The sequence below is a fragment of the Oratosquilla oratoria genome, chromosome 25, assembly GCF_046742065.1.
Source record: "Oratosquilla oratoria isolate Oo_2021 chromosome 25, ASM4674206v1, whole genome shotgun sequence".
Taxonomy (NCBI): domain Eukaryota; kingdom Metazoa; phylum Arthropoda; class Malacostraca; order Stomatopoda; family Squillidae; genus Oratosquilla; species Oratosquilla oratoria.
Window position 1 is genome coordinate 41,365,130 of NC_134801.1, and position 72,089 is coordinate 41,437,218.

At 40.7% G+C, this 72,089-nt stretch overlaps 2 protein-coding genes across 6 annotated transcripts in view; one reads left to right on the forward strand and one right to left on the reverse strand.

Annotated features, from left to right (window-relative positions):
* Positions 1-13,270, reverse strand: part of LOC143038919 (aladin-like) — a 22,797-nt gene extending 9,527 nt beyond the window's left edge. The window contains exons 1-8 of one of the 2 annotated variants that reach the window (XM_076208664.1): positions 13,201-13,270; positions 12,758-12,911; positions 10,614-10,738; positions 8,335-8,462; positions 7,647-7,822; positions 6,774-6,939; positions 5,895-6,054; positions 2,237-2,406 (exon numbers count right to left, since the gene is read on the reverse strand). In XM_076208664.1, the coding sequence (XP_076064779.1) occupies positions 2,237-2,406; positions 5,895-6,054; positions 6,774-6,939; positions 7,647-7,822; positions 8,335-8,462; positions 10,614-10,733 (920 nt within the window). In that variant the 5' untranslated portion in view covers positions 10,734-10,738; positions 12,758-12,911; positions 13,201-13,270. The remainder of the gene's footprint in view (positions 1-2,236; positions 2,407-5,894; positions 6,055-6,773; positions 6,940-7,646; positions 7,823-8,334; positions 8,463-10,613; positions 10,739-12,757; positions 12,912-13,200) is intronic. The other variant, XM_076208665.1, reaches the window with a different exon arrangement.
* A 7,991-nt stretch (positions 13,271-21,261) lies between these two features.
* On the forward strand, positions 21,262-47,899 carry RNaseX25 (Ribonuclease X25). 4 transcript variants are annotated; one of them, XM_076208667.1, is made up of 8 exons: positions 21,262-21,331; positions 21,465-21,534; positions 25,171-25,249; positions 27,204-27,350; positions 33,749-33,969; positions 43,280-43,434; positions 44,273-44,424; positions 45,662-47,899. In XM_076208667.1, the coding sequence occupies exons 3-8, from the start codon at positions 25,197-25,199 to the stop codon at positions 45,801-45,803; spliced, it is 870 nt and encodes a 289-aa protein (XP_076064782.1). In that variant the 5' UTR covers positions 21,262-21,331; positions 21,465-21,534; positions 25,171-25,196; the 3' UTR covers positions 45,804-47,899. The 4 variants fall into 4 exon arrangements, with proteins under 4 accessions (XP_076064782.1, XP_076064784.1, XP_076064781.1 ...); XM_076208669.1 differs by lacking the exon at positions 21,465-21,534 and having other exon boundaries at positions 21,290-21,331; XM_076208666.1 differs by lacking the exon at positions 21,262-21,331 and having other exon boundaries at positions 21,358-21,534.
* The last annotated feature ends 24,190 nt before the right edge of the window (positions 47,900-72,089 follow it).

Below are 72,089 nucleotides of genomic sequence, written 5' to 3' on the forward strand. Positions count from 1 at the left end.
TACACCAGAGGTAGCCACAGAGGTGAAAAAGAACAGATTTAAGGAAGGCAGTGCAAAGGAGGGAGATCAGAAGTAGTGATCTGCATTCTTTTTTCAGAGGAGACTAGTCTCTGATCATAAAAGAATGCTGCATGATTGATTGGTAGGGATGTCATTAAAATCCTAAAGTGCTAACAGTGATGTATGAGGAGAATGGAGGAGAAATACAGAAAGAGGAGGTGAAAGCAGTTATCAAAATAATGAGAGCAGGTAAGGCACCTGGGTTGGATGGGTGTCATACGGAGTGTCTAAAAAAGGGAGGTACAGTGATGGTGGACTGGCTGGTGAGGTTGTTAAATGTTTGTCTAAAAGAGGGTAGAGTGCCACAGGGACAAGTGTGAGTGTAGTAGTTTCAGAGGGATCAGTTTGTTGAGTGTTGTTGGAAAGGCTCATGGGTTTTTGATTGAGAGGATTAGGAGACAAACAGAGGGAGTAATTGGTGAGGAACATGGTGGGTTTAGGATAGGTAGGGGTTGCGTGGATCAGATTTTTGTGGTAAGGCAGATATGTGAGGAATCTTTAGGAAAAAGTAAGGATGTTTTTTGGGCCTTTGTGGATTTAGAAAAGGCTTATGACAGGGTAGACAGGAAGGCACTGTGGGACGTACTGCAGATATATGGGATAGGAGGAAAGCTGTTAAGAGTAGTCAAGTGTTTTTACGAGAGTAGTAGAGCTTGTGTTAGAATTAGAAATGGAGAGAGTGGTTTGAGGTAAAGGTGGGACTTTGCCAGGGATGGGTTGTGTCGCTTTGGCTGTTCAAAATTTATACATAGATGGGGTGATGCAAGAGGTAAATGCAAGGGTAATGGGCCAGGGATTGAAGATGTTAAAGAAAATGGAGAAAAATGGGAGATAAGCCAGTTGTTTGCTGACAAAACTGCACTTGTGGCAGGATCAGAGGAGGGATTAAGGAAGTTAGAGACAGAGTTTGGGTAGGTGTGCGAAAGAAGGAATTTGATGATGGAGGTAAAAGTAAGGTGATGCGATGTACAAAGGGAAGAATGTGGCAGCAAATTGAAAGTGAGTATTAAGGGAGAGAGACTGGAGGAAGTGGATAGCTTTAGATACTTGGGGGCGAATATGGTGGGAAAGGGAGGAGTCGAGGTAGAATGTAAATTGAGAGGAGCAAGTAAATGCCTTGGGGGATTGAAGAGTGTAATGAGGAATAGACATTTGGGAATGGATGCTAAGAGGAGATTGTATGAAGGCATGATTGTTCCAACAGCACTGTATGGGGCAGAAATATGCAACATAAGTGAGGAAGAGAGGAATTTGAATGTGTTTGAGATGAAATGCCTGAGAGGTATGGTAGGGGTTACTAGGCTGAATAGAGTGAGAGACAAGGTGGTGAGGAGAACGGAGATGGAAAGGGAGTTGGGAGATAGTGTTGATGAAAGAGTATTGGGATGGTTTGGACACATGGAAAGAATGAGTGAAGAAAGACTAGTAAAAGAGGTGTGGAAGGCAGAAGTGGAAAGAATAAACATGAGGGGGCAACCAAGGATGAGATGGATGGATGGGGTAAAAGGGAGATTGGGAAAGAGGGGAATGTCTGTTGAGGAAGGGAGAAAACAGAAGATAGTGTGTGGAGAATGGTTGTATATGGATGATGCTGTGATGCATGGAATGGTGAGGGAGTATGTGTAAATGATATTTTGACACAGCCCAAAGGGATTTCTCCTCATCTCTTTTTTGCACAAGGGGACGGAGACCGGGGGGATGGTCACCGATTAAATGAAGCAGCCTTGCTGCAGATGTGCTGTGTCTTGCTACATTGTTTCTGACCCAGGGCAGTGGGTGAGATGCAGGGATGGCCCATCATCCAGGAAGAGCCAAGATAAGAGGGAGGGAAGGGGGTGAATGGGAGTGGAGTATGTGGGGATGGAATGGGTGGGAGTGGATTTTATGCCTTTGTGTTTTGGCTACTTCCCTTGTAAGGGGGAAAAAGCCCTTGGTATATGTATGTATAAAATTTTGACAATCGATACTCCATATGGGGAGATGTTCAATTTCACAGTATGGGGAAGCCTTTGGAAAAGGTGGGCAGATGGGGCTAAATAAAGTCATGCAAGCTCATGCAGAGGATGTTAAGCAAGCAAAAATGTGCACAGATGAAAAAACAAGTTGTAGATAAATATATAAAATATGGCAATGATAACAAACTCAGAGATAATTAACAGAAAAAGAATATACTTACTTCATACTTTTCCCTGATGCTGCTGTAAAAAGTTTTGAACCATCACAAGACCATCGAACTAGGGGAAATGCTGCTCCTATTCCGCTGTAAACTACAACTGGAATCTCTCGCCCAACATCCCACACTACCACTTCTGCTTTTGTGCTTCCAACACATGCTAGTAAACCTCCCTGAAATGAAAATAGATAATTAACAGTTCAATCAACCCATCCATTGCCCTTGGTCTCTCTTGTAGAAGACCTTCAACCTTCAGGTAACTAACAACAGCCTCCAGGCAGTCCACAAGTCACTCAAAGAAGATGTATTGCTGTCTCAGGATTATTAATGTGAGGCATTGTAGTACGAGTTGTTTTGAATCCTCTGTGTGGTGGTTGGACCTGGGGTAGTTTGAATCTGTGGTTATGCCTATTTTATGTTGGTATGGTTTCAATCCTGAAACCTGAGATGAAATGCCTGAGAAGTATAGTAGGGGTTACTAGGCTGGATAGAGTGAGAAACAAGGAGGTGAAGAGGAGAGCAGGGTTGGAAAAAGAGATGGCAGACAGGGTTGATGAAAGAGTATTGGGATGATTATGATATATAGAAAGAATGAGTAAAGAAAGATTAGTAAAAGAGGGGTTGTTGTTGTTGTCGTTCCCTAGACTGTCTGTCCGAGCAGTCCCGTCTCCCCAAGGAATGCTACAGCCGAAACTGGGTTTTCCCACAAATCCTTTATAGAGTGTATGTTGTGTTGTTTGCGTGCATGATTGTGTATAATGCAGTCTTCCATTATGTGTTGTATGGTATGGGGTGAAGTGTTACATCCTGGGCAGCTGTTCACAATGCGGTCATCCAGCCTCTTCTGGTAGCTTAGAAGTGCTGGGTGGTGGCCGCACCGCAGTCTGGCCAAGTGGACTCTGTCCTTTCGTGGGAGAGAGGATTCAGAAGGGTGGATATCAGGGGGTCTGGCATGCAGCAGTGTGTTGTCTTTCAGTGTGTTAATGGAGCGGTGAGTGATATGATTATGAATATGTTTCTGGAGGCTGGTATTTGGTGGTTGTGGAGGAAGAGAAGAGAGTATTTGTGCGTAATAAAGGTCTTTGGGTGTTGTTTTAATGTTTCTTGGTGTGTGTGGGTGTTCTGCTATGTAGTGTAGCGGGTGTGATGTGTTTGTGGTGGCTGCGGCAAGTGTGTGTGTGCCTCTCATGTCAAGGTGGTCCTTGACTTTGAGGACTTTTGTTTCATGGTGTAAATGGTCTGTTGGTGTTGTATTTGTGCAGCCTGTAATTGTTTTTAGGGCTTTGTTTTGTATGATTTGAAGGGTGTTGTGGTGTGTCTCACTGAGATTAGGAGCCCATGCAGGACTCGCATAATTCATCACTGAGCGTATGCATTGTTTGTATATTGTTATATTAGTTTCTTTGTTTTGTCCAAATGTCGTTCCAGTGATTGACTTAAGTGCGTTAAGTCTAGGTGTGCATTTGTTTTTTATGTTTGTGATGTGTTGTTTGAAAGACATGGATGTATCGTATGTTACACCAAGAATTTTCGGTGTGTTTGTGTGTGGTATTAAGAGTGTTGTTGATGTAGAGATGAGGTATGTATTTGTGTTCTATTGTCCAGTTGGTGAGAAGTGTTGCTGTAGATTTGGTTGGAGCTATTTTGAGTCTGTTTGTGATGAACCATGTGTTGAGTGTATCAAGGTATGGCTGGATTATTTCTGCAGCTTTGTCTGTGTTATGATGTGTGCATGTGATTGTTATGTCATCTGCGTAGGAAGAGATTTGTATTTCAGAGTTGTCTGGTGTGGGTAAGTCATGCATGTATAGATTAAATAGTGTGGGGGATAGAACTGAGCCCTGTGGTACTCCATTCTTAATGTTTCTGCTGTGCAATGATTGGCCATTATATGACACGTAAGCATTCCTACCTGCCAGATAATTGGCCAGCCATCTTTTGGTGTTATTGTGCATTTCTGTGTTATATATTGTATTTGTTAGGTTGTGGCGGGGGATAGCATCAAAAGCTTTACTAATGTCTAATGTTATGAGAAGTGTTCTGTGGTGGGGCCTATCTGAATTGCCATCTAAAATTCTTTGTGTGAAGTTTATCAGAAGAGTGTTTGTGGAGTGTAGTGGCCTAATACCGTGTTGTGAGTCAGCAAGAGGAATATGTGGTGTGAAAAGTTTAAGTATTAGGCGTTCAATGACTTTAGAGGGGGTGCAGAGAAGTGTGATTGGACGGTGCGATGTTGGGATTGTTGGGTCTTTGTTCGGTTTTGGAATGGTGATTATTTTACCATGCTTCCAGATGTCAGGTATAGTGTTGTGTGAATAGCTGTAGTTTGCAATGTTTGTGAGTGCATGTATACCTTGTGGTCCAATGTGTTTTAGGTGGATGTTACTTATGTTATCAGGGCCACAGGCAGATGAGTGCTTGAGATTATGTATTATGTGTTTTGTCTGACTGTCTATGAAGGGTGTATAGTCTGAGTCTGTGGGGAAGTCTTTCTTACGTCAAATGGTGTGTCAGTCGTCAGGGTGAGAAGTGAGATGACTTGTCTGTGCAAAATGACGTATGAGTGCGTTTGCTTGTTGTCTGTTTGAGGGTAGATTATCTGTTGTTGTGATTATTGCTGCGTGAGAGCGTGTAGTGTTACTGTTGGATAGTGTAATGCTGTTGAGTGTTTTGTACAATTTGCTGGTGTTTGTTTTGTGATCAAGTGCATTGATAAAGTTTTGCCAATTTTGTGTTTTTTGTTCGTGTATTTTATTAGCAATCACAGTGTTTAGTGTTTGTATTTGGTCTGCTATGTTTTGAGGGATAGGTGTGGGGGTATCGTGTTTAAGTGTGGATGGAGTGAACATGAGGAGACAACCAAGGATGAGATGGATGGATGAGGAACAAGGGGCATTGGGAAAGGGGAATGTCTGTTGAGGAAGGAAGGGAGAAGACTTAAGATAGGGGTGGGTGGAGAATGGTTATATATAGATGATGCTGTGATACATGGATGAAAGTGGGTTGGGGTTAGGGAGTATATGTGAACGATATTCTGATTCAGACCAAAGGGATTTCTCCCTGTCTTCTCTTTTTTTACATACGGGAATGGAGGTGTGTGTGTGGGTGTGTGCGTGTTTTTTTTTTGTTTGTTTTTTGTCACTGACTAAATGAAGCAGCCTTGCTGTGAATGTGACATGTCTTGCTACATTGCTTCTGACCCAGGGCAGTGGGTGAGATGCAGGGATGACCCATCATCCAGGAGGAGCCAAGAAAAGAGGGAAGGAGGGGAGGTGAATGTGAGTGGAGTATGAGGGGATGAAATGGGTGGGAGTGGATTTATGCCTTTGACTTTGGCTACCTCCCTTGTACAGGGGAAAAAACCCTTGGTATTAAAATGTGTATAGTTTCAATCCTAGATGCTCAATTATACAAATGAAACACTCAACAAAACTGTCAAAAGCTTTAATATACATTACCTTCAATGACAACTATAATTATATGGATAATTTGAAACAATGTGTAACAGCAATGTGAGCATGTGATCTTAAACCCCTAAGTCTCAATAAGGGAATTCATGTCTGGCCACTCTGCAAACCAGGTAACAACTGAACAGTTGGAGGAGGAGGAGGAGGAAAGGTGGGGGTGTTGGCAGAAGAAGTGGGAGGAAAAAAATACTAACCTTTGGATGCCAGCTGAGAGAGGCAACTGAAGACATGGACGAATGGCTAAGAATCGTTACACAGGAACCAGAGGGTCTAGTTACGACAGACACTGGGTCAACAGCCCATAGCAATACACCAGTATCACAGCCAACTGCTAAAGTAGATGCTGAGCATGGCCTGTGGAACAATAAAGGGTGAGTTATAAACAATGCATCAAGACTCAGTTCTTTCAAAACAAGGCCCAATATTCCGAGATGGGACTCCTTTACCAAACACATTTATATCATGATGATTCAGTTTAATATCACACTCTCCCCTATCAGGAGGCTAGGATGGTGCCCCTTACAGAGCAATCTGTAGCATGGAATTTAATAACCCATACCATTGGTCCAACTTGCTGGAGGCTTGGTTTCAACTGCTGTCACCTCAACCTCCACTGCAAGTAGCTGTGCTCTTACCCACTTAGCCAATGAGTATCCACACATTTATATCTGTATATAGGTGTGATTCACCATGGTCTTGGATCACATGTTGGACTCGTGATTGAAAGCTATTACCCTTCTGGATGAGAGCTCAGAGCTCATATATGACCAATCTATAGGTAATGCTGTGACCCCCAACTCCCCACCCACAAGAGTTGAAGTAACAACTCACAGTGCAGCGATACTGAAATTGTCAGCCCTGGGCAGGATTCAAACTTGGACTGCTGTAGTAGCAGTTGCGAACACTACCAGTGTGTGTACACACACCAAATGACCATTCCCCTTAAGGTGAGCATGTGAAAAAAAAACCTCTTCCATCTCGGCACCATATACCATTATCACATTGATTGTTGGTCCCACAAAGAATATCTGAACAGCATGAATCATCATTTAAAAGATGAACAAGGTCCTCACATCCATGAAATATCCGTGATGCCTCTCTGTAACCTATGCTTCAGTAGGGGTGTAAGTGGTCGACCTGCTGTATAGATCTTTATGGTATCGTCTCGGAACACAGCTGCAACCTTTTGCGTATGCGGATGCCATGCCACTCTTGCAACACTTCCTAATGCTGGCCTGACTGTAAACAAACATAAAGGAAATAATATTCAATGATTCTCCAGCAAGAAAGATATCAGAGATTTCTCTCCCCAACTGCCTTTCTTCAAATCTCATTAATACTTTCACCTCTATTTGGAAGTGCAGTCCCAAAGGGCTGGCACTTGGTCCATGATCTCTTACTATCTTTCCTTCCCTTTTTTTTTATACAAGACAAGACAACTAGCAACTTCTCCTATCCCCTTCCTTATACTAGATAGTGACATAGAAATCCACCCATATTTAATACAGCCAACAGTCTAAAGTTTCTTCCCAGGGAAATCTATAGAAAAGCCCAAGAGCTGCTATTGGCCATTGTGTAATTGCAGGTTCCAGTCAGTGAAACTCGATGCAGCAACTATCATTATTATCATTAAAACTATCGGTATATAGATAGAAAACTATATGGTAGCATTGCTATAAAATATTGCTCATAATTATCCTTTAAACATGATAATATACTATAGATTTTAAGTTACAACAAAAGAGGTGGACCTGACCATTGGGAGGATTTGATTTACTACCAGTCCATCCGATTAAGATCCCCTCACCCTCATTATAAATAATGCCAGAAGATTTTATTCAGCTGAAATGAAATCTCCTGTCAAACTTGGATCTTGACCAACTAAGACTATTCTCACCCACTGCCCTGGGTCAGAAGCAGTGTCACAAGAACAAGAATTTTCATACCTTCACATATTCTGTCCTCATCCTTGTAACCTGTGGATGGTAGTACTGTGTATACTTTTGATAAGATATTCCATATCTGGAGAGCTAACACTGCCATGGTGGTGACTGCTTTGGGTAGACCTTCATCCTTACATTTCAATACCCCTTCCAAGGCTGCATGCAGTCCCTCTTCATGACTGTAATAATAAAAATATTAGTGTTGCCAGTTACCTGAAGGCCACAGGTTTTCTGCAAGAGAGATCAGGAGCAACTGATTGTCTGCTTGTCATTACTGTCCACATACACAATTTTTTCTCATTAAATCAGTCATTACATTAAAAAACATTTAGACTTGCATACCTTCAAACCCAGTGTGCCCAAACTTAATGGTAATTCAGAAAGTATATACCAGTATATATATATATATCTATATATATATATATATATATATATATATATATGCCAAAAGGACTTTTCACCCATATAAGTAAGTGGCTGAATCAAAAGCATATACTCACCTTTCACCCATCCAACATTCACCTAAAACCCATTTATTATCTTTTCTTTGTGGATGATGTGCAATATCTTCTTTTTTCATGAAAAGGAGGCACACTGTTCCACTAAAAGACATCAAGACACAAACCTAATGAAACCTGACAACATTTAACCAATATGAACACAAACCATTAAGCTAATAGTAACTACTTACTAAGCTGTAAGTACTTTCTGCCATGGTGTTTCCTGATGAACAGAAAAAGCATTGCGAGCCTCTTCCTTGCTGTGGGCAGGTCGGACCACCTCATGAGTTGTTACCACTTCAATGTAGTTGTCATTTAACTGAAAGGATTTACATCTCTTTTCAGTCAAATATTCATGAGGCAAGGAAAAATCTTATAAAAATAAAAATAAATTTTCATCTTGCAATAATAAGCATAAATGTACATATAAGTACTACATCAAACAATTTGAAAAAGTCACAGGTCTCCATTATGTACATACCGGTACATACATATACCAAAGGCTTTTCCCCTTTATAAGGGAAGCAGCCAAAAAACAAAGGCATATAAACCACTCCCACCCATTCCATCCCCACATACTCCACTCCCATTCACCCCCTCTCCCTCCCTCTTATCTTGGCTGCTCTTGAATGACAGGCCATCCCTGCATCTCACCCACCACCCTGAGTCAGAAACAGTGTCACAAGATAGAGCACATCCACAGCAAGGCCGCATCATTAAATCAGCGACCCCCCATCTCCATCCCCTCATGCAGTAAATGAGTAATGGAGAAGACAGAGAGAAATCCTTTCAGGCTGCATCAATTTATTTTTCACACATACTCCCTCATCCCCCTTCCCCCACCCACTCCCCCTCATGCATCACAGCATCATCCATTATATGGTTAGGTTATATTCCTGAAAACCCAACTTTAAAGTGATTAATTGTACTATATAGTGATCATTTATAGGGAAAACTGATGCAATGATTATTTTGAAAAAGCTGAAAATTACCATCTGATTAGCCTTCCTGATCATAAAAGTGAAACTAGCCACACATATAACCATATGAGTATCTATATACAATAAAAAATAAAATTCTCCAAAATGTTTCAATGTCACGATGTCCCTAACTGAGTTGAACGAGGATCCAGCAAAAAGGGGACAATCACGGACCCCGTCACACGGGCCATCCCTGTAAGGGTATAAATCGCATATACGCGGTCGCGGGTAGATTGCATCATGAATGTGACCGGCGACCGTGTTCTGTGATTCAGACACCATGCCCACGGAATCCAACGCAAACAAGAAGAGGCGTCTTCGTCACTTTTGGAATTGGGTTACAGTTAACCGAAAAATTTCAAAAGCTGTTCTACAGGGCAACAAGAACCTATATGCCCAGTTACGGAATGAACATACTCGAGCTTTTCCAGGTCTGTACAGAGCCGTCAAATCCTTCTGTGTCAAGTCGTCTATCCGAGAATTTCATCGAAAAGTGCTCAAGTTTAACGAGACACTAGGAGAACTTAAAGGTTTTCAGTACTCTGATGAAATGTTTGACGATCTGGAACTTTTTGACGGAGAAATCGACGATAATGATTCCGAAATTTTTGCGAAACATTACTTTGCCGGGTTTATAAACTTTGTGAAAAGTGGCGGAAAAGCTGGCCAGCACGGTAATAAGTCCTCTAAGGTAACAAGTCCTCCAAGGTAACAAGTCCTCCAAGGTAACAAGTCCTCCAAGGTAACAAGTCCTCCAAGGTAACAAGTCCTTCAAGGTAACAAGTCCTCAACGGTCGCAAGTCCTCAATGGTCGCAAGTCCTCAGTGGTCGCAAGTCCTTAGTGGTCGCAAGTCCTTAGTGGTTGCCATGTTCCCTTGAACTGACCAGGAAAATATGTCCCTTGGTTTCGGCCTCGGCCTCAGGGCGGAACCCCAACACGGGATCCCCAGCACGGGATCCCTATCGTGGGATTAGAGCGCGGAGCGCTGCTGCCGTAGGCCGCTGGTTGCGCAGCCAAGCCCCCAGCGAAGCCAGATAGGGCGAAGCCGGATAGGGCGAAGCCCGCGGCTTGTCATTATAGAAAAATCTTTTACAGGAGATACAAGAGCATACTTTAGTATTTGGGGAAAAAAATCCATTCTTGCATGAACCAGAACATTATTTCAGATTTTGCTTTGGCTAATATATACAAATATATATAAATATATATATATATATATATACATATATATATATATATATATATATACAAATATATATAAATATATATATATATATATATACATATATATATATATATATATATATATATTTGTCAAATTAGGGCCAGTTTTGAGGTAAAATAATCTAAACTGCAACCCCATTTTGTACAAAAAATTCACTTTTAGCTGTATAAAAATGTGTAGTGTTAGCAAAAATTTAATACTTTCTCACCCAGTGAAGGAGTTCAATTTCCCAACAATATACCAATATGTATGAGAAGAACTAACCAAATGTTTTGCAGATGCATGTGCTTGAGCATGTTTAGAGTAGTGTAGACAACCTTCTGCCTCATGAGAAGTAACAGCACCCAATGGCGGGGGAGGTGGAATATGATTTAAGTTGATCATACTTCCTGCAAGAAAAAAAATAATAATTACAATCATACTTATTTGTACACAGTTAATCATAAATGTAAGTATTATAAGAGCTGAAGTGGGCAGAGGTAAAAGATGGGTGGGAGTTACATTCATCATGACGAAGCCCCTCTGGGCTGCAACTCCTGATGGAGGCGAGGGTGAAGATGTGTTTCAAAGATGGGCAGTAGGAAAATAATTCTCTCTAAAGTCCATCTTGTAGGACCACCACTTACAGATCCCTCAGCACAAGATAGGAAGGGAAAAAGGATACATCCAGTCAAATGTCAAATCAAATACTATATAATGAACCACAAAAAGAGTGTAAAAGTATTAACAGAAAATTAAGCCAAGTAATGAACACATTCAATGACCATTTTCTTACTAGATTGACACTCAGAATTGGAAGTGAGAGATGGAGATCATGCAACTGAATATCTTTGACTTCCTAATCTCATCTCATACTCGTATATTTTTTGTTAATTGGAGCTGTGGGTGGGGGACAGGAATGACCCTTGATCAACAAGAAGCTAAGGTAAAAGGGACAACAACTGGGTTTTGGATGTGAGTGGAATGGGTGAAGGATGGGTATGTGTTTTGATTTGGTCACCCTCCGTTTAAGGATGTCTGGGACTTTTGGTATAGGTATGTAAGCACATGAAACCACTGTACAATGTTTACATACATATACAGACATATACAGGTAGTCGTCGACTTACGACCTATGCGACTTACGACTGATCGACTTTACGACCACGAGATAGTGCAATAATATTTAACATTTAATAGAGTAATAGAATTGCAATGTTATGTCTGGCAGCGCAGAACAATTACTCCGCACGCCGCGAGACGCTAGTACGATAGTTTTGGCAGGCTGCCGACAGCGTCAGCATCCCAGCCAGCTAAATATTCTTTCAATTTTTTGTTTGAAGTAAAATCTTTCCTAATTTTGCATTGCATTTTGTATTTTTGTATTTCTATATGTTTTGCAATTAATAAAATGTAACAATATTTTTTTATGCCTAGGCTAGTTTGTCGATAACAGTATGTTCGGTACAGTACGTAAACGAAAAGAATGTGTTTTGAAATAAAAAAATTCATCTTTGCATGCTTTATCATGATCTATACTGGTACTCTAACCTAATGTAAGGTAGTATAATCCAATTATATCCATAATAATCTTGCTATTGAACATTGAGTGAATAACTGTACTTGTTGATATGTCATTCCTTGGGCCGCCATATTGGCTAATCAAAGTAATAGTTATTTCGTAGTTCTCCCAACATTCTGATGCTTGAAAAATGAAGTCTAGGGCACTTCCAACCTCTCAGGTCAATTTGGCACTACTTTCCAAAAGTGTTGTTACAAACACTGTTATGTATGAACTTGGCTACACACTTTTTGGCCCGATTTCCTGGGACAAAATAGACCTGATTTGGTACCATTGTAACCATTCAAAATGCAATATCTCAGGAACTAGGTTTAGGACAGCTAGATGGATAATAATAATGTGCAAAACCCAGACACCAACAAATACACATAGCAGTGACCATGATACACAACTGCTTCACAAGTAATAGAGCTCATGTCTGTGCCAAAAGCAATCAAGGTAAAGACTGGGATTAGGACTGATTCAATTATCAACAGGATAGCAACAGCTGGGACTCTACTCTCTCCAGCGAAGACGCGAAAGATACATAATAATATACATCTGGAAGATTCTGGAGCATCTGGTACCAAATGTGGGCCTGAAGGTCAACTACCACCCAAGAAGAGGTCGCCTGTGCTATGTGAGGAGAACTGAGGGGACGTCACAAAGGGTGAAGAACATAGTACACCACAGCTTCACCTATATTGGGGCGCGCCTCTTCAACTCTGTCCCACAGAAATTGCGAAACCAGACAGGCACTTCACCAGAGTTTCAAAAACAAACTGGATAAGTGGCTGGCCACAATTATGGACCAACCACCTACACCGGGATACACCAGCTCCAATAACAACTCCCTCCAATCACTGACCTGTGACTCAGAGAGGAGGAGCTGCCTGAGTACAGCGGACGTCCACGTTAGCTGAATCGGTCAAGATGAAATCGGACAAAGGTAGGTAAGGTATAGATGCTAGCAATGTTCTCTCAGCCCCCAGCACCGGGATATTCCAGCACTGCCGGCAAATCTGGTGAATTTGCAAAATGTCAGAAAAGCAGAACTACTTGATCAATGCAGAGGTCCACCTTTGCTGTGTCCAAGTTTAGAGTGAAATTCTATATAATAATAAAGTACTGTATGTAATCGTGAAAATTTAGAACCGACTCAGAATATGTTGTCACTCTCATCTAATAAAGAAATCTATACTTTCATCTCTTGTATAATTTATGAGTTAAGTGGTGGGATAAGACTTTATGTGGCTGTCCATCCTGCATATATACTACTTATTTTGCTAATAAAGTATTTTTAATGCTTACCCTGTTTAACCCTTGCGGTAAGTAAACATCAACAAATCCAACCAGTCGTTTATTCAAATACCGCTATATTCATTTGAATCCGCTAGACGGGATTAGATATAGAATAATTTCGCTTTTTAGATATATATTAGAAATTTAACTCCATGATATGTTTCATTTTCTCTCTTTTTCTTGTCATTAAGAGGCAATTATCAATTTGGTTGAAGTAATATGGAGTGTAACCATGGAATTCAGAGAGCAATTCAACTCTAAAGCGCTATTGAGAAATTACGCAAACATAAGCATGACCGCATCAATTTGAATCAAGCAGTCAGTTGCAAGATCCATTTACCTAATTATATTTACCTAGTTGTAATATACAGACATGTGCTACGCTTTTATGATCTTATCTTCTATTCTCTCGTTACCATACCTCTTGATAAGTTCAGATAAAGTTCCAGCTTAGACATTATCTAGCCTACGAGTATTCTAGAAGTATATGCACGTATATGTTGTTTTTCCACTTCCCTCAGGCATTCTTTAACTTATCCCCTTACCCTTGTGATGCCCTTCTATCATAAATCCAGATCTCTCTCTGTCAATTTTGTCCACCCCCGTAAGTGACCACCAAGACAGAAGTGAGGATAAATCATACAGTATAACATAACAAGGCTGGCCCTCCAACAGCGAGATACATTATTGTCAAGAATTGGGTTTAGTAAAAGGGAGGCCAGGTCTAGTGTTAATCTCTCCTCGTATGTATTATCTACAAGGCTATGGTCCATAATGGCTGTTGTTCTTAATCTTCTCTTGATTTTGCTCATAGCTTTCATTTTGTGCAGGAACCATACCACTGCTATATACTCCACTCCAATCTAGGATGGTTAGGCTATCTATGCCTGTTATCCTCCCTTCATCCATGCAGGGCCTTCACATTGGGAGGGGTGGTACTTATGGTGACGCGGCGCTGGTCAAAACCAGACTGGCCGTCACACAATTGAATTGAATTTGAAATTTGAGCCCGTTTGTAGGGTGATTCAGTGTAGGAGTGTGTGTTTTTGGTCACACCCACTCATACAACCACGAGATCTGCATACATATGTGGGATATATATGCACATCCCGGTGAATGCACCCTATCCTAACATTAACAGTGATGATAAACTAGTAAATCGACATATTTGAGAAAATTTAAAGGGGGGCTTGACGCTCCACCAGCCGACGCAATTCATATTGGCTGAGGTGGCTGCATAGGCGGCGCACAAGACCCTCAGATGTTGTCGGAGGCCCTCTCCTCAGAAAAGCTGCTGCGAGGCTATGCTGGAGGTAGTGCTCAAGGGTGGCTTCTGGGGGGCTACAATGGTGGCATCTTCTTTCTTCTGGTGTTGGGTTTCTTTTTATTTGCCAGAAACAACGGTCCTCCAGCCGCAGGCAGAAGAGCAGAGTTTCCACTTTTCTAAGTGTGGAGCGAGGAAGTACAAGGGGCTCGTAATCGGTGACTGCCCTGTAGCACCTCGCCCTCTCTGATACCCCTGCCTCTAGTCTGTGCTAAAGGAACCGTTGTACCTGGCTAAGAGCCCTGGTACGTATGCGCAACTAATTTCTGCTGAGAGGGACGGCAACATCGACTTCGGGTTTTTGGCGCGCCGCTTCTGCTGCCGCATCGGCTAGCTCATTGCCTGGGACCCCCACATGACTTGGCACCCAGTTGAATGTAACACTCCTGCCTTGCTGGTGTAGCTTCAATAGGAGTGCTAGGAGGGAGGTCAGTAGGCGTACAATGTCGCTGGGCTGTGTCGTATCTAAGCTGCCTAGCAGAGACTGAGTCCGTGTGGACCACCACAAGACCAGTTCGAGATATTAGAGCATGTTCTAACGCTCCTTGGACCGCTATGGCTTCGGCTTGGAGAGTGGACGCATGATCAGATACTCTCCTGCCAAAGGTCAAACCATCTGTCACGAAGGCAGCCCCCGCACTACGAGGCCTGTTGGGGTCCACGGAACCATCCGTATAATAGACCGCCGTTCCAGGTTTCGGCAGTGCGCGGATGCCCTGTAAGGCCCGCGCTCGCACTCTTTCCTGGTCACATAACTTCTTCTTACTAGGAAGCTTTGCGACAACGAAGGTTGCAGGTACCGACAGCCATGGAGGTGGGGACTTGAACTCTGGGTGAGGAGAGTCCCTACCCTTTTCAAGGAGAGCACTGGTGAGCCCGAAGGAGTCCAGGAGTCTGGCCGCTTGAGATAGCCAGGTACCGCAGTGGATAAGGTTATCCACCCGTCCCAGAGCTATCACAAGGCTCTGACTCAGTTCAATTATCCTGGGGCTCTGGACTATCTTGGCAAGAAAGTCAACCTCCAGCCTTCTGACCCGTGATGTTAATAAATGCAATGAAGCCTCCATCTGGGTGTTAACAGTCTTGGTCCAAGGTTGAGCTCCTAAGATAATCCTTGCTGCGATATTTTGGCAAGGCTCTAGGTCTTCAAGCATGGCAGTCGCCACAGTTATGAGAGCTAGGGCAGCGTAGTCCACCAAACTACGGACTGCTTGCACGTAGAACGTGCGAAGGACCTGGTGTGTGGCACCAAGTGTCCTCCCCGTCATTGCTCTCATGACTGTGGTTCTCGCCTTCAGCCTCTCCTTGAGACAGGCTAGTTCCTTCTGGAAGGTGAGCCTCCCATCAATCCAGACCCCCAGGTACTGAAACTGGTGGACCCAGTCCAGCCTAAGGCCCTGGATGGTAAGGTGCTCCCCCTCATTCCAGAGTCCTAACGCCATGGCCTGCGATTTGGAAGGGGAGATCTTTAACCCTAACCTGCAACATTCGTTCGCTACAGTGCTTAAGCAGCGCTGGGCTCTGCTGAAACACCTCCGCTTACCAGTAATTATGAGCGCAAGGTCGTCTGCATAAGAGACAACCTTGCACCCATTGGGGAGAGGTAGTTCCAGAATGTTGGAGATGAGCACATTGAACAGAGTGGGGCTGAGGACCCCTCCCTGTGGAGTGTTATTCTCCAGCATTCTGGCCTCCGATATGTGACCCTGAAATCTTACCGTCACACAACTCGAGCTAGGCCTATATACTCGCCGAAGTTAGCAAAACGTCTCGACCAGCCCCAGCCAATCAGAAACTCGGGAAAGCTCTCCCGGGACCTCTCTGACCTACCAGTCTCCTTTAAAAGGACGGCGCCTTGCCGAAACAGGCAGTTCTCCAGCAGTTGCCTCAAGCACAACATCTCCAAGCTTCAAGTGGCCCGTCGCACTCAGCCCACGACACTTGAAGGCCCATATCTCGGACCTTCGCTCTATGATCCATCGTCCGTGACCTTCGAGCCTAGTATACATTAAATCTCGTGTGCCTTAGTGTTATTGTGAATTTCATTTCCGTGGAGGACGGCAATTTTAGCCTAGACATGGAGCCCTCAATAATTATAATAAAAAAGTCCAAGAAACCCAAACTATTTTACTGTAACCGACGATTTTTCGTTAGAATCAACAAAACATTAATTATTCCTCCTTCTAAGATGTCTACATGAAAGAATTATTAATTTTGACTCAAAATATCTACATTTTCTTTTTCAAATGTTTACTTATGTTCGGTTGATTCGCAGTTTTGGCGGAGGTGGGAAGTGGTGATAGGGGGTAGGAGGGGGTCGTCACCGAGAACTTAGCTCCGGGGCGGCATTTAGGAAGATAAGGGCTCTGCATTCATGTTATGAAAAGCCACCTTTATGTTTCCCAGTAATGTGTATATCTCTCACACAATCTTACTGATATGTTGCCAGGCAACATGCTATCTCATATCAGTAAACCCCAGATATTTCTTCTCTTTCGCCTCTGTCATTGTTTCATTTCCCATTGAATAATTAATTCATACTATTTTTTTTTTAGTTATTTCCCACTTCCTATACTAAGCATTTTGTGATATTAATATAAATTTTCCACTCTTGGTTCCAGGGATGTGATATATATATAAATATATATATATATATATATATATATATATATATATATATATATATATATATATAAATATATATATATATATATCAATCTTCTTGTATATTTCTCCTTTTCCCAGCAGGCCACAGACCTCGTTCCTCGTTCATCTCGTGATCTTCGCATCGTCTGCAAAATTGTTAGTGTAGTTTGTTGTCCTTTCCATTGTGTCATTTGCCAACCCTTGTGGGATTCCATTAATCACCGCCCACCTTCATGACATTTTACCCTTTATTGCTGTCCTAATGTACCTGCCCTTCTGGAAAATTTTCGTCTATACAAATAGTTTGTCTTTTAATACTTTAGTATGTTCCAACTTCCATAACAATCATTTGTAATGTACTTTATCGAAGGCCTTCGCTAGATCAAGATAAACACAATCCACCCAGCCCTGTTTCTTCCGAATCTAAGGCCGATATGAATAACCATAAAAATTATCACCTCTTCAAGATATACCCACCTATCCTTTACAATTCTCTCACACTATTTCATTATCATGCTAGTCAGAGACACTTGTTTATACTTCCTTACCCCATCCCTTATGAATAGGACTTCACGTGGTGAGACATTGTCGCCATCATGCTTGGAAAAATCATCTTCCTCACTGGAAAATAAGTCTCACATTCTAAGCTACAAAACCAATGGGTTGTTTGTTTGGTAAGTATAGTTTCAACTATTCTATTTGCCAAACTTTCACTTCTGTATATTACGGATTGTAGCCCTTATTGGGTGGGCTTACATATGGGGCAGAGGTTCTAAGGATGGGTTCCTTAAAAATGGGGCGATGTTCTTCTTTACTTTATTTTCAGGTGGTGGAGATTTATGTACAAAGGGAAAAATTCTCCCCTAGTGAGATAAGGGTGAGCGCCTCCCTATCTCTACTGCTAGGTCCTTGACCTAGGCAGACCTATCTACGACGGGCACAGCCATCCGTTTATAAAATGAATGAAAAGGCGCTTAAGTAACCATGTTGTTGTAGGCTGCTATATGGGAGATGTGTTAGTCATTGAATATACATTACACGGGTGTTAGTTCCATTGTATGAGGTTTAGTTATATTATTGGTGGATGTGGCTAGATATGGCGTATATATTGAAGTTAAGGTAATGTAATTGGGGTAGGTATAAGAAAGGGGTCACTGGATCTGTCTGGTGACATTAGGCATTTCCGTGTTGGTGATGGCGCGATGGCGTCATGTTGTCTTACGTTGCATTCTTGAGTCAAGTTGTTTTGTGATTGAGGAATTTGTGAGATCTGCAAGATTGGAGGTCTTGCTAAAGACGAGTACCATCTCGCATGTATGTGGATCACGTGCATGGTTAGTGAAGGTTACAGGATTAAATAAAAGATGTATCTTCTTTTGGTAGCTTTATGTATATAAAGAATGAAAAATATTTTCACAAACGTTTGAGGCTATTGTGAAATATATATTTACAATCGGGTAATATCATTATTGTTAACCATTTTAAATGACAATGTAGATATAGTACGAGCTCAGTTCAGTACTAAATTTTTACTATACAGAAGGTTTATGGACCCTTGAGGACCCTAAAGAACTGTAGAACACCTTTAAGCGCGAAATTTTGAAACTTGTTAAGGGGTGTAATGGAAAGCACAAGGTGGTGGTGGGGGGGTTGCATCGCGTGAGACATTGAAAAGTATGGAGGTGGGCCGTGCTGCCAGAATGGATAGGTCCTGGACCGATGCAGTACTCAGATACGGTGGACTAGAGCTCTCGTGAGAAGAGATAAAGATATTACGCCTTGGGAATTGCTGAGATTTTTTCGGATGACTCTTACCTGTTCAGACCCTTTGCGGTAATCCGGAGCTGAGGTGTCGAGGGTGATTTTAATTTGAGGATGTCGAGGGTCATTTTAATTTGAGGATGTCGAGGGTCATTTTAATTTGAGGATGTCGAGGGTCATTTTAATTTGAGGATGTCGAGGGTCATTTTAATTTGAGGATGTCGAGGGTCATTTTAATTTGAGGATGTCGAGGGTCATTTTAATTTGAGGATGTCGAGGGTCATTCTAATTTGAGGATGTCGAGGGTCATTCTAATTTGAGGATGTCGAGGGTCATTCTAATTTGAGGATCTCGAGGGTCATTTTGATGCAAATGACCTAAGCTTTGCTTACCGAGCCCTGAAGAAACTCCGCTCTAAAGATGTGACCTAGGGAAGCAGAGTCCGAACAACTGATGGACAGTTAATGTCAGGCACGGAGGGTTGCATGCCATTTGCCAAATACTTTGAGCGTCCAGCACCTTTTTTACTGGTGTTCGGGTGGCGGTTGCCGATCTACCAATAAATGAAACTCCATCCTCCTTGACAGAGGTCAGTGAGACTGACTCAGTTGAAGGGTGGAAAGGCGGATGATATTTGCAACATCAGTGTGGAATTGGTGAAAATTGGAAGTGAGGTTATGATCTGTGTGTTACAAATGGCACTGGCTGCTGTTTGGTAGTCCGGTACCATTCCCGCTGACTGGAAAAAGGGTCTGGTCGTCGTCCTTATCTGGAAGGGGAAAGGGGACCGGCAGGACCGCAACAACTATCACGGTATTACGTTGCCCAGTGTGTTGAGCTAGGTGCTCGCCCATCTCTTGCTGACACAGGTTCATTCACACCCACTAAAGTTTCAGAAGCCTGATCAGTCTATGTTCACGCCAGTTAAGTCAACTGATGAGGTTCTAGCACTTCGTGTTCTTGTGGAGTGCCGACGTTAGTTTTAACAGGGGTTTCTTGCTACCTGTGTTGATCTCAAGAAGGTGTTTGAATCAATGTATCGTGGAGTGCTTTTAAATGATCTGTGGATCTGCGGGATTCCTGTGAGGATTACTTGTATGATGTCTGATTTATGCTCTGGGATAGAGAATGCTATAGACTATGGAAGAGGTGGTGTGGTGCTCTCGCCACCAGCGTAGCATTGTTCACCATTGTGTTTAGGGGAATATTACGAAAGAAGATCCAATCATACTTTAATGATCATTGCAAATAACCACCTTATTTTTCTTTTATGAACATAAATGATTTCTAAGTACAATTATTGGATGACACAGTTCAGTCTGTCTATGCATGTGGCAAGGGCATTGGGATCTTGGAAAGATTCTCATACCTTGACAGTGTCATGCATAACAGTGGTAGGTCGTGCTAGGAAGCCCTTTCGGAGGATTGCCATTGCCCATTGTGTTATAGACTCGAAAATGGGGCTTGGCGCACAGACCAGGGTGGCGGTCGCGTCGCGAATACAGTACGCAATACATCAATCACCATAAATGAGCTTAATGTTTCTTAAGCACACATATTATGCAAAATAATTAACACACAACACCCTCGGGAAATTAAAACCTAGGGGATTTTTCACCTGCAAAAACCCGTCATATTTTCGAAAAAATCGTACTTCGAATGATCGTAAATTCATAAGTAGAGGTATTGTTGTATGCAAGAGAACTAAGATCCAAATCTTCAAGTCAGTTGTGCTCTTTGTTTTGTAGTACGACTGCGACAAGGATGCTGAATACTATCTTCCAGAGGTGCCTTGATGTCGTTGGTATAAAATGCCTTCGGAGAATCATGTCACTGGAATGACTGTACCAAACCAGGGACTTCCGTGAGACTTAGTCTTAGGCTTGTTGTTAGCATAATTCCTGAAAGTCAACTCCAGTGGACATGTGGACGTCACTTTAATGTTGATTGCACCCACAGGATTATGTCCACAAGAGACTCTCAATGGAATAGATGAAGGTGACTCCTACAGATCTGCATGGGAGCTAGATAAATGTATAAATATCCAAATTCCGAGCAAGGTTGATTGATGTAATAATGGGCACACCTTTGAAATAATAAAATGAGATAAACCAGATTTTATGTTCTAAATAATAATGTATTTTTTTTTCTTTCTTTATTTGAACACAGCAGAGAATATTAATTTACTAAAACTTGTACCAACTGAACCTGTAGCGCAAGAACTATGGATATCGTGTCCCACGATTTACAACGTCCTCACAACAACAATTACGACTTGAGTACTGTGACAACAAAGAAGTCTGGGTTTGACAATTGAACTTTGTCCGTAGTGTGAATTAGATGACGTCATGGTAAACAGTCATAAAATCTCCTTGATCTGTCAGAAACATCGTCATTATTTGGACGCTAGTAAGACCATCAATATATCTACTGTAGTGTATATCATGTATATCGTAAACGTGGGTTTCATGAGTGTTGTTATTGCAAAAATAAGTAAAAAGAAAAAATTAATAAAAAACACTCAAGCTGTTTATTTACCCAGTCAGCTGATCGACCAAGTTTAGCAAGCCTGATGCACGAAGAGGAGACTGGTCGTGGAGTGCGTACTGAAAGTGAGTCCACATAACTACAGTGATAATTATTGTTGTGGTGCCATTTAAATATAGTGACAGTGAGTTTAATTATGTATGTGGTAGGTGTAAACGTATGTGGAACGCTCTGTGCGGCTTATAATGGTGATATCTTTAAAAGGTTACATTGAATGGTCACCATTTAAGATATCGCTGGAGAGTTGTAGGTAATAATCATTGAACAAAATTGTTGAAGGCATTCAATTATAGTAATAAAATGGTCACAAGTACTGTCTAAAAAGTTGTTATAAATGGTAAGATCCCTGTTTCCTATTGAGAAGTAAAAGAGTAAATTGAGAAATAGAAGTAGTACAAAGAGATCAAAACCTAAACCTTTGTTTACAAAAACTCAGGTGATGCAGTGGTACTTAGTCCTCATAAGAAAAAAAAAACAGAAATAGGGAAAGTGCCTAGAATAAAGAATAAAGTGGCAACTGGCACAGACAATTTTAATGAGATGATCATATGGGAGGTATGACTATGGTTAGCTAACTCAGATGAATTTTGAATACTTGGAGAAGTTTGGATATAAATCCTCACAACTGGTGTGGGTTACTGTTGCTGTCTCAGTTTATTTCGCTTTTTTTACGAGGCTAATCTGAGCCAGAAGAGTTTGAGTCAACCCATATTAGTTATATGTATTCTTGGATTTCTTGGAATATATATCATATATATTTAGATATATGCACAGAAATTTTCATCTCTGTAGATAACTATAATACTATTATAATTTACACCTTTTAGCTGACTTTTCCTCTTAGAATTTTACCTTGTGGACAGGAAAAATAGTTCTAAACTTGGGTTTTGTGTAAACATAAGAGTATTCACTCAGTCATGGTCGCATTTAGTAATACCTAAAACTTTTCCAGTAATTCACAAACTGGCTCATAGAATGATATAATATACTGATAATTTCAAGTGGCCTTGACATGGTACAATAAGAACTTTAGATTAAAATCAGGGCAGTGTTATTAAATAATATATATTTTGATATTATTTTAGAAGTGAACAACTAAGCAATATATCAATAAGAGATTAATTATTAATTTTATAAATTAAAATACATTGTGATACATTTTTCTTATCGGAAATCAGTAACAAAAAGACTTGCTAAAAGTGATCTGCTTGACAAGTACAGCAACAGTAGCACTTAAAACAAAAGACCATAATCACAATTACAAAGGGAGTCTGGAGGAGGGGCTTTGCTACTGCCCCCAGGTTAGTAAATGCATACCCCATAGGAAGTAAGGTTCGATTAGGTTTGGTTACATTACTTTACATATGGTTTAGTGAGGTAAGTTGCACAAAGCTTTTTTTTTTTTTTTTTTTTATGTGTGTTTCATTAAAATTTCAGTCCTAATTTATGGTTTCCCAACCCGAGAACCCCATTTTCCCATCGTCTCCCCATTATTGTAAGGGTGATGGGGTAAGGCAAAAACAGTGGTTTCCACCAAATTTGAGGGTCATAATGGAATGAAACGCACAAAAAACTCCAGGAATAACCACACATTATAGAAAAATACCTTTGTTGTGCACTTCTAAAAATTTACATATATTTCCATCAATGAAAAAAATATTTTGCCTTTACAGAAGCCAGGGTTGTTTGGTTGGCCACTAGGAAAGCATTACCTCATTACACGTATCCAGTCTCACTCACTACAACATTAGTTATCCAACCAGTAGCATAGATCCCACAGATTTTTTCTTTTTATGTACTGTACTTGATATCATATTGGTACTCAGTTCATTAGTTGGTTCTTTTCCAGTATCAAGCAAACACATTTTTCACTTCTTTCTTTTTGCATTTGAAAGATCAATTTTTTCTATGGAATGGTCATGCTAGGTTAGGTTTGGTTATATTAGGAGCTATTGGGCAAAGTAAGTTCCGTGTTAAATATCTGTGTTTGGGTGATTCTGGAATTTTACCCATAGTCTCCCTCAAATTACCAAAGATAAACAAGAGCATATTCAAAAGAAAAAAATATGTATATATGATATATAATTTCATTTTGTTACATATTTAGATATAATGATTGGATTGAGTTCTTTGGTTTGATGCAAGAAGACTTGGAGCAATGGATGATTGAGTGATTGATATGATAATTGCACACAGAAATGTGGTATAACATTTACTACCATTGATGAAGTTCCAGGCTGCACTCCACTGGCCACGCCATGCTCCATTAGGCCATCATAGATATAGTATCAATGCCAATAGTTATCCTTAATGCACATTGTTACGAATCTCGCTCACATATCTGACTTGCAATAGATTAAGTATGTGAAATGAGTTCCCAAGACCCCATGTCTTTGGGATAACTCAAATAGAAATTGTAAAGTTGTCAGACTCGTAACACATAGTAAGAGTGAATGGGTGACTGAGTTCCCAAGACCCCATGTCTTTGGGATAACTCCAATAGAAATTACAAGGTCGCCACTTGATTTTATATTATCATAAAAATCAAGAAAAATGAAACGCACAGAATAACGTTTAACACTATTCATTAAAGTTAATAGGATTACATGAAGGATTACAATCACTGAATATTCAAGTGAGTAAAAGTTTCCATTCAAAAGAGTGAATAAGTTTCAAAACAGAAGATTCCCACTCGAAAACTTTTAACGGGGGTGAAAGAACATTAATTAATTAATTAATACTTTACCAACGAAAAATACTGTCTAAGTCACTACTATAGACATTTCACACCACTACATGAAACACTAGATTAAAATAGCTGAGTTATTGTCTTACGACTAATACAGGGGGAGTACAGAGGACTTACTTCAGCCGACGACCCCTTCGAGGCGACACCTTTACATCGTACCCTCTACTCTAGAACTGACTCTGACACGCCCAAGGCGCTCTGGATCTTCTCTACAAAATCCTCTGATTGGCCCATAGGAATTGCGTCTATGGTGGTTGAACCTCATTGGTCAATTAACTAAAAACGTTCTCCTTCGTTCTAGGCTGAGTGTTAGAACAAATACTCCATTGTATGGATGGGCCTCCTTCCCACGCCTCCTCAGTACTCGTCCTGTAATTTGACGCCCACGTTATCACGGGGCGCCGTTATCCAAAGTAATACTATTCCCACCTTACATATATGGGAATATATGTGACAACATGTCAATAATGTCATATGGTTTCATGAATAAGTGGGTCTTCATTGTTTTCTTAAAGGTTATCAAGGTGTATGTTCAACAGTGACTTAAAGGTTATCAAGGTATATGTTCCACAGTGACTGAAAAAAAAATTTCTAGTGTCATATGACGTGGCAATAACTCACAAAGATTGACCAGCAAAGGCCATGAAAGTTGATGCACCCCTCATTATTGTGGTCCATCCTGGGCTTACACGTAGATTAAAATTAACTGTGTTATCCTACCATCTCACATTAAATAGAAGCTTTGACAGTTGTCTTTATCCAAAATCATATTTATAAGTATGATCTATGTATTGTTTAAAATTTTCATTGGTGTGGCCAGTGAGTTTTGTTTTTTATGTTTATCTCTGTAGGACTGGTATTGTGATGTCATCATGAGAACATTATTACAAGGCTTGTATTTATATTTGAAAAAAAAAAGTGAATTATTATACTGTCATGTCAACTTTTTCAGATTTTTTTTAAGACACCCAGATAGAAATGAAGTTCTTGGCTATACTTGCTATGGTGCAGTCTGTCCTGGTGTTTGGCAGGTATGTGACTGACAATTATATTTAAACACTAAATGTTGATGTGAGTTATTAACCCATTCAACTCCGATGACAAGATGTCTTGTCATTTGGTCAAATAAAACAAAAAATCATAAAACACCAAAATGTTTGATCAAACACCAGAAAAATATGACGTCAATCCTCGCTTCGCTGCGAGCGAAGCGAGGATTGACGTCGTATTTTTCTGGTGTTTGATCAAACATTTTGGTGTTTTATGATTTTTTGTTTTATTTGACCAAATGACAAGACATCTTGTCATCGGAGTTGAATGGGTTAATAATAAAAAGGCAATTTAGTTAACACATGTTAATTTGGCTGCTGCCACATTAATATGTGTCTTGGTATTCCTCTTTGAAAAAGGTCCAAGTCATAGAGAATAGGGGAAATGGCTGAAGAAAGAGAATTAGAGAGCTTTCCAGAAGAAAAGAAAAAGTGAATATACAATTGACTTTGACCAGTAGCCTCCTTTGTACAGGGGAAGAAGCCTTTTGATTATGCATATATATATATATATATATATATATATATATATATATATATATATATACATACACACATACATACATACAAACATGTACCAACAGATTTTTCCCCTTTACAAGGGAGGTAGCCAAAGTCAAAGGCATAAATCCACTCCCACCCACTTCATCCCCACATACTCCACTCCCATTCACCCCCTTCCCTCCCTCTTTTCTTGGTTCCTCCTGGATGACAGGTCATCCCTGCATTTCACCCACTGCCCTGGGTCAAAAGTAATGTAGCAAGATACAGCATATTCACAGCAAGGCTGATTCATTTAATTGGCAACCCCCCCTCTCCATCCCCTCATTCAGAAAAAGAGAAGATGAGGAGAAATCCCTCAAAATATCGTTCACACATACTTCCTCACTCCCCCTCATTCCCCACCCACTCCCTTCCATGCATCATAGCATCATCCATACACAACTATTCTCCACTCACCCCTATCTTCTGTCTTCTCCCTTCCTTCCTCAACAGACATTCCCCTCTTTCCCAATGCCCCTGTTACCCCATCCATCCATCTCATCCTTGGTCACTCCCTCATATTCAGTCCCTCCACCTCTGCCTTCCACACCTCTTTTACTAATATTTCTTCACTCATTCTTTTCATGTGTCCAAACCATCCTAATACTCTTTCATCAACCCTATCCCCCAACTTCCTCTCTACCTCTGCTCTCCTCCTTACCTCCTCATTTCTCAATCTCTCCAGCCTAGTAACCCCTACCATACTTCTCAAGCATTTCATCTCAGACATATTTAAATTTTTTCTCTTTTATGTTCCATGTTTCTGCCCCATACAGTGCTATCGGCACAATCACCCCTTCATACAGTCTCCTCTTATCATCCATTCCCAAATGTCTATTTCTCATTACATGTTTTAATCCCCCAAGGCATTTAGTTGCTTCTCTCAATCTACATTCTACCTCCAGGTCTACTCCTCCCTTTCCTGCCACATTCGCCCCAAGTGTCTAAAGCTATCCAATTCGTCCAGTCTCTCTCCCTTAATACTCGCTTCCAATGTGCTGCCATCTTCTCCTCTTGTACATATCATCACCTTACTTTTACCCACATTTATGTTTAACTTCTTTCTTTCACACACCTTCCCAAACTCCATCACTAACTTTCTCAATCCCTATTCTGATCCTGTTACAAGCACAGTATCGTCAACAAACGACAACTGGCTTATCTCCCATATATGAATAGATAGATAAATGGTTAACTCTTGCAGAAAGTATTTTTTCAGAATGGTAGCTGTTACTTTGTACCCAAAGCAGTAATTATTATTCTCTCTATTCTTTTGTTTTTATCTAAGTTTTGGTTGTATTGGGTTTACACAACTGCTGTAGCTTTAGTAGTTATATTAATATCGGCTCTATTGTACTGCTCACTGATTTATAATGATAATATAATCTTTCAGGCCAGGATGGAAAGATGTTAACTGGGATGTACTCATCTTTACTCAGCAGTGGCCTATAACTAGTTGCATAGACCATAAGGCTCGTCACTCAGGGGCTTTTTGTAACTTGTATCCAAACATGACATCCTGGACAATTCATGGAGTTTGGTGAGTTGGTATTCTTTTTAGTATTTGCAAAATAGATGAATTAGTGGTTTTTCGTAGAATGAGCAAGGCATGTCATTTTCTAAGGAGATAAGTGTAAATGAACCGTCAGCAACAATATTTATAGTAATAAGGAATGGACAAATTTTTGAAAAATAGGTGAAAATAGATCAAAGTGCTTTTTCTGTTAGTATTGCTACTTTTAATTGTTATGAAAACTCATTTTTTGTGTTCTGCTAGACATTGACTTATAATATTTACTATATGAATAGACTTTGTCGTGGATACAGTTGTCCAGATGAGTTCGTGTACACATGCAGAATTTTTTTTATAAGGATGGTTAAATGGCAACAGAACAGGTACTGACACGAATTGGTCCTGCAAGAAATATGTCAGAGTCATCTCCTTGCCACCCATCTTCAAACCCAATCAACTTCCTGACTTTCATTTAGAAGTGTAGTCCCAAGGAGCTGACATTCAGTCAACTGAGTATCTATCTCTTTATCAGATTTTTATTTCCTCCACTTTTACATATGTAATAACTATAAAAGACCTGGCTGCTGCTCCCAAGCTTTATTCAACTCAAACACAAATAGACCTGAAAACACATTACAGGATGTAACTCATATAACATAGAATATAAGTGAAGCCAGAAAATGTCACAGTTGGGAGATAGGGTTGATGAAAGAGTATTAGAATGGTTTCGACACATGGAAAGAATGAATGAAGAAAGACTAGTAAAAGAGGTATGGAAGGCAGATGTGGAGGGAGTGAACATGAGGGGACGTCCTAGGATGAGGTGGATGGATGGGGTGAAGGGGGATTTGGGGAAGAGGGGAATGTCTGTTGAGGAAGGATGGGAGAGGACAGAAGACAGGGGTGAATGGAGAATGGTTGTATATGGATGATGTTGTGATGCATGAGGTGGAATGGGTGGGGGTGAGGTAGTATGTGTGAGCAAAATTTGACGCAGCCCAAAGGAATTTCTCCCTGTCTTCTCCTTTTATGCATGGGGGGACGGAGAGGGGGGGTCGCCGATTTAGTGAAGCAGCCTTGCTGTGTATGTGCTGTGTCTTGCGACACTGCTTCTGACCCAGGGCAGTGTACAAGGTGCAGGGATGACCCGTCATCCGGGAGTTGCTAAGATAAGAGGGAGGGTGGAGGGGTGTGGAGTGTTTTCAGGGATGGAATGTGTGGGAGTGATTTTATGCCTTTCCCTTTTTGGCTACCTCCCTTGTAAGGGGGAAAAAGCCTTGGTATATGTATGTATGTATATATATACTAAACATACAGAACTCATCATATGAGTAGACACAACATAATATATAAGACAAAATATATAATATCTACACAGCAGTTGAATAAGCAGAGGAAAGGAATTAACTTAGATAGCATGTCATGACTGTTATGTCAACCAGTCCCAAACAGACTATGACGACATAGTCAGACAGTTTCATCACTTGATTACAGAGTATGACATGCAGCCAAACAAATGGCTCAGAATATGAAAAAGGCCAATGACAAATTAATATTATAACATTCTTCCCCTAAAAAAAGAAAAAGAAAAAAAAATACACACAAAGGACTCCATAGGTTATCAATTCTCTCCATATCTGTCCTGAGCCTTCGACACACTGTTTGACCTCCCTACTAGAGGTGATGTCAACTTAGTGACTATAGGCTTACAGTTAGGTGACAAATGTTGGAAAAGAGAAGGCTCATCTACATCAGCTCCTGCCAGAGAACAATATGAGTTAGTATCAGATAATTTGAGCGTAGGTTTTGGTCTACTATATTCAATGACTACCCACTGATGCTGTTTTTAGAGGACCTGCCCAAGGACAAATCCCTCATTAGTGCAAGATGATGCAAGATGAGTGGATGGGTAAGTTTGTCCATTAAGATGAAACGTTAAGTCAACTTCGACATAACCATGAGAGTTTGTGTGCAACAATTTCTGTGCTAGGTCAATGTATTAGGAGTTTCAAGTGCCATGCAACTTCCTCATCTATTTAACTGTCATCACTGCAGGAATCGACAAGTGTCGTTAACTTTTACCCATTGATTGTTATTGAGATGGCCACTAGATGGAGGCTCTGAGGGAAAGTGGTGCCAGTGATAGTAGCAAGGACCAATAGCTGGGAGGAGTCAAACATAGTAGCTGTAGGGGTCTTACCTGCAGATGCTGCCTTTGACATACACACATGAGTGAAATGGCCTTTCTTGCCACACTTATTACAGGTAGGATTTCAAGCTGGGCAAATAGTATGCCTATGACATGGTTCTCTACAGATATGACATCTACTCTTCACGGATAGAGTGACTGCCAATACCTGATCTGCAGCAGTCATCACACAATCCTCAGGCATAGGTTTATGCTTCACAGTATCATCCCATGGTGTATGTGCATGATCAGGGGTCATCACAGTGGTACATACATACATACATATACCAAGGCTTTTTCCCCCTTCCAAGGGAGGTAGCCAAAAAGGGAAAGGCATAAAAACACTCCCACCCATTTCATCCCTAAATACACTCCACACCCCTCCCACCCTTCCTCTCATCTGAGCACCTCCTGGATGACGGGTCATCCCTGCACCCTGCCCACCGCCCTGGGTCAGAAGCAGTGTCGCAAGACACAGTACATCCACAGCGAGGCCGCTTCATTTAATCGGCGACCCCCCCTCTCCGTCCCCCTTTGCATATAAGGCGAGGACGGGGAGAAATCCCTTCGGGCTGCGTCAAAATTTACTCACACATACTACCCCACCCCCCCACTTCCCCGCCCATTCCTCCTCATGCAGTCACAACATCATCCATATACAACCATTCTCCACTCACCTCTGTCTTCCGTCCTCTCCCTTCCTTCCTCAACAGACATTTCCCTCTTCCCCAAAGCCCCCTTCACCCCATCCATCCACCTCATCCTAGGACGTCCCCTCATGTTCACTCCCTCCACATCTGCCTTCCATACCTCTTTTACTAGTCTTTCTTCACTCATTCTTTCCATGTGTCCAAACCATCCTAATATTCTTTCATCAACCCTATCTCCCAAATCCTTTTTCACCCCTGTTCTCCTCCTCACCTCCTCATTTCTCACTCTATCTAGCCTAGTAACCCCCACCATACTTCTCAGACACCTCATCTCAAACACATTCAAACTCCTTCTCTCTTCTTCTCTTATGTTCCACGTTTCTGCCCCATACAGTGCTGTTGGCACAATCACTCTTTCATACAGTCTCCTCTTCGCATCCATTCCCAAATGTCTATTCCTCATTACACTCTTTAAACCACCAAGGCATTTACTCGCTTCTCTCAATCTACATTCTACCTCCACCTTCACTCCACCTTTTCCTGCTACACTTGCACCCAAGTATCTAGAACTATCCACTTCCTCCAGTCGCTCTCCCTTAATGTTCACTTCCAGTCTACTGCCACTTTCACCCCTTGTACATCTCATCACCTTACTTTTACCCACATTTATCTTTAGCTTTCTTCTATCACATACTCTCCCAAACTCTGCCACCAGCTTCCTCAATCCCTCCTCTGAGGAGTTATGGGACTGTAAGAGCTGGTAATGCGCTGAGCTAGCTCTAAAGAATATGCCTGATCATAAGCCACCTGTAAATCTAAAGTTTTTTTTTTTAAGAGATGTTGGTGAATCAAAGGTGAGGTTAGACCATTAATAAAGGCATCTCTAATCAACTCTTCCTTGTACTGTTATGCACTAACTGCTTTCAGATTATAATCTTTACCTAACTTAAATAGTTCTCTCAAAAACTCATCTAATGATTCACCAGATTTCTGCCGATGAGTTGCAAGCAAGTGCCTAGCAAATATTTCATTAGATGTCTTTACATATAACTTTTACAAAACAGAAACATCAGAATCATAATGCATTCTTCAATATACTCATAAACATTATGACTAACACAGTTCACAAGAGTTCTTAGCTTGTCAGGTGCATTTTCTCCACACTCTTGGATGAAGTTCGAAAACATCTTGTACCAATGTTTCCACTCCCACGCTGCAGTAGGGGAGCTGGGGTCCAAATCCAGATGGGCTGGCTTTAGTAGTTTTTCCATTATTGAGTTGAATAAATTGTAATAATTATAAGAGACTTGGCTGCTGCTCCCAAGCTTTATTCAACTTAAACACAAATAGACCTGAAAACACTTTACAGGATGTAACTTGTATAATATAACATGGAATATAAGTGAAGACAGAAAATGCCACAGTATATACAATATTTTCTACATATCATTTACTAAACATACAGAATTCATCATATGAGTAGACATACATACATATACCAAGGCTTTTTCCCCCTTACAAGGGAGGTAGCCAAAAAGGAAAAGGCATAAAATCATTCCCACACATTCCATCCCTGAATACACTCCACACCCCTCCACCCTCCCTCTTATCTTAGCACCTCCTGGATGACGGGTCATCCCTGCACCTTGTCCACTGCCCTGGGTCAGAAGCAGTGTCGCAAGACACAGCACATCCACAGCAAGGCCGCTTCACTAAATCGGCGACCCCCCCTCTCCGTCCCCCCATCCATCCCCCTGCCCATTCCACCTCATGCATCACAACATCATCCATATGATGTTGTGACACAACATAATATATAAGACATAGTATATAATATCTATGTAGTGGTTGAATAAGCAGAGGAAAGGAATTAAATTACATAGCATGTCATGACTGTTACACACTTGTACACACTTGGTGTCTGAACAAGTTGCATAAACACGACAAAGGAAACATGGACTGGAAATGAAGCGTTTATTCCTGACATTTCGTCTGTTGACTTTCTCAAAGGAATGAGCATACTAGATCATGTAGAGTTTATATACATGCTTGGTGGCTCAAGGGGGTATATGGACATGGAACACTGTGTTCTGATTGGCCCACTGAGACAGCCAATCGTGAATGATATTTTGACACAGCCGAAAGGAATTTCTCCTCATTTAGGGGGAGTGGGTTAGTATGTGTGAGAAATAAATTGATGCAGCCCGAAGGGATTTCTCCCCATCTTCTCCATTTCTGCATGAGGGGATGGAGAGGGGGGGTGGGGTCACTGAATTAATGAAGTGGCCTTGCTGTGGATGTGCTGTGTCTTGTGACACTGCTTCTGACCCAGGATAGTGGACAAGATGCAGGGATGACCTGTCATTCAGGAGGTGCAAAGATAAGAGAGAGGGAAGAGGATAGAGGGGAGTGGAGTATGTGGGGGATGGAATGGGTGGGAAAGGTTTCTATGCCTTTGTCTTTTGGCTACCTCCCATGTAAGGGGAAGAAAGCCTTTGGTATATGTATGTATGTATGTAAAAGTAAGGTGATGAGATGTACAAGGGGAGAAAATAGCAGCAGACTGGAAGTGAGTATTAAGGGAGAGAGACTGGAGGAAGTGGATAGTTTTAGATATTTGGGTGTGCATGTGGTGTGAAAGGGAGAAGTGGAGGTGGAGGTAGAATGTAGATTGAGAGAAGCATGTAAATGCTTTGGTGGATTAAAAAGTGTAATGAGAAATAGACATTTGGAAATGGATGCTAAGAGGAGATTATATGAAGGAGTGATTGTGCCAACAGTACTGTATGGGGCAGAAACATGGAACATAAGAGAGGGAGAGTTTGAATAGGTTTGAGATGAGGTGCCTGAGAAGTTTGATAAGAGGTTACTAGGCTGGTTATAGTGAGAAACGAGGAGGTGAGGAGAACAGGGGTGGAAAGTGAGTTGTGAGATAGGGTGGTTGGTGAAAGAGTATTAGGATGGTTTGGACACATGTAAAGAATAAGTGAAGAAAGATAAGTAAAAGAGGTGTGGAAGGTAGAGGTGGAAAGAGTGTGAACATATGGAGGTGACCAAGGATGAGATGAATGAATGTGGTAAAAGTGGCATTGGGAAAGAGGGGAATGTCTGTTGAGGAAGGCCAGGAGAAGACAGAGACAGGAGTGAATGGAAAATGGTTGTGTATGGATGATGTTGTGATACATGAAAGGGAGTGGGTGGGTGGATAGGGTGTGTGTGTGAAAATAAATTGATGCAGGCCGAAGGGGTTTCTCCCTATCTTCTCCATTTCTGCCTGAGGGGACAGAGGGGGAGTCGCCGAATTAATGAAGCGGCCTTGCTGTGGATGTGCTGTGTCTTGTGACATTGTTTCTGACCCAGGGCAGTTGGAGAGAAGCAGGGATGACCTGTTATCCAGGAGGAGCCAAAATAAGAGGAAGGGAAGGGGGTGGATGGGAATGGAGTATGTAGGGGATGGAATGGGTGGGAGTGGTTTTTATGCCTTTGTTTTTTGGCTACCTCCCTTATAAAGGGGAAAAAAGCCTTTGGTGTATGTATGTATGTACATATGTAGAATTTTATTTGTCTTTATTTTCTCCCCTTATCAGGCCCACAAAACTCGGAACAATGGGTCCAAACTATTGCAATAATAGCTGGAATTTCAATGAGCATAAGATTGCAGACATTGAACCTTTTCTTATAAAGTATTGGGCAAATATATTTGCTGAGGACTCCACGACGTCTCTTTGGAAGCATGAATGGTCGAAACATGGCACATGTGCTGCACAGCTACCTGCTCTCAATTCACAACTGAAATACTTCAAGAAAGGTAAGATGCCTCTAGAGCAGGCAACAGATTGCTCTATTTTTCATCTACAATTCTTATTGTCTTTCATGATTATGATCTTTTTGTGATTTTCCCATGCATGTATTGCAATTATAGTTATGTATTTTGTTGATTTTGTTTAAATGTGTTTGAGATAAAATGTCTGAGAAATATGCTAGGTTGTTGTTGTTGTTGTCGTTCCCTAGACTGTCTGTCCGAGCAGTCCCGTCTCCCCAAGGAAGGCCACAGCCGAAACTGGGTTTTCCCACAAATCCTTTATAGAGTGTATGTTGTGTTGTTTGCGTGCATGATTGTGTATAATGCAGTCTTCCATTATGTGTTGTATGGTATGGGGTGAAGTGTTACATCCTGGGCAGCTGTTCACAACACGGTCGTCCAGCCTCTTCTGGTAGCTTAGAAGTGCTGGGTGGTGACCGCATCGCAGTCTGGCCAAGTGGACTCTGTCCTTTCAATATGCTAGGATTACTAAGTTGGATAGAGTGAGAAACAAGGAGGTGAGGAGGACAGTGGGAGTGGAAAAGGAGATAGCAGATAGGGCTGATGAAAGATTAATTATTGGGATGGTTTGGACACATGGAAAGAATGAGTGATAAAAGTTTAGTGAAAGAGATGTGGAAGGCAGAGGTGGAGGTAGTAGATGAGTGACCCCCATAATCTGTGAACAGGTTTGATCATGTTATGTTTATTCAGGGCAAAAGAGAATGAGTACAATAGCAGTAACTTTATATTTTGTAATGCGCATATTGTGATGCATCATCATACATCAGGCAACCTGATGTTTGCACATATATTTGACTCATATTGAAGAGATTAGTGAGAATATGACTATTATGATGGTGGAATCAACTGGGACAGTTTACAAAACCATTTCTAGAAGGGAGTGGGTGGTTTAGAGAATTTACTTCATCTATTGCATTGACCTTTAAGTTGGAACTGTACATGAATTTGAGGCTAGGTATGATAAAAAAAAAATAGAGAATAGGAGATAGCACCCAACAAGTGTTGCTCCTCTCCTGTATACTATAATTAGATAAATACAATTAAGTAAATACATTTGTGGGGTTTAGGAGGAGGAAGGGAGCAGTGAAATGTATATTTGTGCCGTGATTTCCCAGCTCACACTCATTGCTCAGGGTTGGTAAAGTGGTTATCAGAGCAAGCTATAAAGCCTATTAAGCAATCTCAAGTGCATATGTGAGAGTTGTTTGTACATACATACATACATCATCTTAAAGGAAAAGGAGAAGGAGTACAAGAAGAAGCTGAAGGAGGAGTGGGAGGGAGTGAAGGATAGAGTGGAGCTAGGTGTGGAGGAGGAATGGGGATGGTTCAAGGAGGGAGTCACAAAGTGTGCAAGGATGGTCTGTGGAACAAGACGGACAGGAGGAAATAGAAGGAAGGGTAGTGAATGGTGGGATGAGGAAACAAAGAAGGTTGTAGAAGAGAAGAAGCGAGCTTTCACAGATTGGTTACAAAATAGGATGAGGGAGTCATATGAGAGGTACAAAGAAAAGAAAAGAGAAGTAAAGCAAAAGGTAAAGGAGGCAAAGAGGAGAGCAGATGTGAAATGGGGTAAGAGTATGACAGAAAATTTTGAAAGTAATAAAAAGATGTTTTGGAAAGAAATTAAGAGAGGAAGAGGAGGCGAATCAAGTAGAGAAGAAAAGGTAAAAGGTGCAGATGGAGAGATGATAATGGAAGAGAAGGCAGTAAGGGGAAGATGGGCAGAATATTTTAGGGAGTTGCTAAATGTGAAGGAGGATAGGGAAGGAAAGATAGTTGCAGTGGGAAATGCTAAGAAAATGACCGTGATGAGTGAGGAAAATAGAGGAGAAATAAGGAAGGATGAAGTAAAGGCAGTTGTTAAGATGATAAAAGCAGGTAAGGCACCTGGTCTGGATGGATGCCATGCAGAATGTCTAAGAAAAGGAGGTACAGTGATGGTGGACTGGCTGGTGAGGTTATTTAATGTTTGCTGGAGAGAGGGTAGAGTGCCGGAGGACTAGAGGAGTGCCTGTATGGTTCCACTTTACAAGGGAAAAGGGGACAAGTGTGAATGTAGTAGTTTCAGAGGGATTAGCTTGTTAAGTGTAGTTGGGAAGGCTTATGGGAGGATCTTGATTGAGAGGATTAGGAGAGGAACAGAAGGAGTAATTGGTGAGGAACAGTGTGGATTTAGGACAGGTAGAGGTTGTGTAGATCAGATCTTTGTGGTAAGACAAATATGTGAGAAAGCTATAGGAAAGGGGAAGGATGTTTTTTGGGCTTTTATGGATCTGGAAAAGGCTTACGATAGGGTAGACAGAAAGGCACTGTGGGAGGTTATGCAGATATATGGGATAGGAGGAAAGCTTCTAGGAGCTGTCAAGAGTTTTTATGAGTGTAGTAGAGCTTGTGTCAGGATTAGAAATGGAGAGAGTGAGTGGTTTGAGGTAAAGGTGGGACTTCGTCAAGGATGCGTTATGTCGCCCTGGCTGTTCAACTTATACATGGATGGGGCAGTGCAAGAGGTAAATGCAAGGGTAGTGGGTCAGGGATTGGAGATGGTTAAAGAAAATGGAGAAAAGTGGGAGGTGAGCCAGCTGTTGTTTGCGGACAACACTGCACATGTGGCAGGATCGGAGGAGGGATTGAGGAAGTTGGTGACAGAGTTTGGGAGAGTATGTGATAGAAGAAAGCTAAAGATAAATGTGGGTAAAAGTGAGGTGATGAGATGTACAAGGGGTGAAAGTGGCAGTAGACTGGAAGTGAGCATTAAGGGAGAGCGACTGGAGGAAGTGGATAGTTTTAGATACTTGGGTGCAAATGTGGCAGGAAAAGGTAGAGTGAAGGTGGAGGTAGAATGTAGATTGAGAGAAGCGAGTAAATGCCTTGGTGGATTAAAGAGTGTAATGAGGAATAGACATTTGGGAATGGATGCTAAGAGGAGACTGTATTTACCTAGTTGTTTACCTAGTTGTATTTTGCGGGAAGGGGAGCTATGCTCGTGTTGTCCCGCCTTTGTATCTTGCAGTGTCTAGTTTGTTTTTAAACTCATGAATGGTTTTTGCGCATACTATTTCATTGTCCAGTTTGTTCCAAGTGTCCAAAACTCTATGAGGAAAACTGTTTTTCTTCAGTTCTCTTCTATAGCTATGTTTTTTTATTTTCTTTCCATGTCCTCTTGTGTTTCTTTTGTCCCAGTTAAGTAAGTTCTCACTATCGAGTACCTCTGTGCCTTTCATGATTCTGTAGATGGTCAATAGGTCACCTCTCTCTCTTCTTTGCTCCAGTGTCGGTAACTCCAGTTTAGCCAATCTCTCTTCGTATGATAGTTTTGCAAGTGCAGGTGCCATTTTTGTAGCTGCTCTTTGGATTCTTTCTATTTTCTTTATATTCTTTTTGGTACTGGGGGACCACAATGTCGCTGCATACTCTAATCTAGGCCTTATCAATGTAACCAATATTTTTTTCATCATGTCTTCGTCCAAGTATGTAAACGCCACTTTTATTGATCTTAGCAAGTTGTAAGTCTCCCCGACAATTTTGTTAATCTGTATATCATAGGACAAGTCGTTCGTGATAATTACTCCCAAATCTTTTTCGGATCCTACTTTCTTTACTTCTTTGGTTCCAATTGTATATTTTCCTGATATTCTGTTTTTGCTTTTTCCAAACTCCATTATGCTACACTTCTTAGTATTAAAGTCCACTTCCCATTTCTGACTCCAGTTCCATACCCTATTTAGGTCTTCTTGCAGTGCTTCACAGTCCTCATCAGTTTCTATTTTCCTTAGCAGTTTGGCGTCATCGGCAAAGAAGCTCATGTAGCAGTTCACGTCCTCATCCATGTCATTCATATAGATAGCAAACATTATTGGTGCCAGCACAGATCCTTGCGGTACTCCACTGATCACCTCTTTCCAGTCTGAATATTTTTCTCTGAGCACTACTCTCATCTTTCTACCAGTCAGAAAGTCCTCTATCCATTTTAGTAGGTTTCCCTGTATTCCTCCTATGTGTTCCAGTTTTTTTAGTAGTTTTCTGTGTGGTACTTTGTCAAAGGCTTTTTGCAAGTCTAGGAATGCACAATCAGCCCATCCATTTCTTTCTTGCACTATGTCTATTAGTCTTGAGTAAAAGCATATTAAGTTTGTGGAGCATGATCTTCCTTGTCTGAATCCGAATTGTCTTGGGTTTAATATGTCATTGTCTTCCAGATGTTTTACCCATCTATTCTTGATTATTTTCTCACAAATTTTGGCAATGGTGCTTGTTAGTGATACTGGCCTATAGTTGGTGGGTTCTTCTTTGTTTCCTCCTTTGTGTATTGGTACAATGTTAGCGTTTTTCCAGTCCTCGGGTATCTTTCCTTCTTTGAGTGAGCTGTTTATTAAGATGTGTATTTTGTCTGTTAGTTCTTCTTTGCACTCCTTTAGAATCCAATTTGCAATACCGTCCGGGCCATGTGATTTTCTGACATCCAGCCTTGATAAATGTTCTGATATTTCCTTTAGTGATGCTGTAAACTCATTCATGAGGGGAGATTTCTTGTTTTTGTCTATGTCACAATTCGGTATTTTCTCTCTGGTGAAAACAGATTTAAAGTGATTGTTCATGACTTCGGCTATCTCTAAATCTTCTGTGTATTCTATGTTTCCTTGGCATAGTTTCACCAATTCCTGTTTGTTTTTAAGTTTACCATTCACATATCGATAGAATAGTTTGGGTTGCTCTTTGCATTTGTCTATAATATCCTTCTCATGGTTCCTTTTCTCCTCTCTTCTCACATTAACATACTCATTTCTATAGTTAACATAAATTTGCCATTTGCTTTGTTTTTTGTCTTTTCTCCACTTTTTCCAAGCTTTGTCCCTTCTGTCTTTTGCCTCACTGCATCTTTTGTTGAACCAACATTTAATGTACTCTCTCTCTCGCTTTTGTCTTGGTACATGCCTGTTTACCCCTTCATTGTAGTTTTCCATCAATATATTCCATTTCTCTTCCACTGCTGTTTCTTCCCTGTAAAATATTTCCCAGTTTGCATTCCGGAAGAATGTCTTTAGTTTTGTAAAGTCTGTTTTGTTGTACCTCAGTCTTCCTTTCCTATGCTTTTCGTTCCTCTCTATGTCTATTTCTTCCTTTAGTATAGTTTCGATGAGTACATGGTCACTCTTTCCAATTGGTGTCTCATACTGGACTTTATGCACTATTTCAGGCTCTGTTGTAAATATTAGATCTAGTTTCGATGGCTCTTCATTATTTCTGTACCTTGTGTTTTCACGGACCCATTGGGTCATTGTGTACTCCATGGTCATATCTAGCAGTACATTGCCCCACGAGTCATCTCCTCCTTGCACTGTCATGCTGTCCCAACAAATTTCTTTGCAATTGAAGTCCCCCATAACTACCAGATTACCCTTACCCATTAGTATCTCATTGAGTGATTTTCTTGTGTCATCTAGCATTTTTGTATGTTCAATTTCTTTCCAAGCGCTTGTTTTTGGAGGCACATAAGTCACCACAAACTTTCTACTTTTCATATTCTTGCCTTCGACTTTTATCATGATCAATTCAGCATTACCTTTGCCCTCTGCAATTTTTGTCACCTTTAGGTCTTTCTTGGCCAAGAACATGATTCCCCCTCCCTGTTTCTTGTCCCTGTTTTTTATCCAGTAGTTGTATAAACCTTGTCCGATAACAGTGGATGGTATTTCACCTCTTAGTTTAGTCTCTACAATTCCCATTATGTCTGGTTTTGCTTCTAACAGATAATCATTGAGTTCGTTCAGTCCCGAAATTAGTCCGTCAATGTTGGTATAGGCCATTTTTAATTTTCTTCCTTCTCCCTGGTTTCTTCTTCCCTTGTTTTGTTCGTTTTGAAGCGCCATTGTCTTAATCTCAAGTCTATTACTCTCCACTGGAATTCTTTGCATTCTGTCTCCGATCTTTTCAAGTTTTTTTCCTTTGCTTCTTCTCTTAGCACCCTTTCTTTTTCTAATTCCTCAGTACTCATTTCTCTTTTTATCCATATCTTATTGTATTTTTCACTCTTTGCCAAGTTACCTACTTTTTCAAATATGTCTTCTACTACCACTTGTGACCTTAGTTTTATCTTTAGAGGTCGATTCCTATCCTTAGTATAGCGACCAATTCTGTAAGTCTCTTCTAAGTCTGTGCCTGAATCACTATCTCCCCCCTGAATTTCATTAAGGATTTCTACTGCTGTCTCTTTTTCTTCTTTTTCTCTCATGTACCTCGCCAATCCTTGTTTTTCTTTAAGCCCATAAACCACAATACATTTCTTCCTATCTACTGTGTCCCTGACCCAATTTGCTTTTTCGTTAATCACTTGAATGATTGTGTCTTTTGCATTATCTTGCATTTGCTGCTTGACTATTTCTTTGAAAGCAATTTCTTTATTTTCAATATTTTCTTTCCACTTCTTAATTTCCTGGATACTGTCCCCACCTAAGTTTTCTTCGATCTTTTGTGTCAATTCTTGTAATTTGTTGTTCACTTCCTGCTTTAGATTTTCGCTATTATTTTCATTAGTTTTCTTCTTTTCATTTTCATTCTTCAGTTCATTTATGTCTCTTTTCATTTCTTTGATTTCGTTTGTAAGATCCAAGTTAGCTTTTTTCAGGTCAGAAATTTCATGGTTAGTCTTAGATAAACAATCAATTAAACCAATGACCTCTTTTCTTAAGTCCATGATTTCATTTTCCCACCGAGTCCTATTTTTGCTCATCTCTCTCTCTAATAATCTACTTAAGTTCTTTCTTTCGTACTTACCAAACCCTAAGAAATCATTGTCATAACACGTGTTTTGTTGATTGTTTACATCGCGGTTCAGTGGATTGCCGCCAGATGGCTCTGATTCGCAACTGGCTTTCGAGTCGTTTTCATTCATTTTTGCTAATTTCGAGTTAACACAATTAACTAGCACTGCATAGATACCATTTCGGGCACTCACGTTCACTCCCCACCCCTACAGTACAAACCAGGTTTTCCTTTTTCGTCGTAAATCCTCTTCTTCTTGGTCGCGCGACGACAGCGACGACGAGCGGTGTTGCTTCGATGAGCGTGTGTGTGTGTGTGTGTGATTGTGCCAACAGCACTGTATGGAGCAGAAACATAGAACATAAGAGAGGAAGAGAGAAGGAGTTTGAATGTGTTTGAGATGAGGTGTCTGAGAAGTATGATGGGGGTTACTAGGTTAGATAGAGTGAGAAATAAGGAGGTGAGGAGGAGAACAGGATTGGAAAGGGAGTTGGGAGATAGGGTTGATGAAAGAGTATTAGGATGGGGTCCATGACTTTTCGTCGCCGTCTTTTCGTCGCCGGACTTTTCGTCGCCGGACGTTTCGTCGCCGCGACATTTCGTCCCCGCGACTTTTCGTCGCCGGTCTTTTCGTCGCCGGACTTTTCGTCGCCCCAAGCATAAATTGTATGCAAAGATTGACAATATTTGAAATATAAAATAATTGAAATATAAAATTGGAAATATATGATTTAATGCCAAATTCAATACACTTCTTCTGATTGATAATAATCACATAATCCTATTATTTATTATTATTACATTGGTCGCCTAATATTATTGATAGTGAAAATTCTTACGGAATTATCTGAGAGGTATCTCACACAACATCGTGCCTTACTAAAGATCTTTACATTTCAATACATATGGACTATTTACTAATAACTTACTAATTTTATAATAAATGATTTTACCCTTACACTTTAATGAATAGCTTCATAATTATGATTTCGTGTCAAATTATTACTGTATGATATGCCAATAATAAATTATCATATATACTGACGTGTCAAATATATATTTAGATAATGATGTATTAAATTATTTATTGTAATTTAAATAAAATTGTATTTCATCTACGTAAGTTAGGGCTCAGGTATTTGCAAGTCGGACTGGTTAAGGCAAGAATGAATGGTTTATACGGCACTGAGATGTATAGCTATTTGCCACACTCATATTATTGCATTGGGAGTAGGAATATAAGTACAAGTATGACATTAAATCATATATTTCCAATTGTCAATCTTTGCATACAATTTATGCTTGGGGCGACGAAAAGTCCGGCGACGAAAAGACCGGCGACGAAAAGTCGCGGGGACGAAATGTCGCGGCGACGAAACGTCCGGCGACGAAAAGTCCGGCGACGAAAAGACGGCGACGAAAAGTCGTGCACCCATTAGGATGGTTTGGACACATGGAAAGAATAAGTGAAGAAAGACTAGTAAAAGAGGTATGGAAGGCAGATGTGGAGGGAGTGAACATGAGGGGACGTCCTAGGATGAGGTGGATGGATGGGGTGAAGGGGGCTTTGGGGAAGAGGGGAATATCTGTTGAGGAAGGACAGGAGAGGACAGAAGATAGGGGTAAATGGAGAATGGTTGTATATGGATGATGTTGTGATGCATGAGGTGGAATGGGCGGGGGGATGGGGGGTGAGGTAGTATGTGTGAGCAAAATTTGACGCATCCCGAAGGGATTTCTCCCCGTCTTCTCCTTTTATGCATGGGGGGACGGAGAGGGGGGGGTCGCCGATTTAATGAAGCGGCCTTGCTGTGTATGTGCTGTGTCTTGCGACACTGCTTCTGACCCAGGGCAGTGGACAAGGTGCAGGGATGACCCGTCATCCAGGAGGTGCTAAGATAAGAGGGAGGGTGGAGGGGTGTGGAGTGTATTCAGGGATGGAATGTGTGGGAGTGATTTTATGCCTTTTCCTTTTTGGCTACCTCCCTTGTAAGGGGGAAAAAGCCTTGGTATATGTAGAGTTGTTTGTACCTAAAGATAAAGTGTATAATTTCAAAATAGTAAACAGTACTTTTGAAAATGTGAGCTGTTTAGTGAGAGTAGTTGATTAATTATCAAATCTGATTGATGGGTGCTTCTTAGGTTTATGGTAGTCAGGGATAAGATGTGTCAGGCAGAACCTCTGGATGGATGCAGATTATTGTTGATTGACATACAGACATCATCTGCCCAAAATATGTACACATCACTGAAGACATAATAGATATAATCTCACATTGTCCAATATTGACACAGTACAGACAACAGGGTAAATGAAGGGTGGGTGCATGGTTGGCCACCTCTCTTGGTATATGTATGTATATACAGTATATTTTTTTTCTTGAGTAATTTAGGGGGCTACACTGTAGCTGTTGCCAGATATGTTGGGGACATGAGTGTCATGCAAAAAAGACTTAAGGCAACTGAATGATAAGTAGCCCAAGTTGAAAAATATAAATTGATGTAACTGAGTTATTTTCTATTTTGACAGGTTTGCAATGGGTTACTCAGTATGACATTGTATCTGCATTGGCCAGGCACATGATATACCCCAGTGATGTAACCACGTATACAGTAGTAGCTATTGCAGATGCCATACAAGATATGTTTGGAACCCGCCCAGCTGTTGATTGTGTCTTTAACAAGGTTAGATTGAAATAATTGGTCCTATTAATTCTATTGTTGCTGTTGCCAGTGCTGATTCTTCTTTAGAGATGTGTGTGATCATATGTGAGGTAATCTGGTAGTGTTGCTTAAACTGTGTTGGTATGTCTTTTTTACTTTACTAAGTATGGAAAGATGTGTAAGAAAAGGAAGGTACAAGTGTGTATGTGTGTGTATTTCGGGGATAAGCACACTGCCACTTTCATGTATGTGTCATAAAATGCAATTAAATGGGGTGGAATGAAGGGATGAAGGACCCCCCCTCCCCCCCTCTCTCTCTCTTTCTCCCTCTCTCTCTTTTCTTTTCTTTCTTTCTTTCTTTCTTCCATAGAGAATCAAGGCAAAGAATATGATGTGACTGTCCCCACTGCCCTCATATGGAGGATTAATGCCTTTGTATATGTATGCACACTGTGCAACAATTTTCTAGAATACATTCCTTGGATGGATGGAAGAACTGATGTATTTAAATCATTGACATATTTTGAAATGAATTTATTCAGAAAATAGAAACAAAAGCAGTATGGATAAACTAAGTTGAAACAGTCATATCACTATTACAGTACTTTATTCAAGTATTCTGATAGGTTAAAGTGTAGTGAACAGTTTGAGTTTTGCTATGAGTGATACTGTAAGATTTTTCAACAGTATTATATTTGACAATTCTCTCCTATTCTCTAGTCAATCTGTTGTCCCTGGTCTCTCTTGTAGAAGCTCTGCATTGTAGAACCTCTGCATAACAGAAGAATGATAATATAAATGAATAAATGAATACAAAAAAATTGTGTTGTAATATGAAGTCTTTCTTCAATTATTTCAGGAGAGACATGAGCATGAACTATCCCAGATCAAAGTGTGTTTTGACAAAACCTTGAAGCTTGTACACTGCGATGGAATCATCGGAAGTTCAGGTCAACCTGTCATTGGTAATTGTCCACAGTCAAAGGGAATCTTTTACCCTGGATCAGTCAGGTATGTAATGTGTAGTTTAAAGATTAAATCTACATACTCTATACTTTATATATTTCTTGAAAGGATAGGCAGTATTTATGATTTGATACATTTTTTCATACTTAGCTTTTGGGTTTAACTAATTGAGAAAACATGTATCTGGGCATTTTCTTGTGTGTAGTTATGGTATCTGTTCATGAAATCATAGAAAACTTTCATATAATACTTCATCATGAGTAAATAGTCTTGTTTATTTCTGTTACCAAGATTGGTGTACACTTTTCAGGTATATTTTAATTCATTGATTGTTGCCTCAAGTTTTACAAAATGCCCACAGTGGCTGGCAGTAGTCCTTAGGCCCTTTCACAGATCTTTCTGGAAAGAAACGTTGGAGTTTTGTATGTGTTGTATTAGTATGGGACTGTTTACATGTTACTTGTTGAAACTAGTAGGGGAAGAGGAATAGTTAACAGTTGTCAGCTCTCAATATGTGAAAAAGTGTAAGAAATATACAGTTAAAATTGATAGAGAGAAATTTTGGGCTCAGTCCAGAGATTGAGTATCAGTCTGTCATGGATTTATGAAAATGAACAAAACCGCCACATGTAGATATCCATCATTGGCCCTGTATTTAAATTAAAGTCCCTTTGATGTCAATATGTCCTAGCAAAACATCAGACTTATTTTCTCAGCTGTAGTTATTTCAGAGCAGTATTTGTTTGGACCCTGCTGTAGAAGAGCTGTGTTCCACTGCATTGCTTTACCCAAGCAATGGATGATCCTTCATTCCCAAGGTGCCAAGATGGGAGGGGTGATGGAATAGGCTTTACTTGTATGTAATGTGGGTTTATGCTTCATTACATTGTGATCCCACTTAGAGTGCAAATAAATTATAAGAGGGGTGACCAGTTCAAAGCATACACTCACCCTATACCCATCCACACACATCCAAAAATCCATTCATCATTTCACCCAGCTTAGCACATCCTCTCCTTCACCACACTGCTCAGGTCAATGGAGCAAGACACAGCACTTCTACAGCAGGATCAGACAGTAAATATCACTTGATAGAATAGTCAGGATCAGTTTTTAATGATGTGTGCCAAATTTTGTGGGGAAAAATATGTTAATCTCAACAATATTTTTGGTACTGTACCAAATGATTTAATGATGATTATGATTTTCTTTTCCCGGAATCTGTAGAATTTTTGTTTACTTGACCATAAGACTTAAATCTCACTTTTGTTTTCTTTGTTAGGCTTGGTGATGTCAAGTACTCATATCCTCCAGAGTTAGTGGAGAAACATGTGGAGTTGTGGGAACACGCACAAGCATCCTGTATCAGCTGGTTGTGCCATGCTCTGATGGCTGTTTACTCGCTTATGTGGATAACTCTATAAACCTTATAACTAGAACAAGGTTTATCAAGTTATCTCTCATCCCTCATGTGAAAAATATTCTGCCCCAGGCAGGTGTTGAAGGCCATCTCAGAGGATGACAACATACATGTATGCCTCTAGACATGAGGACAGCATTAGTTCTTAATCTCCTCCTGTGTGTGGATACTCTAGACAATGGATCTCCTTTTAGTCATCAGCTCCTTTGTGTAATACCTCTAGAATTTAGGAGTACCTTGGATCTTCCTTTAGTCATCTGTTCCCTTATGTGAATACCTCTAGAATTTAGGACTGCTGCAAAACTTCCTTGAGGTACCAAATCTCTTGTATTAGACATTGTAGTTCTAGATCTGATCTGGGATTTGTTATTGCATATGGGACAGTAAGTTAATGTGCAGTGATGCTGGTGCATTTGTCCAGTATTCTTCTTCCCTATTGTGTCTGTGAATTGATAGAGTCCCAATATAAATATGAAATGCTCCCTGTTGAGTGACCCTTGTATAGTACTGAAAGCTAAAGGAATTGTAAGAAAATAAGCAGAAATATTTTTGTGGATAAAGTGTGTTTCTCTCACATTCCTTTTTTGTGACAAAAAATGTAAAGAAATAAGCACAATAAGATATAGCCTTCAATTTTATTATTATTATTTTTTTTTTTCAATTGGATTGATAAAAGCTAGGTATAAGTTTAAGATCAGTCTGCATCCTATTTGAATTATAGAATGTATACCATATGTACATAGATATTGAATGGTGTTTTTATTTAGAATGAAAAAAAAACATACATGTTACCTGTTATTAGATTTAGTTTAAGGTGGTTTTGAGAGCCCTTTACATTCTGGACCAGAGGTTCTCCTAAATTAGAATAAAATTTTGTGGTATAAATCTGGACATAATCCTGAAAGATGACCAACTCGTCTCAATGGTGTGTAAAGGGTTGTTTCAGATAGTTGTATTAAGGTAGTTTTGTAATCCTTTTTGGACAAGAAGGTCCTCTTATCAGAATAAAATTGGTATTAGGCAGAATGAAATTGATAAGTGACTTGTATCCTAAGAGCATATAGTGAGTTGATAATATATAATTAGTCATTTACATTAGATATTTATTTTATTTCAATGGCTACTTTAATTAAATCTGTGCAGTATATTTCATTAGGGCAAAATGTTCTTCAAGATAAATAGTTTTGTATATATGTTTAAATGTCCACATTTGGAAATATGTAGTTAGATTTTTTATTTTTTCTTCTTCTTCTTCTATGATAATGATTGCCTTGAGTTTCACTGACTGGAAACCCACAGTCCCACAATAGCTGGTAACAGTCGTTGGGCCTTCCCATAGATATCTCGTGGAAGAAACTTTGGATTGTTGTTTGTGTTGTATTTATGTGGGACTGTTTCTGTGTCATTGACTGAAACCAGTAGGAGGATGGGAGCAGTTAGTGGTTGTTAGCTCTCTTAAGGTGAAAAGGTGGAGGATCTATAGTTAAAGTTCATAGAGATTTTGGGCCCAGTCCAGAAACTGAGTGCCAGCCCCTCAAGGCTGCACCTAGATGGAGGTGAGGAGCTTGGCAGGTTTTGAAAATGGACAGCAGGGAGATGATTCTGCTGTCCATTTTGGAGGACCACCACTTGCAGGTATTTACCATTGGTCTCAGATTCTTTATTAACCCTGTGATAACCTAACAGATAGTAAACTTAGTATACATTTTTGAATAAGTTTTATCATTCGTCTCCAGATTTTGCTCCAGTTCATGTTCACATATACCTTGTTATGCAGGTGGTTTAAAACACTGTTGCAATTATGCAATATCAGTTTGGTCAGTCATTGAATAGCAGGATTAGTCAGTAGCTAGTGCCATTTTTTTTTTTTTTTTTTTTAGTTTTGGTGTTCACTTGTTTGAAGTTGGTATCAATAGGGTGTGTACTTTGACATGATTTTCTTCCATATTAAAGGAAAAGCCTTTGGTATGTGTGTATATGTAAATTTATGTATAGAATTATGGTTGAGGGTTCATTATGATGAAATTACTTTATTTGAAAGTGTTATTGGTGTGAATTTTTTTTTTCCAAGCCAGCAATATTTTATCTTAGAACAAAAATTACGTGACTTTGATTTTTGCCCCCAGCAATATCTATTGTTTGCAGAATGATTGAAGATTGAAAGTGATATAAATAGAAGGTTAGATCTCTATATTACCCTTTCACTGCTGTGAATATGTACATCTAACCAGTAATGGTTGATCAAGATCTGACAACAAATCAGTATTGGACCTTTGTTGTTTAATTAAATAGAAAAGGAATGATAATTTCAAATATGTTCAAATGTTAACCACAATATGTGTGAAAAGGTGTAAAAAATAGTCAAAATTTATTGAGATCCTGAGACCAATGTGGAATCAGCATTGCATTTCCATATGAAAGTGAGAGTGGAGATAGGTTTCGAAGATGGGCAGCAGGATGACCAATCTTTCTACCATTCATCTTGTTGAACTGCCACATTTTGGTACTCTTTGTTGGTCCCTCTAACACACAAGAAAAAGTTGAATTTAGAAAGATCTTGGAACAAAAGAAGAAGGAACAGAAAAATGTGGAGAGAAGAAAAAGTGGTGAAGTTCTGTATTTTCTCTGTGGTGATCATATCAAGGACAGTTGATGCCAGGCTGATTGTCTGTTTATACTTCAGTGCTGGGAGATGTCCTGATTGCAGACACATTAGTGTAACCTTTGTATACCAAAGGAATGATTTCTCTTGTGGTTTTATGTCCAAGTGTGATTTATGAAATACTGGATTTGTTGGCCTTTCTTATGTGTTTATGGATTATGTTCTGAAGAAAAAGAAAGTTAGGATCCTATGCCAGGAGGTGTATATCTGCAGCCAAAGCTATCACCTTTGTCCTATGCACTAAGAATGTTGAGGCAGGTAACAGTCACTGCCGGGAATCGTAGAGGAGTGTGGGATTCGAACCCACAACTAAATGAATACAAGACCAGGACCCTTCTGATTATGCCAACAGTACACTACGTATGTTCTGAGGCCTGTCTATAAGCAATTCATAAGAATGCAGTTAAGAAAAACACATCCCACAAACAATAGAAATAAAGCCCTATGACTGATAACCATATATCTATATACCAAGGGCTTTTTCCCCCTTATAAGGGAGGTAGCTAAGTTGGAAGGCACATACCTACTCCCACCCATTCCACTCCCATCCACCACCCTTTCCTCCCCTCTCAACTTGGCTCTTCATGTATGACAGTTCATCCCTGTATCCCATCCACTGCCCTGGGTCAGAAGCAATGTAGCAAGACACAGTACATCCACAGCAAGGCCACTTCACTTAATTGGCAACCTCCCCCTCTAAATCCCCTCTTACAGAAGAAGAGAATACAGGGAGAAATCCCTTAGGGCTGTGTTAAAATATTCACACACAACCACTTCCTACTACCCCTCATCCCCCACCCATCCCTTCCTTACATCACAGTATCATCTATACACAACCATTCTCCACTCCTGCCTTCTCTTTCCTTGCTCAACACCCTTTTCACCCTATCTATCCATCTCAACCTCAGTCATTCCCTGAAGTTCACTCCATCCACCTCTGCCTTCTACCCCTCTTTTACTAATCTTTCTTCACTCATTCTTTCCATATGTCCAAATCATCCCAATATTCTTTCATCAGCCCTGTCTGCCATCTCCTTTTCCACTCCCACTCTCCTCCTCACCTCATTTCTCACTGTCCAACATTGTGACCCCTACCAAACTTTCCAGATGTTTCATCTCAAACACATTTAAACTTTTCCTCTCTGCCTCTCATAAATTCCAAGTCTATGCCCCTTACAATTTTGTTGACACAATCACCCTTTCATATAATCTCTCTGCATTGATTCACAAATGCCTATTTCTCATGACACATTTTAATCCCCAAGGCATGTATTTGCTTCTCTCAGTCTACAATTTACCTCCACCACTTTTCCTGCCATGTGACCCCAAATACCTAAAGCTATCCAGCCTCTCTCCTTTAAGACTTCCAATTTGCTGCCAGTCCTTCCCCTTGTACATCTCATCACCTTATTTTTGCCCACATTTACCTCAAACTTTCTCCTGTATACCTTTTCAAACTCTGTCACTATTGTAATCTCTCTGACCCTGCCAGTAGTGCAGTGTCATCAGCAAACAACAACTGGCTCACTTCCTCACTTTTCTCCATTCTCTTTAACCATCTCCAGTCCCCTGCCTTTTACCCTTGATTTATATCCACACCATCCCAGCCATGCACACATTCCTGACGCAGTCTCACCTTTACCTCAAACCACATCAGCTTTCCCCCAATCCCATATATATGCAAAACCTCCCACAGTGCCTTCCTGTCTACCCTGTCATAAGTCTTTTCCAAATCCATAAAGACACAAAAAACATCCTTACCTTTTGATAAATATTTTTCACATATCCATCTCACCACAAAAATCTGATCCATGCAACCCTTACCTTTCTTAAACCCACACTGTTCCTCACCAATTATTCCCTCTGTTCCTCTCCTAATCCTCTCAGTCAAAACCATCCTATAAGCTTTCCCAATTATAATCAACACATTGATCACTCTGAAATTACTGCATTCACATTTATCCCCTTTTCCCTTGGAAAGCAGAAATATACAGGCACTCTCTAGCACTCTACCCTTCCATAGACACACATTAAACAACCTCACTAGGCTGTCCACTAATATTGTACCTTCTCCAGACACTGCATGACACCCAACCAAGGTGCTTTACCTGCGCTCATCATTTTCAGAACTACTTGCACCTTATCTTTTCTTATTTCTACTTCATTTCCTTCATCCATCAGTCATTTTCTTAGTGCCTTTCCCAACTATACACTCTTCAGTCCTGTCTCTAACATCACCTATCTTCACCCCGGGGAAACACCTGGGTCCCATGCTTCATGTCTATGTTGCAGAAGGCCCTATTTAAATACAGCACATGTGATTCACCATGGTCTTGGATCACGTGTTGGACTCGTGATCGACAGCTATTCCCTTCCCATAAGAGAGCTCAGAGCGCATATATGACCGATCTATGGGTAATGGTGTGACTTACACGCACACACACACCCAACTTCCCGCCCACAAGAGTTGGAGTAACGACTCGCTGTGCAGCGACACTAAAATTATTTCAGCCCTTGGCGGGATTCTACCACCGCGCCACCGTGTGATTCACCATGGTCTTGGATCATGTGTTGGACTCGTGATCAACAGCTATTTTCCTCCCAGAAGAGTGCTCAGAGTTCATATATGACCGATCTATGGGTAATACTGTGTATGTATGTGTTATATGTGATTCACCATGGTCTTGGATCACGTGTTGGATTCGTGATCGACAGTTATTAAGGAAAAAGGAAAAATTGAATTTAATATAAAACAGAGAAACATAAAATCAATGTCCTGCGAAGTGCAAGACGGAATATTTTCACGAAGAAAGTCAAGAAGGAAGGACCAAGAGCGTCTCGCAAGCCGTAAGGCCGCAGAAGACCTCGAGGTTGGCTGATCCCCCCTCGAAAGTGTCAAAAGCTTCAAGAATTTAAGCCCAAAAACCTTCGGGGGAGAAAGGTCCTACATAATTTCGGGGAAGTTCTAGGACAAAGGACCAAGAGCCCCTTGCGAACTTCGCGTCCCTCGTAAGGCATAGAGGCTTCAAGAACCTAAGCCCAGGAACCTCCGAGCCGAAAGGTTTTACGAGAATTGAAAGAGAGAGAGAGAGAGAGAGAGAGAGAAGCGTTCAAGTTCGAAAAAAGGCGGAAAACAAACATACCCACGTAAATAAGGTAGTTAACACAGGAGAGCCTCCCGTGAGATCGGCCAACTCCCTGGAGAGAAGACTCATGGACCAAGAGATCGGGAGATCAAGTGCCTTCGATTATGGAATAACAGCGCCACCCGAATTCCATCACCTGCCATTCAAGTACGACGGAAAATATACACAAAAAAGTAATAAAGCTTTAAACGTTCAAATGACGAATAAATAAATATAATTGGATCAAACAAATCAAGATCAAAAGGAAAATAAAAATTAGGAAATGAAAATAGGAAATTTAAGTATGCAGAGACGTATAGAATTGTAAGAAACGTAGAGAAATTGCAAAAAGAGATAAATAAAACAATAAAAAAGCAGGGTGAAAACAAAGTGAATGAAAACAGGAAAAAAAGTTATGTGCAAAGAAAATGAAAATTAGTAAAACAGAAGAGGAAGAAATGAAACGCAGAATAATCATGAAAGAAATTATGTGGTTATATCTTTACTAAGCAACAAACAAAATGACATGGTCATAGTGGTATTGGCGTAACTCAAGAAGGAAAGACAGAAACGAGGACCTAAAAAAAAAATCTTAGGAAAGCTTATGAGTTACCATTCACACGAAGCTTCTTTAGGCTACTCGATATTTCTCGAAGGTGTGACTGTCGACTACTTTCCATTCGCCCTTGCTGAGCCAAAAGTCACGCGATATTGACGGAATTGAGTTTAGTCATCGCAAATATGGCACTCAAGGAACCACGTGCTTCTTCGGGAACCTGTTGAAATGTCATCCGTTGGTCCGAGGAGCCAGGCTTTAAAACACCGATTCAGATAACCATGTGTTGAAACGAAACAAGAAGTGTCGCGAAATATCAATAATAATGAAAATGAGAAAAAACTGGCAAGGAATTGGCAAACGCGTATGGGAGCTTATGCCAATTTGTTTACAGTAGAATCGACTGCAGAGGACCTGACTCAATACAAAGAACGTCTTCCATAAAGATCGATGAGTCGCTTGAAATGATCACGACACGAAAAACAACATCTTAAACAAATAAGTGCCGAAGCCCAGGAACCTTCGAGAGGAAAGATCCCTCGTCATTTCGGGGAGTTTCTAGGACGAAGGAACAAGAGACTCTCGTAAGCCGTGCGTCCACGGAAGACCTCGAGGCTGGCTGATACTTCTAAGCCCAGGAATCTCTGAGCCGATGGGTTTACAGCGAGTTGATATCTACCCATATTTCGGAGAGAGAGAGAGATGAAGCAAGAGAGAGAGCACGAGCGACAACAAGAGCTAGAGGAGAAACAGAAAGAGAAAAGTTCTAGTTTAGAATAAAAATATTAACGGAAAATTATTTTAACAACGTAAATGAATTTTGTCGACATCGGAAATAAGCCTTCCGTGAGTTCAGCGCGACCCAAAGTTCAACTTGTGCCATTCAAGTACGAGAGAAAATACACAAAAAATAAACAAATAAAATCAAATAAAGCGAAAAAATCAACGTTAAAATGTCAAAGAAAAAAATAATATTAGATAAAACATAATGTTAAAAAGGAAACGAAAAAATGAAATAAAAAAGGAAACAAATGTAAAAGAACACGTAAACAGAACTGAAAAAAAACCCAGGATAAGATATACTAAGTAAATGAAAATGAAAAAAATGCCGTGGTCGCAGGTGTGACAACGAAATAAACAAAAAATACACTGGAACTACCTTCAATGATAGTTCGTTAGCTTCAATAGAAACGAGGCGACTGTAATACCTGCTGGTGCTCGCAGGTGCGATCACCAGTGTTGCCACTCACAAAATGTAAAAATGCCAAGATGACCCTACGAAAAAATCCAAGAAAATCCAAGGATTATTTTTTATACTGATACTTGCGAAAAACAAGGTGACATGGCTCTTGAAATGGATTGTGGCTTATTTAAAATAGGAAATTTAGCTAGAAGAGGAAGTTCTACTCACCAACTACTTTACAGACAATGGTATTATTGCAGGAAGAAGGATACTGGCATAGGGTCCTCCTCTAATTCCTCATCATCATCATTGGCTTCACTATGATATAAAGTTGCTCTGTTACTCTTCTTCCTGGACTCTTCCCTCTCTTTATATCTCATGTGACAGTGACCCAACTTTGCATCTTTGATTAATGAAATAGATGGTTCCCACTTTTGGCAAGTCACTTCTTGTCTTGTGATGGCTTGCTTGGCCTATAGACGGTTTGCAACTGTATTTGTGTGTAGTCTGTTGCTTTGCTTAGTTTTAACTTGGTTTATTTGGGAAAAAATTCTTTCAATACATGCAGATGAGTGTGGCAGAGCTAATAAGTTGCACATAAATGTTGCAAGAAGAAACTTTTCTTTATTATTCCCATCTTTCACTGAAAGTAAATCATTCCAGAAAACAGTTGCAGACTGACTTATGCCTTTAAGTGTGTCTCTTGCATATAGAAGATCTCGCCATTGCTCTTGCAGCAAATCTAGCTCATCCTCCTTATCAATGTTGGAAAATGTACTGCAAGTTTTCCAAGAGATTTCAAGTCCCTCTTTGTAGAAAGAGCTTCAGCTGGTTCCACTACCTTTAACATAGCAATGAGGCTATTTTCTTCAAAAGGAAATCTCTTTTTCATCTGCATGCACAATTCTATTAGAAACTGCTTGCAGTCATATCGAAAAAGCTCTTCCTTTTCCTGAAGAGGTTCACTTTCCATGCTTCATGGAAACTTTGTGTGCCATCAGAGACGACTTATTGCAATTCTTGAGTTTGCTGCTACATACAGTACACAAGACAGTATATTTGTCAGCAGGATCTGGTTGTACCCGATCTTTCAGTTCATCATCCTCCATCCATTCCTTTCTAAATGCCTGCTGATACCACGTCACTTTCGCTTTTCTCTTTGGTGGGGTAACATCACCACTATACCCTGGTTCTTCAGTCACTCATAATGATTTCTATTTAAATCAAGTAGGGTTGAATAACTGTCCACAGGTCTCACCACACACGCACGACTTAAGAGCTAGAGAGGACTGGCGGACTAGGAGAGAAACGTCTCAAACGTGTAATGGACGCGTCAACTTATAGAAGACAACTTAGTTGGCAAGTCGTGATTTCCAGCCTTAACTTTTCGATAATCTCATGAATTAAAATTTAATACTTAATTTGTCCTCTGTTGTAAACATAGTGTACCTCATACTTTATTAAGTGGCAAAGAGAATACTCTATTATTAAACTAATATTTTAAGCAATTGTCTACAATTTGGCGAAAAAATCCAAGATTTGTTCATTTTTTACAGTTTATTTCCAAGATTCCAAGTTGATGGCAAAAATGCCAAGATATTGGAAAAAAAGCCAAGCAGTGGCCACACTGGCGATCACCAGACACCTGCCCCGCCCCTCCAGAGCCGGAAGTCACACGATGCTGATAAACTTGAATTTAGTTGCCGCAAATACAGCACTCCGGGACTCCTGTACTCCCTTGGCAGACTTTAGGAATGTCATCGATTGGTTCTAGACGTGTGTTTTGAAATCAGCTATTCATATTTCCAAAGGTCAAAATGGAACAAGAACTGCTCAAAAATATTAATGATAAAGAAAATAGGATAAATGAATGAGGAAGTATATTAGTATGTCTGTTGAGGGTTGACTAAAGAGGACCCAACTGAAGATAAAGAACGCCTTTCGTAACACTTCAATAAAGATTGTCAAGTCGCTTGAAATGAGTACTACACCACAAACAACACCACAGAATATTGGCTTTAGAATGGCCTTACCTTGAACGAGCAAATGAAAGAACAAATTCCATAAATGGGAAGCGGTGAGAACCTGCCTCTTGGTATTGGTGAGATATCTATGATGTTCTGGATTCGCATATAAATTTGCTCTTACTGCACGAGCAGTTACTACATCGAAATTCTGTGCCTTTATCTACCTACATGGAAATAGGCTTGTGTCCCATATAAAGGAGCTAATTAGCCAAGAATTCAACAACCCTCCTGACATACGACACCTATCCAACAGCCTTTTTTTTATCTTTTGCCTGAGCCAGATGATAAAGGTGACTAAATACCATGATAATGAAATAAAAAGGTGTATTAGAATTGATTGAGAGTCTCTTTGTTTCTATGCTCGAACACATCTACAATCAGTGTACAATGCCAGCCATGATCTACGGATTTGAGGCTTGAACTCTGACGAAGGTGATGGAGACAAAGCTCAGGAGTGCACAGAGGAGAATGGAGAGATCAATGGTGGGAATAATGCTGAAAGACAGAAACAGGACAAAATAAATGAAAGAACAAACTGGAATCAAATATATTGTGTGAGTGGTAAAAGAGAGGATGTAGTGACGCGCCGCTGGTCAAAACAAGACTGACCGTCACACAACTCAAGCTTGGCTTTTATACCAGCTGTAGTTGGCAAGCATAGTTCGCAAAGACGTCCCGGCCAGCCAGCGGTCAGCCAATCAGTTTTCCAAGTTCCTGATTTCCTGAATCAACACAGCGCTCCTAGAGGTCGAACATCCCTGCACTCCAGCTCTCTCGACAAACGCCCAGGAATCTTCGCCGGCCGGTGGTGGCGAGGAGATATATCTCCTTAGCTGCTGCCGGTCTGGCACAGGCCGACCTCTTCGTTGACGTCGGCAGGCGGGTTTACACCAAGACAAATACACACATTTCCCAAGTCACGTAATTCTCTGTTTTCAGAGTAAATGAGACTCACAATAACACTAAAATTAAGGTTTAATGGTTAATATGCTCGGAGAGATCGAACGTAGTCTCGTTGGGAGAAGGTCCGGAGTGAAGGCCTCATCAAGCGTCGTGGCTGTGGGCGAAGAGCCACAGGAGGGAATGAGACGACTTTCTGGAGCGAACTGGTCCCGAGGCAGCTTGCTAGAGAGGACTGGTCCCGAGGCGGCTTGCTGGAGAGAACTGGTCCCGAGGCAGCTTGCTGGGGAGAACTGCTGCTTGGAGTTGAGCCCGGGAGAGAAGTCGGTAAAGAACTCGGTAGAGAAGTCGGGAGAGATCTGCTCATCTCGGCGAAACGCCGACCTTTTAAAGGAGGCTGGCGGGAACGTGGGGAGTTTTCCCCCAGCAAGCTGCCTCGGGACCAGTTCTCTCCAGCAATGGGAGTGGAGTATGTGGGGATGAAATGGGTAGGCATGGATTTATGCCTTTGACTTTAGCTATCTCCCTTAAAAGTGGGAAAAAACCCTTGGTATATGTATGTGATGTGGCACAAGCAGAGTCGATGCCCATTATATTGGATACAGTCAAGTCAGCCTTCCTCCATTTGCCATTAAGATATAACCTTTTGGGTGAGTCGTCACTGTTATCTAGTATTGTAACTTGTAAATACTTTGATATATGAGTGATACACACAGAAGTTAAAGTAGTAACTAATTTGGTATATGTTGTTTTGTCTGCCTGCACCTTATTTGTACCTGCATCTGCAGGCTTCTTCTTTCCTTCTTCATCAATTATTGTTTAAATAAATACCTTTAAACCCCAGCTGGGCTCATCTATAACCTACTGGCCTATCACAGTGTGACATACAGTGGGCCCACTGTATGAAAAAATATGATAGGGATGGCAGGCATTTGTCAGGCCCTACAGAGCTCTGTCACCTATAAAGATGGTACTGCACCCCTAAGCAGCAGCAAGAATAAATATATGTTGTCCATTGCAGCAAAAGGGTTAAAGATAATAAAACAAAATATCACACTTTTAGGCATTATATTTGCTTAACAAGAAAATATGCAGTAGAGATGAGGATGATAAGATCTTTCACATTTTACAATGGTTCCATCAATGTGACGATGGTGGTAATAACAAACTGGAAACATGGGAAATATAACAATTAGCATATAATACTGGTAATGGATCTTCAGAGACTGTGTCCAGGAAATATGTTGCAACTTCCAATATTGCATGATAAATTTTCAGTTTCCTTGCAACATTGACCAGATTTGTATTTGTCTGTTGAGTGGTTAAGGAAGAGTTCATGACGTTAATCCAATCAGTAGAGCTTACTGTATGTGAGAATAGAATGAATGGCCTGAGGTGAAGGTGGGACAGGGCCAAGGTTGAGTAATGTTGGCATGGGTTCTAGGAAATAATCCCCTAAAGGAAAATATCCCCATTAGGACAAAAAACCCATGGAAATAATCCCCTAAAGGAAAATATCCCCATTAGAAACCCCCCCCCCCCCACGGAAAAAAAAAATCCTGTAAGAAAATATCCTTTATGAAAAAATCCACCATGGAACAAATCCCTCTGATTGGTTGGGTAGACTTCTGTGGAGATTATGTGCCCTAGCTATATCAAAGAGCTATCAACCTCTGGTGTTTTATTGGATCCAGATTTTCTTCTCCAAGCAAACCAGGGCCACATCTCAGGTATGTTGAACTATCACATAGTTCTTATAATTATCAGTTTTAGTCATATTAGTTTATGTGTGATTGTTGTGATTCTGTTTCACAACCCTTATACATACTCCTTCCTGGCCACCATCTGCATCACGAGATCACCTTCCCTACTTACACTACCCTGAGGCAGTTTGTCCAAACAACTAATCATAGCTACAGAAGGGCGGAGCCAGTTTAACAACTGCTGAGGCAGTTTGTCCAAACAAACCATGAGTCCCAGCTAGTCCTTAATCACTAGCATTTTACCCCCATATAAAGTAACTGAGGCTTTTGAGGTTTCAGCTGAATTTATGCCTGAGGAAGCAACTGGTGTTTTGAATTATTTTGAAGATACACACATCATCGGGAAACCAACTTGGAGATGCAGAAGACCACCAAGATTTGATGTCAATATGTGGAATATGTTTTCACAAGTTCAAGATGATTTTCCAAAAACAAATAAAGCTGTGGAAGGGTGGCATTGAAGTTTCACATCACTGGTTAGTTGCTTTCATTCAAGCAGCTGTTCGTATAAAGAATATAACAACTGATGTGGAAAATAATTCTGTTACAGAATATTTAAAAGGAATAACCTTTAATCTTACTTTTTAAGGAACTAAGGATATTTTAAAACTATGTACATTGATCATTATTAAGAATTTTTTTCATTATTGCATATTTTCCCTCATGCTATATGTAGACTTGTTCTTTTCTTAACATAATTATCTGTACTCTTAAGATTCTTTAATAAACATTCATTTTGTTTTTATAATTAATAATTTTTCAAAAGTGTATTTAAACAACTTTTCCTCATCACGTTTGACTGCTTTATTATTTATCCTTAAGGTGATTTTTTCTACAGGGAATGTTTTTCTATGTGGAATTTTTCCTGTAGAGGGATTTTTCATGATTATTTTTTTGTTTTGTTTTTTCCAGGGGGACTTCTTCCATAAGGAAATTTTCCTACTGGGGGGTTATTTTCCTTCGGTGGATTATTCCCTAACACTGTTACCATGATTGTGCAATGTGTATATGGATGGTATGTTGAGGGTGCTAGGCACTGGTTTAATGTTAGTGAGTGAGAGTGGAGGAAGGGGGCCAGCTGTTGTTTGTGATGACTGCACTTATGGTTGAGTTTGAGGATAGACTGAAGCAATCAAAGATGGAGTTTGTAAGGAAGGATATGTGAGAGAAAAAACCTAAGAGTAGATATGGATAAAAAACAAGGTGATGAGATGTATAAAGAGTTGATGGTGGTAGGTTGAATGGGAGTTCAAATGTGTTAGTGAATGGAGAAGTGGAAGTGCATTAGAGTAACAAGCAAATGAATATATAGGAAGAATGAAAAGTGTTATGAAAATTACATATTTGAGGATGGATGCAAACAAAAGTTTGTATGAGAGAGTGGTTTTATCCCTAGTACTATATGGGGAAGACTAGATTTGGAATTTGAGGGATGCATAAAGGAAGTGCCTAAATGTGGTTGACAAATATGGTAGGTGTTATGATGGTGGAAAGGGTAATGAACTTGGAGGTGAGATAGAGAAAATGGTGTGGAATGATTTGTTAGAAAGGGTAGATGAAAGAATGCTGAGGTGGTGTGAGCATAAAGAAAGAGTGAGGAAAGACAAGCAAGAAGAATGTGGAAAGAAGAAATGGATAGAGTGAATTTCAGAGGAAGACTAAAAAGGTGGATGAATGGGATAAAGGAAGTATTGAATGCAGGACTAACATCTGTCAAACAGGGAAGAGTGTTCAAAAGGTTGGCATGAATGGAGAGTGATTGTAAATTGATGATGATATGGACATGACCCAAAGACATGTGCTTGTCCATTCCATAGATATTTTGGGTGAATGAAAAGGGGTTGTTATGTATACAAGTATTATATGATATATGTTATAATGTTTAATATCAAGGATGTGTCATCCCTTATAGCATAGGAGTAGATTAAGAGGTCAAGATAGTCATTTGTTTAGGTTTCTATTTTTTACATTGTATCTATATTCCTTGCACAAGGTAAAATCAAATAATATTGAGAATTAAGTTCTACATTTACCCAAGATCCACAACAAGAACCATGAATGCAATGCGAATGGGATTATAGCAGATCAATCAAACTCAACAAAATATTAGGTTTATCAAACATCTTAAAAAGGTAAAACTATAAAGTTGTGACATACAACAGGGGTGTCACCATATAATGAAGTAGTGGAAGTATACCAGATTGAGCTGTCAGACCCTGGTTTGGAGGCACTGTGTCTAGCTGCACTGACTTTGACCTCAAGCGGTATGGCAGGGACATGGGTGATTATTCATTCTTGTAGTTCAGTTTAGGAGGGACAATGAATGGGTGTGGTTTGGGTGTATAGTTTCATCCAGCTATATTCCTGATAAGGGTAGGAGGAAATACCTTTGGTATACATACAAGAATATTGTGAAAAAGGACACAGTAGAAGCTAGTGTGATGTCACCAATCATGTATTTGTTAGAACATAATTTATTTGTTAGATCCAATAAATATTTTTGGACTTGACTGCAACCTAGTAATGATGTTATGTGCTAGTTATGACATCAATACTAATTATGATGGCATGTGTTAGTTATGATGTCATGTCATGTGTAAGTCTCCCCTAGATCCAGCCCCAGGTGACCATAGCTGTCTGCTGTACAATTGAGATTACAGCATATATTTAGTCATTTCTCTATCTCTCCATTTCCCTGGAGTCCTAATACCAAACCTTTCTACAGTTTCCGTCCTTACCATAACAATTACCTGTGCTTGTGGACTCAATGGTGTATTTTCTTTTTGTTCCTCTGGCTTTTCTTTGGCATTGGCATGTTGAGGGGTTGGCAGTAGTCCGCATTTTTGGTATGTTCAAAGATCCATTGCAGGAATTTCAACACATATGTATACACAACTGGGAAACAGACAAAGGATGTTCTACTTTAATGCAGGTGAATCAAGAAAGACAACATACATAATTACTGTAATAATAAAGTAATGTTAACTTCCACTTTCCACATTTTGTAAAAATTTTTACATGGGTAAGGCTCACAGGTGTTTGCAAGTAGAATTTAGAATTAATACAAATTGTTATCCAACTGAATACACAGGATATTCAGTTGCATAACAATTTCTATTCAATTACAAACACTTGTGAAACTTGTTCATATGGCTACCATATTAAACCAAATGGGAAAAATTGCATAGGGACACCAATATACCTCCTGTTGCCCTTTTTGCTTGCCCCCTCTCACTAAGAGTAAACATCTCAATCTGCCAATGTTTCTATTAAGAAATTTTCCTCAGTGAAAACTGATTGGTAAATTCTGTCCATTATGTCTCTTCCTAAACTTTTCTATCAACTATTAATCTAGAGATTGTTTTCTGAGTCTCACCTTGCCAGTGATAAACTTGTAGAATAGTTTAGACCCACCACTGCATTTTGTCAATAGTCCCTTTTCCTGTGTCCTCCCCTCTCCACAAGGATTCTCATGTAATCACTTCTCTTCGTTCTTTATTTCTTCAGTCTTTATGTTTCTTCCTATGTTTTATATTTTCTATACCACATCTCTGGTTTTCTTTGCTATTTCATATGTGTTATTAAACTAGTAAGAAAATCCTGTCTTATTATTATTATTATTGAACATTATTTTTGGTTACTTAATCTTCATCAGTGGTAAAAAAAATTAAGCAGATAAAAATCTTATTCATTCACGGTTTTCTTACAACTATCATTGTACATATTTATCTAGGATATGTTCAACAGATTTCTATCTGTATATTAAAAGCCTCTTTCCCCTTATAAGGGAGGTAGCCAGCCAAAGCATGCATTCACTCCAACCCATTCCACACCCACCCACCAGCCATTTTCCCCTCTCATCTTAGCTTTTCATGGATGAAGGGTCCTCCCTATCTCCTCCCCACTGCCCAGGTCAGAAGTAATACAGCAAGACAGAGTACATCCAACACAGGGCCATTTCATTTACATGGTGACCCTCCCTCCTCATCCCCTTGTGCAGAAAATAGAGGAGATGGGGAGAAATCTGTTTGGGCTGCATCAAACTATCATCCATACACAACTATTCTCCACTCACCCCTATTCCCTTCTTGCTCAAAGCCCCTATCACCCCATCCATCTCAATCTTGGTCATCCCCTCAAGTTCATTCCATCCACCTCTACTTTCCTCAATCTTTTTGCTAAGCTCCTTTTTTCACTAATTCTTTCCATGTGCACAAACCATCACAATAACCTTTTATCAGCCCTATCTGCCAACTCCCTTTCTACCCCTGATCTCCTTCTCACCTCATTTCTCACTCTATCCAACCTCATAACCTCCACCATACTTCTCACACATTTTATCTTAAACACATTTAAACTTTTCTTTTCTACCTCTCTTGAGTTCCAAGTCCCCTATACAGTGTCATTGGTATAATCACCAATTCATATAATCTTTTTATTGCATCCATTCCCATAGCCTATTTCTCATGACACTTTTCAATCCCCCAAGATATTATTTACTTTCCTATACAGATAACCTTCACTTCTATTCTTCCATTTCCTGCCACATGTAACCCTAAATACTTAAAACTATCCACTTCCTTCAGCCTCTCTTCTCTAAGACTTCCAACTTGCTGCCACTCTCCCCTTGTATATCTCATAACCTTACTTTTACCCACATATATTTTTAATTTCTTCCTGTTGCATACTTTCCCAGACTCTTTCACTAACTGCCTGAGACCCTCTGACTACACCACAAGTGCACTGTGATCCCCCCCCCAAAAAAAAACTGGCTTACTTTCCACTTTACTCCATTATCTCTATCTCCAATCCCCTGTACATCACAACTACAATTTTCAAAGATATTTGAAAATTGGCTGGTACAAGACAATGGTTGAGACTAAAATTGGTTGATATATGTAGGATGGGAGTAATTTGAGTATTTCTACATATAGAGGAGTCAAAGTCAGAGGTTTTGATTATCAACTCCACAGCCCCGAGTTTTACAATTGATTTTGGAAATGCCATTACTTTTTCCACTGGATTGATTTGTAATAATGTAAAAATTTATACAAAAAATTATACAGATAGCCCACTGTAGAACTAGCATATACCCTGAAGGACTTAATTTGGCTTGGTAATGTCACGTTTACCTAATTGTATGTCAGTTTTATTTATTGTTTTTTCTTTCTTTCCAGATATCTTACACTTTACAAAGAATATCATGGGCAAGGAGAAAGGACAGTTGAAGAAACCTGCAAGATGGTTGGTTTCAAGACTCCCAATGACCCCTATTGAAAATTTGGGTCAAGGTCTAGGTCACTGTACTTGGTAAACACATTAGAATTTGAATAACAAAAGACTAGCAAGGACAACAAGTGTTAATAAATGTATTTTTCGACAAGTTATGCTTAAAAGAGGTATGGAAGGCAGATGTGGAGGGAGTGAACATGAGGGGACGTCCTAGGATGAGGTGGATGGATGGGGTGAAGGGGGCTTTGGGGAAGAGGGGAATGTCTGTTGAGGAAGGAAGGGAGAGGACGGAAGACAGAGGTGAGTGGAGAATGGTTGTATATGGATGATGTTGTGACTGCATGAGGAGGAATGGGTGGGGGGGTGGGGGTGGGGTAGTATGTGTGAGTAAATTTTGACGCAGCCCGAAGGGATTTCTCCCCGTCCTCTCCTTATATGCAAAGGGGGACGGAGAGGGGGGGTCGCCGATTAAATGAAGCGGCCTTGCTGTGGATGTACTGTGTCTTGCGACACTGCTTCTGACCCAGGGCGGTGGGCAGGGTTCAGGGATGACCCGTCATCCAGGAGGTGCTCAGATGAGAGGAAGGGTGGGAGGGGTGTGGAGTGTATTTAGGGATGAAATGGGTGGGAGTGTTTTTATGCCTTTCCCTTTGTGGCTACCTCCCTTGTAAGGGGGAAAAAGCCTTGGTATATGTATGTATGTATGTATGCTTATTTTCATGGTTTTCTGTAAGGTGTTAAGAAATTGCAGCATTGAGTGGTGGCTACAGGGTACTGAAAAGATGGACCCCACAGGCATGATGTTCCCTGAGAGAAACCATTCACTAGCCATCTGTCTAGAAAACCTAAGAAAAACAAAACAAAACAATAACACCCTACCTTATGGGGGTACCTAGTCTCTGGAACAGGCCTTATGTTCACATGCTCTTTAAGAACACTCCAGCTCCTATCCTTTACATTATGTTCAGGAGAGCAGCTCACAGGCACCTGCATTGTCTCATCTTCAGCAAGCTAGCAACATCAGAGCAGAGTTAGGCCTTGACATATGCCCTAAATACACATGACCCTTCACATATGCACAAACACCTTTCCACAGCAACATCTGCCACTCTTGACTCCACTTAGAAATGTGTGCCAGAGTTGTGTAATGTCACCTTGGTTGTTCAACATGCATAGGTATGGGATGATGTGAAAGATAAACATCCATCCATGTCATTCTTGGCCTTTCCCTGAGGTTTACAAATCTGCCTTCTCTCTTTTTTTTAAATATTTTTTTTACTCATTCTCTCCAGTATCCCTTCATGGGCCCTATCTGACAGCTCCCTCTCCACCCCAACTCTCCTCTTCACCCCATTTCTCATACTATCCATCTTTGTAACCCTACTATACTTTCAAACACTTCATTTCAAACCTATTTAAATTTCTCATTTCTGGCTCCCTTAAATTCTACCCTTTATATAGTCTTCTCTTTGAATCCATCCCTAAATACCTAGTTTTCATTACGCTTTTCCCAAAAACATTTACTTGCTTCCCTCACTCAACAGTTTACCTCCCACTATTCCCAGCTATGTGTGACCCTTAATACTTAAGCTAACCTCTCTCCATATAGATTTGCCTCACACTGCCACCCTCACCTCTTGTATATCTCATAACCTTGCTTTTACCTACATTTACTTTCGGTTTCTTCCTATCACATACCTTCCCAAACTCTCTAACTGCCTTAGACCCTCTGACCCAGCCACAAGTGAGGGAGCATCAATAAACAATTGACTCACCTACTTCTCTGAACCCTCACAAACCATTTCCAATCCCCTACCCATCACCCTTGCATTGACCAACCGTGGTGCAGCCCCTTCTCAGACCGCTCCCACCAATCCCAACCCTAATACAAGCTCTGATACTGATGCAAAAGCTTTTGACAGCACTTAAGAGCTTTTCCTTTGTCCCATGTATCTGTATTTCCTCCCAAAAAGCCTTGCTGTCAAACCTATCATGAGCCTTCTTTAAATCCATAACAGGCCAGAAAGCATCACGTTTCTTAAATCTGCCTTTCTACAAAAATTTTATGCACCCTCCATCTTTCACCCACACTGTTTCTCACCAGTTCTCTCTCATCCTCTCCTAATCATCTCAGTTAACATCCTCCCATGTGCCTTTCGAACTACACTCAATAAACTGGTCCCTCTAAATTTACCACATTCACATTTTCCCCATTTCCCTATATGATGCAGAAGCCCTTTAGTGGAAACCACATTGTTGTGGTGAGGGAATGTATCCATATACCACTAATACATATTACAATATATCACATCCCTGACACTTGATCCATATGTATGCAAGGTATCTAACAGACACTGGCCCTTTTGCAATGCCTCTAATCTTGCTGACATCCACATTTATAAATTGTAAACATCAGACTCAGACATACAACATAATCACACCACCGCCCAACAAAATGTTACTGAAAAAAGTACATAGTGTCACCAGATTAATCATTTCCTTATACATACCAAACTACATAATTATAACTCCAATCCCTACATCATGTCAAGGCACATCTACTGATAATAACCAGACACTTAAACTACAACTAACACAAATAGTATTGTATAAATTCCAAACCTATGATCTAACTGTAAACTTGACACCAGACATGCAAAGATAGGCATATTCACATATATATGCGGCGACTGCGTCACATACACACACACAACTCTCCCCTAGAGAGCAAAGAACTCTCTCCCTTATGGGGAGTACACGGAGACTCTTCCCAAAGGGGATTACATCCCCATGCTGTAAGTATCTCTTCACTTCACTAAACCAAGAAAGTCCGAAGAGGCTTTATGTTCCCTGCCATTGGTGTAACCTTTCACAGGTTACAGGAGCTTCAGTGTCTATGACCTGACGAGCAAGGCTTTGCTATGCTAGCAAAATCACGAGTGACCAGATGAAATAGTTCCTGGAATTGGCCTGCCATTACAGGGCAACAGGCCCGAGCGGTGTCCACGTGGAATCTACATGAGCCCTGGTAGCCCTCGACCTGTGGGTGAGATGGTAGCCCAATCGGGGCAGGTGACCAAAATGAAAAAAATACAAAAGGGATCCACAGATTTTGCCCAAAATCGGCAGGTCGCCGATTTGGCCCAAATTTACCTCGGAGGGAGACAGTCGGGCACAGTGTACCGTGAGGTTGACGCAAGGAGCCTGGGCCCAAGGACCTATGTGTAGCGACCATCCAAATTTGACCCTTTCCTCTGATTTTTCACATTTCCGCCTCTGGCGCCAGGGTCAAATTTCGATGGTCGATACTTAGCAGGTGACGCAAATGATACAAAATCCAAAAAAATTCAATGGATTAACCCCATCAATTTAGCCCAAAATCCCAAGGTGAACGATTTGGTCCAAACTTGCCCCATAGGAAGAGAGTCGGACACAATGCACAGCAAGGTACACATGAGCAGCCTCAGCCTAAAGGCGTTGCGGTGACACCCCTCCAAATTTGGACCTTTTCACCCAGTATTCACTTTTGTGCCTGTGGCATTAATACCGTTGGCTTCAGAGGTGTCAAATTGGACTCCACGGCAACCCTGCCCGCCTTCGACCTGTGGGTGAGATGCCGAGTAAATCGGAGCAAGTGACCAAAATCACACAAAATCCAAAAAAATTCAAAGGATTAACCCCATCAATTTAGCCCAAAATCCCAAGGTGAACGATTTGGTCCAACCTTGCCTCCACAGGAAGAGAGTCGGACACAATGCACAGCAAGGTACACATGAGCAGCCTCAGCCTAAAGGCGTTGCGGTGACACCCCTCCAAATTTGGGCCTTTTCACCCAGTATTCACATTTGGGCCTCTGGCATTAATACCGTTGGCTTGGGAGGTGTCAAATTGGACTCTTATCACCTTTTGGCCTCTGGCACCCATACCGTTGGCCTGAGTGGTGTCAAATTGGACTCCACGGCAGCCCTAGCCGCCCTCAACCTGTGGGTGAGATGGCGGGTAAATCGGAGCAAGTGACCAAAATGACCCAAAATCCAAAAATTCTCATAGGAACCCCATGAATTTAGCCGAAAATTCGAAGGTGACCGATTTGATCCAAACTTGCCCCACAGGAAGAGAGTCGGTCAAAGTGTACAGTAAGGTAAACATCAGCAGCCTGAGTCCAAGGGCGTGGCAGTGGCACCCTTCCAAATTTGGGCCTTTTCACCCAGTAATCACCTTTTGGCCTCTGGCACCCATACCGTTGGCCTGAGTGGTGTCAAATTGGACTCCATGGCAGCCCTAGCCGCCCTCAACCTGTGGGTGAGATGGCGGAAAATCGGAGCAAGTGACCAAAATGACCCCATGAATTTAGCCGAAAATTCGAAGGTGACTGATTTGGTCCAAACTTGCCCCACAGGGAGAGAATCGGTCAAAGTGCACAGCAAGGTAAACATCAGCAGCCTGAGTCCAAGGGCGTGGCAGTGGAACCCTCCCAGGAGTAAAATTTAATAGGTATAAAACGCCAAGGTTTAAACCAAAAGCGCATCCAAGTCACTGTCAAATGACATATAAGGATTTTATTACCTAGTCTTTTTTAATGTTTAAGTTTTCAATCACACTATTTTCATCTTCACTTTTTCTAGAAGATCGTTTTTCCGGCGTATCTTATTTGTCAGACATTACGTACACAACCACACACAGAAAGAAGTATACACAGAGGCACATTGCTCCTTATTATAGTATATATTAAATACCTCGGCTTACAACTAAGTGTCCACAAGGGCCTACATTATCTAGCTACATGCAATGCATCGTACCAACCTCCCAGCACGTCACTATATCTTTGCAGATACACGCACTTCTATTTGCAAATTCCTGCACAGCGCTATCTTATGGCATCATTATCATATTTTAAATTATATACCATACTAGAACTAGAATAAACGTTACCTATAGAGTCTAATTGTTAATTATTAATTTAACACAAAGTGAAATGATTATCCAACAAACACATCCTTTTTTGAAAACAGGACGATTCTATAAATGGCTAGCGATATCTGGCGACTCTTCACTGGCAGTAACACCTACACAACGAGAAACGCACACGGATTTGCCTCATTTTTGACGTCAGTGCGGGCAGCTCCGCTGCTACGTCTTCTGTATACTTTGAGTGTTTATCAACCGAGCATTTTGTGTAACATGCGAATGAGTCAGGCTCGTCTTTTTGCATAAACAAAGTATAAGATCCTTCAGGATTTGGCTGTCTTCTTTTTATTCTATCAAGAGTACTTTCAAAATCGCTATATATTACAAAAGGATGTTCTATCTTTTTATAGAATGATCTAAAAACAATAGGTCCCTCTACAAGCTCCATTCGTACAGGTTTATGGACTGAACATTCAGGTTCATGTTTATCAAGTACCTCCTTCTTTCAGAAGGGATGCAGACAGTATGAACAAGGAAAAACTCGTCCATTATGACATTTATTAATAAATGGGCTCAAATCTTCCATCAATACATAGTGCTTATTTTCTTCCTCGGATATATAGAGAAGGTTTACATCTTGATCTTTTTTCACTTTTGTAATTCTTAAAGGATACAGGCTTTTATTTTCATCATTATCAAAGGCAAAGACACTGACGCTGATGGCATTCTTCTTTTCAAATATGGTCATCTTATCTAATTTGACTGGGAACTATTCCACTCCAATCGTAATTTTCAGCAGCAGCCTTAACTGTCTTACTAATTCTCTCTTTGTCCTTTTCATCCAAGCAATCTGACCGGGCAATGCACCACTTGAAACATTCTTGATCCTCATTTTTAATATTCATTAGTTGATATTTTGCCTTTTGATATTTATTAGGAAGTTTCATATAACTAGACCCTTTCAATGCTTCGTATTTTGCTATTTTTATTTCAAAATTGAGAAGCTTCTCAATTATCCAACCTGAGCCCTCTCTTGTAAATTGATCAATCTTTTTTTTTCTAATTTACCAATCATATCTAGCACTACACTTTTTATTTCTGAAAGATCTGTCATCGGCTTCATCTCGCCAATGTTGTTCTAGGGCTCTTGAATTGATCTGCTCCCATCTCCTAACTTCTTGTAGAACCGAACTTTCAGACAAAGAGAAATTTTCAAACCTTTTTGACTCTGTTCTCTATAACATCCACCATACTCATGATCAAAAGTTTTGGATCAATTGTACTAATGTCGGAATAACAATAAACTCGTAATTGACCTCCACAACCTTCCCGACTATCATCGTATTTACATGTCATTTTAGATATGAGCTTCTGAAAATGTTTTTTTCTTTCACTGTGCCATTTGAACTTTGAGACTTCAATCTTACATATCTGACATTTTGGTTTTGATTTCTTGGGAATATCTTGGGAGTTAACCTTGAAGTAATGTTTCTTACATTTTTCATGTCTTAAACGGTCAAAAATTTTCCAACCTTATTTAACCTATTGTAATTAGGATTCAACCGTTTCTTGTGATACACTGATTTGTCATGTCTTAAAGGGTTAAAAATAATTTGCTCACAAATTTCGCAATGAAATTTTCTCTCTTGATTGTAATTAGGATCTAACCGTTTCTTGTGATAGACTGATTTCTCATGTCTTCAAGGGTTAAAAAAGGTCTTGTTACAGATTTGACAATGGAATTTTAGACATACTCGTTTTGATGATTTCATCGGCAGTCATATAGAGCTCGACTCGTAATTGACAGACTTGGGTTCGATTCCCATGCTGGGTACAAATGTTTTGGATTAATGTATGAGTGGAGGGGGAAAAATAGGAGGAGGAGAAGGAGGAGATGAATAAATTGAAGGAGAAGGTTCCAAAAATTGATATGGAGTGAAATTACAGACAACTTATTGTTAATTTTCTACCATGGTATTAAGTTCCACATATTAAATATGTTGGGCACTCATGGCCAAGCGGACTAAAACTCGACCTACTGAGCCCAAAGGTCCGGGTTCGAATCTGCATTGAGGTGCTCCCTCGAGGGGTTATCCAAGTTTGAAAATGGTTTGGAATTGCCGAGTGCGCATTAAGTAATTCTATATAACCAGGTTCAGGCGTGGATGACTAATAATACCAACCACATGCTATCCTTCTCCCCCAATTCAGTACTAGTCCGACAGGCCATGCATAAGACCATGGAATACTGTCGGGTGGCTGGGTATAACGAATTGAGGTGCACTGTAACCCCTTCTGAAGATGGAAGCGGGTTGAAGATGTGCAGTTGGAGAGGGTAGTATGGAGGCATGGGGCGCTTTTACTTGAATTTTGATTCAAGTTAGATTTGGTGGTTGAATCTAGCGACAAGGGCTGGCGTGGAGTCCAATTGCACATGGTCTCATGCTTCTCATGTCTGCCTTCATGTGCACTGTATCCGAAGTACTGAGCAAATCGATCACCTTCGGATTTTCGGTCAAATTCCTGGGGTTAATCCTTTGAGATTTTTTAGATTTTGGGTCACTTTGGTCACCTCCACCTGGCCTGACTGGGGTGGGAGTGCAGTGGAGGTCATCCCAGGCCTTGCCGGACCTGTGGGTGTGATAGCGGTTAAATCGGTGGAGGTGACCAAAATGGCCCAAAATCCCAAAAATCTCCAAGGGGGTCCCCCGTGGATTTTGGGGGGAAATCCGAAGGTCAGGGATTTGGTCCAAACTTGCGCCACGCGTAGAGTGTGGGATAGGGTGGACATGAGCGTAGACAGCAGAATCGTGAGGCCAAGGGTGTGGCGGTGAGAGCCCTCCAAAGTTGGTCCTTTTGACGTTTATGCCTCTGGCAGGGATAGGGTGTGGGTGACTGGGGTGGGAGTGCAGTGGAGGGCATCCCAGGCCTTGCCGGACCTGTGGGTGTGATAGCGGTTAAATCGGTGGAGGTGACCAAAATGGCCCAAAATCCCAAAAATCTCCAAGGGGGTCCCCCGTGGATTTTGGGGGGAAATCCGAAGGTCAGGGATTTGGTCCAAACTTGCGCCACGCGTAGAGTGTGGGATAGGGTGGACATGAGCGTAGACAGCAGAATCGTGAGGCCAAGGGTGTGGCGGTGAGAGCCCTCCAAAGTTGGTCCTTTTGACGTTTATGCCTCTGGCAGGGATAGGGTGTGGGTGACTGGGGTGGGAGTGCAGTGGAGGTCATCCCAGGCCTTGCCGGACCTGTGGGTGTGATAGCGGTTAAATCGGTGGAGGTGACCAAAATGGCCCAAAATCCCAAAAATCTCCAAGGGGGTCCCCCGTGGATTTTGGGGGGAAATCCGAAGGTCAGGGATTTGGTCCAAACTTGCGCCACGTGTAGAGTGTGGGATAGGGTGGACATGAGCGTAGACAGCAGAATCGTGAGGCCAAGGGTGTGGCGGTGAGAGCCCTCCAAAGTTGGTCCTTTTGACGTTTATGCCTCTGGCAGGGATAGGGTGTGGGTGACTGGGGTGGGAGTGCAGTGGAGGTCATCCCAGGCCTTGCCGGACCTGTGGGTGTGATAGCGGTTAAATCGGTGGAGGTGACCAAAATGGCCCAAAATCCCAAAAATCTCCAAGGGGGTCCCCCGTGGATTTTGGGGGGAAATCCGAAGGTCAGGGATTTGGTCCAAACTTGCGCCACTTGTAGAGTGTGGGATAGGGTGGACATGAGCGTAGACAGCAGAATCGTGAGGCCAAGGGTGTGGCGGTGAGAGCCCTCCAAAGTTGGTCCTTTTGACGTTTATGCCTCTGGCAGGGATAGGGTGTGGGTGACTGGGGTGGGAGTGCAGTGGAGGTCATCCCAGGCCTTGCCGGACCTGTGGGTGTGATAGCGGTTAAATCGGTGGAGGTGACCAAAATGGCCCAAAATCCCAAAAATCTCCAAGGG

Coding starts and splice junctions, on each gene's coding strand:
- RNaseX25 (XM_076208667.1), top strand. CDS start 25,197: ATGAAGTTCTTGGCTATACTTGCTATGGTGCAGTCTGTCCTGGTGTTT. Junction 27,351..33,748: donor TGGACAATTCATGGAGTTTG/GTGAGTTGGTAT, acceptor TCCCCTTATCAG/GCCCACAAAACTCGGAACAA. Junction 44,425..45,661: donor TTTTACCCTGGATCAGTCAG/GTATGTAATGTG, acceptor TTTCTTTGTTAG/GCTTGGTGATGTCAAGTACT.